This window comes from Homalodisca vitripennis, unplaced genomic scaffold (assembly GCF_021130785.1).
Source record: "Homalodisca vitripennis isolate AUS2020 unplaced genomic scaffold, UT_GWSS_2.1 ScUCBcl_3675;HRSCAF=9349, whole genome shotgun sequence".
NCBI lineage: Eukaryota > Metazoa > Arthropoda > Insecta > Hemiptera > Cicadellidae > Homalodisca > Homalodisca vitripennis.
In genome coordinates this window covers 1-56,985 of record NW_025779791.1, presented here as the reverse complement: position 1 = coordinate 56,985, position 56,985 = coordinate 1, and the positions used below count along the sequence as shown (strand labels likewise).

General features: G+C 35.6%; 1 protein-coding gene across 1 annotated transcript; it reads left to right on the top strand.

Moving 5' to 3' along the window:
• Positions 1–9,014: 9,014 nt before the first annotated feature.
• LOC124372632 (delta-aminolevulinic acid dehydratase-like) lies at positions 9,015–40,157 on the top strand. The gene is made up of 8 exons (XM_046831034.1): positions 9,015–9,323; positions 11,022–11,169; positions 14,846–14,944; positions 20,046–20,166; positions 26,746–26,978; positions 30,671–30,787; positions 33,669–33,768; positions 40,026–40,157. Exons 1-8 carry the CDS (start codon positions 9,193–9,195, stop codon positions 40,091–40,093), a joined length of 1,017 nt encoding a protein of 338 aa, XP_046686990.1. The 5' UTR covers positions 9,015–9,192; the 3' UTR covers positions 40,094–40,157.
• The last annotated feature ends 16,828 nt before the right edge of the window (positions 40,158–56,985 follow it).

Here is a 56,985-nt window from a genome sequence, read left to right as displayed (position 1 = left end):
CTCAACTTAACCGAGCTTGAGCAAATCAGTTAGTGACATTAAGTTTCTCACAGAAAATGCTAAAAGTTTACAGTTTATTTTACCAAGTATATTTTAAATTTTCTTATCTGAATATTTTTTGCTCTGTGCCAAACAGCGGTTACAGAAAAGGTTGATATATGAAGTGATGTTACTATCATGCTTAGCCTAATTTAGGCTTTCAAGACTATAAATGTAAACAGATTGAAAATTGTGGTTAAATTAGTAATTAACATATAGTTTTACTGGCATAAAGCTATGTTTACATAGAACAGTTGATTACATTTAACAAGCTCTAGAAGTAAATTTCAACCCCTTATCTATAAAAAAAACCTCAAATTCACAATAAAATTGATGTTTATTAATTGAGATAAACAACTGTCCTATCTTTTAAGTTGGACCAAACAATACATATCTTGTGTGTATATATATATATACAGGAAATTAGCGTAAACGGACATCGTGGCACGAGATATATGTTTCCTAATCCTAATAATGTTATAAATGTGAAAGTGTCTATGTTTGTATTTTTGCTTTCACATGTAAGCAAAACCATGAGCATGTGAGGGTTTTTGTATTCAACCCTTTGTACTGAAATTTTACATGGACATTCTTACAGTCCCTGGGATGAATATAGGCCTATTCTCATTTCAAAAACCCCTCCGGGCTACGCCCTACGGCCTTTAAAGAAGCAAAAAAAAAATCCCATCTTGGTCTCTAAAGTTGTGAAATATAAATTAAAAGGGCATGTCTAATGTAATCAACTGTTAACTGTGTAAACATTGTCCATTATTTTCAATGTTTTGACATTTATAGTGAGTACATTCTCCAAGGAATGGCCATAATCTTTAACGCTGTTTTACATTTCAGCAATTAAGTAAGTACTCATCTGCCTTAGAAAATGTATAAAACTCTGAAGACTCCCTTTGGAGCAGTCAGCAAGAAATATGCTAGATGAAAGTTCTCTGGACCAGTGGCGCACCCAGAAATCTTCTCTGGGGAGTGTCCGGATCACCGCCGAAAGGTAGAAATGGAAAAATTCTCCAAATTACTATGGGTCGGGGGGGGGGGGGGGTATTAAATATACTTTTTTTTAATATTAGGTCCTAAAATTATTGTTTTATAGTGTAAATGATTTGTCAGTTACAGTCAAAAATATGAGGTAATGTGTTTGGCCTTAACCTAAATTCTGCTGTGTATCTGCTGGTATCTGCTTACGGTATCAACTTCCCCTCCACTTTCCACTCATAGCACATAATTGCACCATTAGTATGAACGTTAACTTAATTTTGAACAGGCACATCAGTTAGTACTCTTTGGTCTGAACATTATATGATTGTTATATTGATCTACTTGAGAATTTTTAAAACTTTCTCTGTTCAAAAACCTATTTTTCTTAGCTTTCAATCATATGTTCTTAAATTTCTGGTTATTTATATTAGTTTTGTTATAGCACTAGACACATCTCTGTAAGCCTGGAGTGTAACAAATAAACTGTTAATTAATGCACTTAGACCTGAAATATATTGTTCAAACTTCGCATGGGTATTAGACGATTATTTTCTTACGATTTTTTTTATGAGGGAGAGGCAGGAATCGGCAGGAAAATGCTTTTACACCAGGTGGCCAGCCTGTTGTGTGGGACTCCTACTTACGTGAAATATCCACTAAAAACCTCCTCCACTCTTAGCATTCTAGCCTGAAACCGCTTATCGCTTTCCGAATTTTGGCTTACGCCCAGAGGGTTCGCACCTATCTAGCCATTCGGATCTTGGATCTGCCCCACGTTCCGGTCCAGATCAGTCTTTTTTTTGACGCCGGTGTATACCCTGTGCAAAGCTGGACCAGCAGCACCAGTAGTCCTCGCCCTCCAACATCCGGTCATAGACCTTGTCCACCGAAATCATACCGAAAGTTTGAGTCACTTCAAGGCTGGGCCTTTCTCAACGCGGGCAGCGGCTACGATAACACCAGTGTTAAAATTATTAATTAAAATCTCTTTACGTTATTAATTAATAATAAAGCCAAACGTCCAGGCTTTTAATTATGTCTCGTACTTATTTAAGTTTTTATACTACTGTATATTGCCAATAATATTTGATAACAGCAATAGCCGAAATATCGAAGGAAATTTAATAAAAGAATCAAATCAAATCCAATCAAAGTGTTTATTTGTCAACTAACAATATAAAAGACAATTTATTGTCAGTATAAGTACAATAAACAGCTAAAATAAGCATTAATTCCTAACGCCTTAACTTAAATTGTTTTGAACATAAAATAATCACTCACAGAGTAGAATTCCTTATCAAGTAAGAAACACTTTAGTTTTATTCTAAACTTACATACTACTGCTTCAGATCTCAATTCCAAGGGGAGATGGTTAAATAATTTAATTGATGCATAGTACAACTGATTTTCAAAAAATGAAGTTCGGGTCTTTGGGATTGGCAAACGGAATGATTTTCTTAAATTGTAAGGTCCAGAGGAATCGGAGGTAAAAATATGGATGTTTTTCTTTAGGAATGTTAATGTTTGAAGGATGTATATGCTCGGAAATGTAAGTATTTGATTAGAACGGAAATACCCCTTGCATGACTGGTTGGTTGCTAGCCCCAATACAATTCTCAGACATTTCTTCTGCAATCGAAATATATACTGTGTCCTGGCATTTTCAGAGCCCCAAATTGGAAGTCCATACGCCAAGTGGGGGTAAATACATCCATAATAGCCAGCCAAAAGTATGTCTCTATTGGCAAAGCTGGACAATCTACGCAATAAGAAAATTCCGCTGCTCAGTTTGTTACATACCCTATCTATATGAACATGAAAGTTAAGATTAGAGTCCAAGATCATGCCCAAGAAGTTTATATGTTCAGACGAATTGATTTCAGAGTCGCTTATAATGATGGACGAACTTCCGCTGGCACAACTCATATGAACTTCAATCTTAAAATCAAGAAATTTTGTCTTCGCAGTGTTTAACAGTAAGTCTGTTATTATCACGCACGCCATTGGAGCAGACAACTGCCCTGTACAAACATGTCATATTCAAGGTTTTCTCTGATTTTATGAGACATATTGATAGAAGTATCGTCTGCAAATAGACACAAATTTCCTCCACTTACACTAGAAGAAATGTCATTAATAAACAATAGAAACAAGACCGGGCCAAGAACGGAGCCCTGGGTTACGCCTGATTTAACTGTTTCTATTGAGGATAATCTGTGACTCAAGCAACCAGAATCGTCAATGAAGGGAATCTCAACCACTTGGCTGCGGCCTATCAAATATGAAGAGACCCATCCGTACAGGTGATTTTAATATCGATATGTCACATCCCCTTATTCCAAGGTTATAAAGTTTACACAACAAGAGCCCATGATTAACAACATCGAACGCCTTGCAGAGATCTAAGAAAACACCAAACGAATGCTGACGTTCGTCCAGAGCTACAGAAACATGATTGATGAAATCAAACACGACATCAAGTGTTGAGAAGCCCTGTCTAAACCAAATTGTTTTTCAAAAAGGACGTTGTTCTGGGATAAAAAAGATACTAAATGAATGAGATACAACTTTTCTAAGACCTTGGAAAATGTTGACAATATGGATATAGGCCTGTAGTTTCCTATGTCACTTGGGCTTCCCTTTTTTAGTAATGCTGCTCAGCAATGTCCTTAAGAAGATTAGAAGAGATACCATCAGCTCCTACTGAGTGGCTAGGTCTCAAAGATCTTATTACTGAGATTACTACCTGAACGTCTATTGGCCTCAGAAACAACGATGGTGCAACTGTCTGCATCGTGTGGCATATTCCTTGAGGATCGGTTACATTTAAACAGCTTCCCCCAAGACAATCACCTATTCTAGAGAAAAAGGCATTAAACTGACAAGATATTTCAAGCGGATCGACTATCAAGGAACCACATTCATTCGTTATGGAGTAATTAGTAAAAGACTTACCTTTTTTGTTAGGCATAATGTCCTTAATGATGTCCCAAACGGCCCTGTTTTTGTTCATCGCCTTTGTGATGTGTTTCAATACCAATCCTTATTTGACGGAGTGAATACTGGTGCGAAACTGTCTCTTAAGACCTCGGTAAGACTTATGCAAGGGGTGGTCAGATCCAAGGTGTTTAGTCAGGGAATACATAGCAAGGACATTCTCCTGGAGTACAAGCAAGTCCCCCATCGAGAACTATCTTTGTAAAAGACTTAATCTTCTGATATTTTGTCCTCTTTACAGGAGCAATGATATCCATATAATAAGTAAGACAAAGTAGAGAGGAAGAGTGAGAACTTGGAATCAACATCTTGTGCACAAAGAATATCAGCCCACATTTCCTTATCTAATAGATTTTTCAACACATGGATATTATTTGTTGTGATATGACGTGTGATTTTGAATTTAGGTATGTTTTTGACGGAAGAAACATTAACTTTTAAATCTCCAACCTGAGCATGGTGATCAGATACTGCAGTTATGACCACTTGAGTGTCCAGTTCACGAGGGCTGATGTTCGTAAAGATGTTATCAATTAGAGACACAGACCCATTAAACTCCCTGGTATGTGACTTTATTGTATCTCTAAGTCCAAATGAAGACATATGGTGGGACAGTCGTTTAGCGGTTTCGTTTTCAGTTGACATATCGATATTAAAATCACCTGTTATGACAACTTTAAAGCTAGGCTTCAAGAGAGATTCAAGACAATCAGTTAACAAAGTAAAAAAAGCTTCAATATTGCTAAGATCAGGAAGTGGAGGTCTATAAACAGAGACAAGAATGAACTGGGAACCATTTAACTCCATTGTAATACAGGCGAGTTCGCAAGAGCTCTCCATGCAAAATCTTGAAACTTCAACAGCACGACATTGCTTCAAATCCTCGTGAACCAAGATGCACACACCGCCTCGTCCTTTTGTGGATCGACAGTAACTGGACATGACCCTAAACCCAGACAACACAAAAACATCCATCTCAGACTCTCTTAAAAAATGTTCTGAGAAACATAAAATCTGGGGCGAGAGCAAATCTACCATAACCTCGACATGAGTTAATTTAGGCACAATACCCTGCACATTCTGATGGATCAGCCTAAGGAAGTCTAGGTGGCCCCTATCAGCACACCCGACCTCTCGTTTCCCGAAGGAGGTACGGTACGTACGGGGGAACGGTCACAGGAATGTACAGGAGAGGGTCCACTGGAGAACACACTAAGAACGGGAGTGTCAAGAATTAGCTGCGAGGTGTCATTAGAAGGACAAGGCTCCATTGAATGGGGATGTGACGATTTTGATGTAGGTTTTAATAACGTGGAGAGCATAATACGACCCAATTTGAAACTACCGCTCCTATTTAGATGCCGTCCATCTTTCGCAAGATGGTACCTACGTATACAATTATACAAGTCAATAAATTCTACATTGAAGTTATTGCACATTAAATACAATTGTTCATTAAAATAATCCAAATCTACGTCGTGGATATCACGACGCCTTAAGATACTGTTTAAAATTACTTTAGTATCAGGAAATTCAGTCTTACATGTATGTAGTAGCATCTCTGCCATACTATGCAAAACCTCTTTATTGCCACAACCACCGTCATACCCAGGCCCTCCGTTATAACCTACAGGCACATCATTAGTACCTACATGTATGTAGATAACTTGAGGTTGAACTTGCACATAATCTATAAGTTTTTTCTTTATATTTACAATTTTTGCGCCAGGATTCATATCGACAGTAGCTCCGCTATAGGCACATGGTTTACTGGAATGTCTAAGAAGCGAATCCCCTATTACAAGGCAACCTTTCAAATCACATTTTTGATTTTCACAACTATTTACATACCTAGGACTACTCTTAACACACACAGAATCTCTATTAGTATAGACATTATTTACATTTTTTCTTAAATCAACATGGTTGTTTGGGAGTGCCGTGGCAGTCTTACTAGAAAAATTGTGATATGGTAGATCTTTACAATTATCTGATTCGCCAAAGACAGACACCTGTCGTCTCAAATTGCTCTCAACATTTATAGACATTTTAAAATTAGCTGTAACATTCTTTTGTAAGCTCGTTTTCCACACCCCAGAGACGCTGCTCACAGACCCAACGTCATGGTCATCCTCAGAGTCAAACGACGCAAGTTTAGCATATTTATTTTTAATCTCAACAGTGTAACTTAAAGGCACTTTTTTAATGTTATGTTTAGACTTTTTTGAACGTTTGGGTTTAACAATCGACCATTCATTGCTAGCATGGTGTTGTTTCTTAACCAATTTTAAAACATTAGGTCTGCAAACATCATTAGGGCTCGGAGACGTTGACATGCCAATCTCTGACAAACCAGAAACATTCATTTCATTAACGTGCAACTAGCTAGAATTACTTGCTACAGACTTACAGTTAAACATAGCATACCACTCCAAGGTTTCTTAACATTTGGAAGACAGTAGTAGTGAACAATAAGTTTTAAATTAACCAACACATTCAGCCCACACTCAAAACCATTGTTCTGCTGAATACAATCAACTTCTAACACGTTCATGTCAAGGATACCAAGGTTTTCTGCTCAAGTAAGTGCTGAACTACGATTCAGACCTGAGATGGAGTCGAAATGGTAGGCTTGGGAACCAACTCTGTCTAATAAAAGCAGAGACCAGTGTGATCCCGAATCACCTCTATCCACGTCAGTACTGTCATTAATACAAAAGAACACAAAGTTACAAGCAAAGAATGTAGAATTTGCCAAAGTATCAGCTATGGATTCAGGTGTGCCCACCTTCAACAATTGTGAAATGGCAGTGTCAAAAATAAGAAAGATTTTAACTCCAGCAGCAGAGGACCATGTATTAATGTAGGTGTTAATTGATTCTTCCTCTACCCATTTATCGACAGGAGAAATATTTACACTTGTCTTAGTAAGCTTAACTAACTGGTCTTTAGCTACTGTACATCCAACTTATAACTAAGATTTTGAATGGTATACAGTTGAGTATCTCTAAGATCCCCTAGGCCCCTAACCATTGCATTAGAAGAGTTTAGTTTATCACGCAGAGTTCATTTCCGTTGTCAAAACAGATCAAAACGAACATCTCTGTCCCTAAGAGCTTCAGTGAGATCCAGACAACGCGTCTTCAGGTTACGTATATCAGTTTCCGCCTCATCTTGAAGGGCGAATGAGTTGTTCAATTCTGTTCTTCTGTGTTCTTTCTCAAGATCAAGTTTAGAAGACAATAGACTGATCTCCGACTTTGAAGACTGCAGCGACGTTAGTTGAATATCATATACAGAGCGTAAAGTATCCATTTTGTCAACAAGTACAGCTATTTGAGTATGTAATTCTTCAAATGAAGAATCAGGATACGTGGACGATAACATAGTTAGCTCAGATGTCAAATTTACAAGAATACACTGTACCTCACTTTCAAAATCAATGTTTTGAAAAACAGGTTCAGTTTCGTCAGTCATCATCTGAAAGCGTCAGGTAACTATAGGAGACCAAAAAAGAAATTCTTCCTCCCAGGATTAAGTCTTTGTCCAGCCACTCACTGTTAATAGTACTTCAGTATGGTATCGATAAATACGAGATACAAATAAAACAAGTCCCAAAGCAAGTTGAAGGAAAATACAATAATGATAGTCTTCAATTCTCATGTACACTAGTCCTGCAGTACATGACGAGGTATACATTGCATACTCCCAAATGCAGGGGCATCAATAATTCCGATCCATGCAATAGGTCGTCGGCCGCGGGCCGGCTGGCTGCGGGATCGGTCCTGTCAGCAGGGAAGCTTAGCCCCTGGCGTTGTCCAACCTGTCAACGAAGTGCGCATGCGCAGACCAGGTAGCAGCGAACGTGACCTTGCTCCAATTTGTTATCAGTAGTCTTGACGAAATATAAAGTGATTCTATTTTTAGAAACAGGAAACTTACGTTGTTTTAGCCGCTTGGGTCACTGTTTCCCGGAAATCATGTCCACAATACCGATTTCCCGCGCAACTTTAAAGTACGACACGAGCACTAATTAATGTAAATTATACTTATTTTATAGAGCACTATACTTTTAATGTTGATCCTGTAGGTCAGTCCTACCAACCAACCCCCTATTTGGTAGAAGTCTACTTCATGATTATAGATGAGCATCTATACAACCTGATTGAATACAGACTATACATTTATATATTCATTATATATGGTAATTAAACGCCTTCTGTCAGAGATGACGTGGAAGGGGCTAAAGACGTTCCTATTAATTATTTTATTCGGATTCGAAACTGGAAAGAAGGATTTTAAAGACTGTTATAAAACTCATCTATCGATTGCTCCATCACTAACGCTGGCCGCTGCCTTTGATTTAGAGATGTGTCGTTCGGTTATGAACCGTTCAATTCGAACAGATCAGTCAGGTGAACGAGTTATCTGGATCACAGTGTTTTAAAAAAAACCCGTTCAACCGAACCTTTCGTTCACTTTTCCCACGAACTGAATAAATTTATTATTTTCTTTTAAAGCAAGTAATTTAATTTTACGAATCGCCAAATCTTATAATATTACAGGTTACGTTCATTTATAATCCTTATCAATGGAAAAAGTAGCTCAAGATTATGCCAAACTAACTGACACTGTTCATTTCGTTCAGTCGGTCATTTCGATCAATCGGTTTTTGTTCTCTTGTTCATTTCGATTACTCGCTCATTCCGTTCAGTCTTTCTTAAGTTAGTCTTTCATTTCGTTCGGTCTTTCATAGAAGACCGGTCTTGACCTGTAACCAACGAATTATACTAACTGTAATGTAACGCGCTCTAGCGGGAAGGTTCAGTAACTGTATTGGCCAGGTCAATTAATTGTAAGGTATTGGTATGGGTCGCGGCAGTGAACGACACTGACTGACCGGAACAGTCAGATGATCCGGACGTCACACAACTACTTTCATTGTTCCAGGAAGAGTTATCATTAAATCACCTGATTGATAATACCAGCTGATTTCTCAATACTTATGATTGTCATTTTGTAAATAAACAATACACAACAGTGTGACCTGCATGACGTAATATGTCAGTGATTTTGCCGAGTCGTTAATTTATTTATTGAGCACAATTAGTTGAGCAATAAAACATTGTCCAATTTTAAATCTGCTCTACTCTTTGACTAGATAAGATGCACAAAGGTGACGAGATTAGATTACAAACAGTCACCTTACACAGTTCAATTTTCCATCCTATTTTAAGAAAATGGCAAAGTGTTCAAAGCATAAGTTCAGACAATATCGTGTATCCTGTTTTTGTGGTGTAAGTAATCTCGTTTGATAAAACGACATAATTTTCTATACTTCGTTAGAGCTATAGTTTTAATGTGTAATAAGCCTAAAATGTAGAGTATTGTTTCTGAATTGACTTATTTTAGTCATCCCAGGCCCTTGAGGTGAATCCGTTTCACATGATCCAATTTTATTGAAATTTGGCAGGTAGATATAGAAATATACATTTTTAACTCCCTACCCTGACGCCCCCTTTGGGTGCATACCATAACTCCCTTTTTCAAACTTCTCCATTTTTGACCAAATTTTTTTCTAAAAACTGTTTCGGTAAGCTATCTATTTTCTAGAACACTTTCTGAACCGTCCAACTACTTGGGAAATGGGCTAACCCTCAGACACTGGGTTTATATTTCTCCTATATAGGCTACTGCAGAGGGTTGTTTGCCTCGGGCGGCAATATTATAGAAGGTGAAGTCGTTGCGTTGCAACTACTGTTTACGTATAGTTCAGTTAATCTCCGAGGTAATCGCTTTACTATTGGGTCAAAAGTACAGATACCCGTGTTTGAAGGTTTATCACAAAATAAGTAGCAGAATTACGATTAAGGGAATTCATTTAATTTAGATTGTTTATTTCTGCATTTATAGCCTACATATAAAACAAATTATTTACGAACAATAAATTCCAGTTGTGTCAGAAAGAACGAAAAAAGAAACGGTTTTTGGTGGTTTTCAGCCAAATTACAACTTTAAAATTTCACAACTCGGAAACTTAAGATCCAATTAAGACAAAATTTTCATACAAAATGGGTACAAATGTACTGTTTTTATAGTACGTAATTTTCAGACATATTAAAACGTTTGTTATTAAATGACCATCTTAACTTTTACTCTTGGCAGAGCGGTTCAAAAGAGTCTACTTCGATCACGTTAAAGTAAGGGCTATAATTATCCTGAGCTTGTAATTTTGTAAATCGCTATCACCATTAATGATTCCACTAATAAGGACGCTCTTAGATCTTGACAATTGCGTGCGAAGCACGGGTAACTGCTAGTAACAAGTATAATAATAATTATGAAGTACCTTTGGATTATTTACAAGCAGTAAAAAAGAACATTTTTAAACTGCTGATGTTGAGTGGTGGAAATTGGGAGCTAATTTAGGGCTCCTCCTACCCCTACCCCCCCCCCGGAATAGTATGTAGCTGCAGCTCTGTTTCTCACATATGAAGTCCCTCAGAAGGGATCCAACAAGACTGAAACAGTAGAGTTCCCTGGTAATACTGATCAGTATTGTATATAACAATACTACATTATATATCTTCAATATATAACAAGGCTAGAAGAAACAATAACTGACCCAAAAAGTCCTAAAGAAGTTGAAACAGAAATAGTTGATCTTATAAATATTATAATGCCTCATTCAAAGACCGTCTTAGTGCCCTATTTCAATTCAATATGGCGGCCATTTAAACTTTTTTTTATTTCAAAACATTTCTTAAAATTTAAAAGGAAAGCTTTCTCAATTAACATATCTCTAATATTTTTATATCTGAAAGTCTTTGAGATGTCGATTACATGTAAATCCTATAAGAAATAAATTATTGATATTTAAGTTGATACACAATCTATATGCCTCTTTCAAATGAGTCGGAGAGATTGTTCTGTTTCCCAATCAATTTAAACTAAGTGAACATTATAAAATATATATCTCGATTTACTTGTTCTAGGGATATAGAAGATGCAAAGTTAGAAGTAGACAGCATGCCAGGGGTTTATAGGTACGGAATAAACAGAATAATACCCGAAATAAAACCTTTAGTGGAGAAAGGTTTAAAAAGTGTTCTACTTTTTGGAGTCATAACTCAACTCTCTAAGGTAGGCCTTGTAAAATAATTTGTTACAACGTTATTTTGTAAAATGAGATTTCATTTCAGTAGGGATTATGACATGTATTAAACGGATATATAATAGGTAACGGGTTAGTTGGCAACCATGTTGTGCAGGTAAGATAAATTTTCAACACATTCCGACAAAGAATAAAGTTTATAGTTAGTTATCGACAAAGGATAACAGGATTACGATCCACACAACATTTGTTTTCGTGCTGTAAAAGATAAAACTTGAATATTTACTCTTTACCTCACGTTTTAAACCCTGAAACAAAAACGCACATGAAAGTTTACAAATCTAGAAACAGGATGGTGTACATATCAAAGTAAACTAAAAAGATGTTTACATGAATACCAAATCTAAAAAACAAGATGTAACAGGAACACCACTGTACAACTCTCAAGTATGATACATGAACCAAACAGACTAGTGAATCTGAGTCAGACTTTATCAAAGCGTAAGGGTATCCCTCGGCAACAGACAATATCAGAAAGAAATTACAAAAAGTTGGTGAATGTTTTCGGGCTATATTTTTATTCCTGTCTCTTACTTTTTTTCTTGGTGTCACTTTTACCAGATTTGATCTCGGATGAGTTTTTTTTTTTTAATTTTATTGTTGGATTAGTTTTTTTAGTAATAGTTGGCAAAGTTACCAGACATCGACATAAAGTTGGTTTAGCAGTCGGTGTTTATGTGTGGTTTTGCTTAGTTTTTGTTTACATAAATTCTATTTAATTAGTTTTATTTCACTTCAAATAATGGATTTTCTGACCCGCAATTTTGGTGAAAAACAATGAAATCAGAGATAAAATTAGAAAACTGGCTATATTAAAGTAGCCCAACAAACGTGGAAAACGCTGTTATTCTTTTGGAAACTCAAATGTTAGAAAACCTAATTCTAAAAGTGAATCCTAAACATATGTTGTTGAAATACGAAGCCTATTTCACCAGAGAATGTTTTGAGATGGAAATTTGTCATAGCTCCAGCACGACTGATTTTTGTTTTTTGACTGGTCCAAATACAGTCAATTGGGTTGGAGGATGTAAACATTTAAGAATTGGCAAATAAGAATTCTCTGGTTAACTGTTTAAATGAATGGGTAAAATATTTTAATAAATTAACACCAAGAATCTCAATGTCTGACAACAATACGAGGATCGTCATAAACCTCTACTGTAAACTGCAGTAGCGAGTGTGTGATAGTCAAAATTCCTCTCTCAGTAGATGGACACACACACTTTTTTGTTAAGAATCCAAAAACAATATTTTTCTTCCGCGTTTCGACGATAAAACATCATTGCAAAGCAGTAAGGCAATCAATCGTCAGTAATTCAAAACACAAACAAGTACACATACACTAATTTAAAACGTTTTTTAAAAACACTATGAGCACGTCTGGTGAGTCTGCTGGTTCAGCTCGGCTGTGGACAGGTACAAGACTGCAACATCAAGATTAAGTAACTTGGTCACGGCCGCTTTTATCAGTGTCGTTATCAATTGGACATGGATCAATTAATCGAGAGTAGCCTTTCTTACCCTGCATTTAAACGATACAAAGTGTAGCGAATTTTGATGTTTAACTTCTTATTCAGCTCGAAATAATAGATAAATCTAAAACTCTTCCAATGTATCTAATTTGTTGCCTTTTGGACGTAAATTTTAAACCTCATGTTCATCATGACTATTGTCCATTTGCGCGATCACGATCCACCAGGTGTTATGCGAAAGTGGACCTCTGTTTGGCTTTCATTCGGTCAGACTTATGCTCACAATAACGTGTTTTGAAACTACGCCCTGTTTGACGGATGTGTGCGTTAGGACCATCGCGATATTTTACATAACACACTCCTGGTTTCAAGCTTTTCTGTAGTTTTTGTTTAGATATGGGGAGGGTTTGGTTAGAGGGTTTAAATGTTAATTCAAGCCCATGTTTCTTTAATTGTTTTTAAGGCCATATTCTACGGCGTGTTTGAATTCCACGCAAGCACATTTTTATATTTGTTATTCCAGCGTTTTCCTTTTATTTTTGGGTTTTTTAATTGAGATTTTTACCCAAAGAAAAAACTACGTGGTGAACAAAAAGTTAAACTAAAAAAAAAACACTCCATTTTCAACGCTTTAAACACAAGAAAAGAAAGGCCGTTCTCCATCAATTGACCCCTATCCAGCTGATAACGACAGTGATAACAGCGACCTTGACGAAGTTACTTAATCACGCTATTGCTTTCTCTTACCTGTCCAAGGCCGAATAGCATGGGCATGCCTACCAAACGTGATTATATATTGTTTTTAAAATATTTTAACTTAGTGTCCGTGTACATGTTCCTGTATGTGTCCGTGTTTGTGTTTTTAATGAATTACGACTTTTAATGCAGAAACATTTTAATGATTAAATGTACTACTGCTTTAGCAATGATGTTTGTAACATCGAAATACGTAAGCACAATACTGTATTTGGGTTACTGACAAAACGTATGTAAATCCTATTTAAATACCCTGTTATAGTAGTAATAGCTATAGTACCTACACAATGTTAACACTTTAGCTACCAAATCTCAATGTCTGATAAAACCGAGGTCCAACCCACATCATTACTGTAGCCTCCGATAGCGAATAGGTTATAGTACTATTCTAGCTATAGTACACAATGTTAACACCTTTTACCAAGAATATCAATTTCTGATAATACGAAGGTTATGAAGGTTATCACACACCACTACTAGAACCTGCGTAGTAAATATATTAATTCCATTGTGTGACATTGATTGGGGCTGATCAGAATCTCTAATTAATAATACTACATTGCAAATTAACAGAAGAAATATAAAAAATTAGATGATTAATTTCTTAATGTAATTCAGAAGGAAAGGAATGTAATACACAGGAAAGGCAAATGTATGTCAGGTAAAACCGCTGGCATTCAATAGTTTGACAGAGTCAGTAGCACGTACATATTGATTTTTTCTTTTTTAATTCTATTGTAGACACACAGAGTGTAATTAGCTATTCATTGTGGTTTTTAACTCGGTCATTCAAGAGATGTATAACCGACTCTATTCGGTGGTTCACTTAACGATTACTATCTTTCAGTTACCAAGGTGAGTTGCTCACTCACAATATTTACAGGCTAGAAGAGGCGTTGGTTCGTTATAATCTTTCTACGATATATCTACGAATGTTTTTGTTACAAGCTATATATGTTTAAAAGGTCAATTAAAACTTAAAGATTATGTAAAGTGTAGTCTTGTAAGCTAAGAAATTCAGCTGAATATCATATAAGGTATATCATAGTAATTCTACTGGAAGAAAATTAAAATGGAAATCAACTAAATTTCACGTACATCTTGAACAGATAATTTATAATAATAAAAATGACGTGAAAGAGCCTAATTATAAATTCATATATTTACATAAGGAGTGTTAATCAGCTTTTAGAAAATATCAAAGCTTTATGTGAACAACCACACCTATGAAATAAGTTTTTATGACAGCCAAAATCAGATTTAATTAACTGGTAAAAATTGCCAGATTGGGATGGAAATTTGTCTAATCGTGTTATCATTTCAAATTATACATTCTTCAAAGAAATTTGGGTCAAGAATTTAGTTAGTTATCTAAATATTCTAAAATAAAAAAGTTCAAATTTGTGTATAATTTTAGGATACCAATGGATCCAGTGCTGATTCGAAAGACAATCCAGTGCTCCAAGCAGTTCCCATGTTAAGATCTTCATTTCCAGATCTTGTTATTGCATGCGATGTAAGTATATTCTGTGGTGTTTCACATGACCCCAATCTTGAATAAAAAACTTATTTATTTTGTAGATATCGCTTAGTACCTTTATTTTTTAACCCTAAATCTGATGCAATAGTAAAAGTTCAAAATGGCTACCCTGTTTATAGCACTAAGGAAGCCTTTTTTAAATTGCCAAAAATGTATGCCACAAACAAATAATATGTTGCTCTGTTGTCAGATACTATAGATTATAGGTATAATGTGGAGTCATTGCACCATAGTCAACAAAATTCTTCCAAATTAGATCTTAGACATGACACCAGATGCTATGCAGACTGAATTAGCCTTCATCAAACCATATTCAGTTCATCTTGGAATGCAATCCAACTGGGAATGCAACCAGATTCCTCTAATCCAAACACAAAGGATCAACTGGTTTAGTGAGTACATTATAGCTCTGTCATGAACCAGACAAAGCATTCATGTTTGGGTGTAGTTGGTCCAGGGACAGGCACTTTGCAATGTCTTGACCATCACTGCACTATATTCCAGGTGTAGATTTGTGCTAACTCTACCTGTGCTTCTATAGCTTATGGAGGGGCTATCCTAGTAAACACATCCTGATATTCTCCACTAGCCAAGCAGCTTTGCTTGCTCTTGACTCCACACAGGTCTCCTAAAATGTAATCTGAGATTATTCCACACCTTATTGGCACTTAGCTTTCTAAACGATAGAATAGAATAGAATATATTTATTGTGTTGGCAATATATATTAAATTGTATTGCAATAGTCCATAATACCAATTTTTTACAGTACTTATCTTAAAAACTAAATCCATTCACTCGACTTTCCATACAGTTGCACGTAGGCACACATTCGTACACATACAAAAAAAATCGTGAGATCAACCGTGAATGTCAATCCCAAATATGCTCCATGAACTTGCCAACTGAGTAAAAGCACAAGACCAGGTAGTGTTTTAATTGGGTTTAAATTTTTTTGGATTTGTTCAAAATTTAGTGTTTCAGGAAGACTGTTAATGAATTTGATCCCAGCTTGAGAAGGGAGGTGTGCAAATGCTTCTGTTCTATGCTGTCGGGCTCGAAAGCGCTCCCGAGCTCTTGTCTTGTATCAGTTGTATCTATGTATATCACTGCCCTGTGTCAATATACACTGAAATCAACAGTAAAAGTCTCTAAAATATACAAGCTGGGTAGAGTTAGCAAGTTGAGCTCCCTGAAGGCACTTCGACATGACTCTCTGTTGTTCAATTTCGCTATGATTTGAACAGCTTTTTTTGCAGTCTGAATACTCTGTACTGAGTACTGAATAAGTTTTATATGGCACAACTGCCCAACAGAGAAATTGCATATAACAGGTATGGAAATATTAATCCATAGTAAGCCATCATTAAAACATCAGACATACAAAGCTTTGAAAAATTTCGAAGGACAAAAATTCCAGTTGCCAATTTAGCACATACACTTTCAATGTGAACTTTCCATGTTAACCCTTTATCTAGGTGTTTTCCTAGAAATTTAGCAGAATCAGTTTCTTCCAGAACAATGTTATCCATCATTACTGTTGGGGTTTCATAAATATTCAACCCACATAAACAGAAGTTGATATAATTTGTAGATTACTTTTCATGATTAGTTTTGAGATTATTTACCAGAAAATTTTGAATGCAGGAATTAAGATCAATGAAGGTTTGAATCTAAAGAAGTCAGAGAATAAGCCCGGAAACAGAGAGTCATGTCATCTGTATATTGAATGAATTTCCCATATAAGGCTGACAAATGGATGTTATTCACTTAAATCAAGAAAAGGACAGGACCCAAAATTGATCCCTGTGGGACTCCTTGGTTTATTCTAATACTACTTGATACTGCTTTCTGGACCTGAATACATTGACTTCTGCTGCTCAAGTATGAGTGGAGCCACTGGTATGCTGTCCCACGTACACCTCAGCCTTCCAGCTTGTGTCGTAATATACCATGATTAACAGTATCAAATGCTTTTAAGAGATCAAGAAATACACTGAGTGTTCTTTGATGAGTCTCAAAGCCTTCCACAATAAAATCAACAAGTTGTGTGATTGCTCCAAAAGTTGATTTTCCTGGTCTGAAACCAAATTGTTGATCAGTCAAAATGTTGTGTTTTTCAAGAAAATTATGAAGTCGGTCCAGGAGCAGTTTTTAAAAATTTTGCTAAAAAATTGGCAAAATTGAAATTTTTCTATAGTTGTCCGTCTTTTGATTGCCTTTTTTGAAAACAGGTACGACTTTTGCCAGTTGGAGTGCGGATGGGAAGATGCCATTTTCGAAAGAAAAATTTATGATTTTTGTCAATGGGCTTAAAATGTGCTGATAACATTCTTTTAAAAGCCACATTGATATGCCATTTATGTCATTGGAAGTTTTAGCTGAGAAAATTCTTAGAATACGTCCCACTTCGTCCTCGCATACAGGAGCCAGAAGCATAGATGATGCAGGGGTATGTGTGGTGACTGTATCCAGTTCTAATTCACAGTCAACATCAAGAGAACTAGCTACTGAGGAGAAAAATTTATTAAATTCCAAAGCTATTGCCTTTGGATTGGTTAATTTTACCCCATCAGTAATGTTTAGTTGTACTGAGTGCTGGGGCATCATGAGATCACAGGCTGACCTCTTGGCTAAAAATCAAACCAGAAAGTCAATACAACAACTTGGATTGTAGATATTAATATTTAGACATCCAAGACGATAGAAAATATTTTTTTATTAGTAAGCTCCAAGTGAATATTCAGTAAAATGTATTACTAGAGTTTAAAACTATTAAATATTATCTGGTTTGTCTGAAATAAAAGTCACAGTTCTAAATTTAAATAATGGATTTATTTTAAACTGGCAAATTAATAAGTTCAATGTTTCAGAATTTTCATCACTCTATTTTCCACAAAGAATTGGCAAACCGTTTAGTAAATTTAAAAGGTCCTTTGGCAAGAAATAAAAATATTAATCAAATATATCAAACTAAAAATCAGAGCTCTCTTCTAATATAAAATAATAAAGTTTTAAAATAAAAATAAAATACCACTTGGAAATAACTAAATTAAAAATGTTCACTTCTTAGTTCACTCAAAATTCAAAATAAAAAATCAAACTTATCTTTCCACTAGTTGTACGGTACCTTAACTTTCAAGTCTTTGCAAATCAGATACAACTCTCTCAAACAATAATTAATATTCAATTAATTTCCAATTAATAATTAATTCACAATAAAACAGTTCCAATTAAATATTAATAAATTACTAAATTTCCAAATCTCAATTAAGTCATTAACAAAGTTCAATTTTAATTCATCTTTCTTGCAAGTTTGAACCAAATGTAACTTTTATGATTCTATCGTGCTCTATTGTTCATTGAGAATCAGTTATTCAGATTGCTCTATAGTTTCTATGAATTTAATTTTTCCTATAAAAAAGACAACAAAATTAATTTAATATCAGATCTGGAAGACTATTTCAATATAAGGTACAATAAATTTGGTGCTTACCTCAAAATCCCTTGCGGACAAAAATTTAGAAACACTGCACACTGTATTCAACTTAATTTCACGATAATAACCAAAAGAAGGGCAAAAATTATGAGCTGGCGGTTTTTATACTTCCCCTTCTTCCCTTTCTGATGGACATCCGCGGTGTTCTCTCATTGGCCCAGCCGTATCCAACTCAAGAACAATAGCCTTCTCAGATCTAACGTAACTGCAGAACAAGACAAGTTCTGATCAATTCAAGGCAGTGAACAGCCTTCCTAATAATTTAAAATTACCTGCACTAACTTGCCAAAGGATTACATACTCGTTTTTATCCTAACTTCTCACAATCTAATTAAAATTAAATCCCAATATTTGTTTCCCAAAATTTTCATTTAATTTAAGTTTTAATAAAAAATCTACCAATGTAGCTTTAAAAACGCTACACAGGTCCTGCTGGCATAGCCAAACTGTGGTATTAGCCGTTCCCAGACTGTGAGCACAGTAAACAATGGGTTCACAGTTGAAGATGGCAGTGTCAATCTAGCCATAAACTCTGCAAGAAACTTCTTGGGAGCCTCAATGTTGTTTTTTGCTGGGTCATTGTGTGGATAGGGCAGAGATAACATGGTAGGGTAATTACTTTATTTACTGGTCAAGGCCACTTCAGGAGTCATTTGACAAAGATAGGATTCTATAATGATTTCTTTGCAGCCAGGAAACTGAAACTGCTGAGCATATCGTCTTTGACTGTGTAGCGCTGGTATCTAAGAGAAAGAGACTGTTTGAAGCTCGATCTCTGGAGGATGTCAAACTAGCAGGCTGGGAGCCACCATTTTCCACCCTCATGAAAAAAACCAACTTAGGACTCCCTATCTAGGAATTATATTGGGTTGGTGCAATGAGTCACAAGACTGACATGCCTCAGCATGAGAGCTACCTAAATTTTTAATCAACCGATCAAAAAGTCTAGCCCAAAATTTGAGATGAACCCTATGTTGAGTGGCTCAAGAAAATATGTGTAGCCAGAAAATACGTTTTATTAAGTTTTTTCACATTGCTCAAACTATGTTTTAAAGAAAAAATGAAATTTGGATCATTTTCAATGCCATACAGAACATTTGCAGTAAATGGAGTGACAACCAAGCTTAAACCCTGATTTTTCTACTTTTGTACTGTACACAGCATGTGTATAAACCCAGCCAGATGCAGGGTGGACAGTAAAAAAACCTTTTAAAAACACAACCAATTCAATAAACTTTCATCAAATAATTTTTAATAATTTTAACAAGGACAACGGTTCATCCAAGAGGATTTAAAAAAATCATCTTAATGGGATATTTTTAATATGATTAAAGTTTCATTGATTGTTATTTTTTTGTTTAGATTTACTTGTTTTGTAGAGGTATTAGATTGTCTCGTTTGTTTTCTTTTGCAAAGAGGAAGGTGTAATGAGACTCTCTCTCATCTCTGTTCTAATCTTCCATAAATAAAAGATTAAAACATGAAATAAATGTTAAAATACAGTACTTGAGTGTGTTGGCAGGTGTGCCTGTGTTCCTACACAAGTCATGGCCACTGTGGTATCTTGAGTGTGTTGGCAGGTGTGCCTGTGTTCCTACACAAATCATGGCCACTGTGGTATCTTGAGAGACAACGGTAGTATCCACAACGAACTGAGCATCAAGAGGCTTGCAGAAGTCGCTGTAGCCTATGCTAAAGCAGGTTAGTATATAATGTTGCACTCATTGTTAAGTTGCAACTATGGAAATAAGCCACAGCAACCCTGTCTACTCCAAATGACAGCAGTTCTGCTTGTTTTGTCAACTTACTGTTGATTCCAATATTATTGGTGTCCCTATCGTATCTAGGAGCCAACTTAGTGCATTATTGAAATACAGCTGTTGTACGTTTTGTTCAATAAAATTCTTAGACCCTACATATTGTAGTAATTATACAAATATAAAGAACTGCCACATATCAACAAAAGTAATAAATAGTAGGAATTATTTCATTGAAATCTAAGAAATGAATATAATTTTCTCACTTTTAAAAACATCTAAACGTTCTCCCAATGTCACATTATACTTTTAGGAAAGATAAAAAATTCTATTAAAAGAAACGATAGGACCTTTAAAATAATTACAGAAAGGAGCAGAACATAAAAATTACAATATTTAAATTGTCAAAACCCTCCCTTCACTGTGTAAATAGTGGAGAACATTTGTCCAATATTATACATCGGAACCAAATGGTTCTACGCAAATTTAAGTACATTATCATGTATTTTTAGTTCAACTTAGCTGTGTTCAGTACTGTATCTAAAAATGTCTAGTTCTTTGAATGAAATGTTTTGAATAAAATAAATGACCTTTTTTGTAAAGCCATGTTGAAGATCCAAAATTAATTAATTAATATCTATGCCTATGTCTACTACACCAATTAAATTCTTATTAATAACATTAAATCATTATATCTTGGTGCAGAGTTTTACAGATGTTATTCACTCATGGAGTTTCAGATGATGCATTTCTCAACAAAATGAGGTGATGCATATCTCAGTTGTTTCAAATTCAAATAATATATTTTATTTTACTTATAACATGAGTGCTCACAATGAATGTGGGTGGTCTGGATAATTTATTAAGACTAAGACAATCTTAGATTTACTTGTGGCCTGTTAAATGTTTGCTGTTCTTGAAATATTTTTGAGGGGATTCATTCCAATGTAGCCCCTCTGACTCTGCCTAATCGTTGTTCATGTTGTTCGTTCATCATAAAATATAATAATTAGGAATAAACATGTCCATTACTAAGTAGATACTGAGGAGAACTATGGTTAAACTATTCAGTTTATTAAACTTAGACTTTTGAAAAAAAGTAACTATCATTTGATAACAAATTTTATGTTCTTCCTAAATAATATAAAGTGTTTTGTAATACTCTAAATGACATGGAATGTAGTAACCTGATCGTGACAAGGTAAAAACAATTACCAAATATAATAACCTTGCACCATATTTGGGTAACTTCTCATGAAGTGCAGCCCCACGTGGTTTTAAATTTTTAGATGGACATTGAGATATTATGAGAAAACAAATACTTAGTAATACTATAATACAACCTTGTTTATCCAGATTAATTGTGACCTGAAGTGATCCAGATAGACAAAAATCCAGGTAGTTTGGGAGTATAATAAAACAAGAATATATTATAGAAATATAAAGTTTATTTTTTACATATATAACAAAGGAATAGTTTGTTCTACAGATACACAATATAAATTTAAGAATTGGAAAGAAAAATGTATTGTACTTTTTCATGAAAAACTCAGTCTCTTTTGTTCAACTATTAGTAAACCGCTTCTGGGAATTACGATCTAACAGACGTTTCAAGGCCATAATTTTCCCTGATGTCTTGATGGGCTAACAAAAATAAACTGTCCTCTGTTGTTATTGAGTAATAAGCTGCTGATACAATGTCCAAGTGTAAATGCTAACTTAAACAATAGAGTAGAATGTGAGCTTTTTAACTGTCCCTTTTCAGACCATGACGGTTTGATAATAAGTGTGCCCATTAAAACCAGGAATAACTCCAGGCTGGAGCAACCAACTAATGCTGGTTTAACCCCACAGTTGGTTCTTACGGACAAAAGTGTCCAGTTGCTCGAGGAACACTTAGCCACATACGATTGGGAGCTATATCTCAGTAATAACTTAAATGCTTGTCAAAACTTTAAAGTGTTTTTTGAAATCTTTTTAGACAGTTTAAATAGTAGCCTTAAAATAAAAAACAGTAAACAAAGAAATACAAAAAATCAAAATAAACATCAGTGGTACACGGGTGAACTGGTCTCGATGAAAAATAAACTGTTATTCTATAACAGCCTTATTAAAAATAGTCTTAGTCCTAATGATGATTTGGTAAACCAAATGAAAAATCTTAAATACCAATATCGAACAGCTCTTAAGAATGCAAAATTAGCATCGAATGCTCAGTATATTGAAAATAGTAGCAACAAGTGCAAAGCTGCCTGGAATTTGATTAAACAGAATAACAATTCAACTCCCAGTCATTCCAAGTCTAATCTCTCACCAGATGATTTTAATAACTTTTTTATTGAATCTGTTAATGGTATTCAGAGAAAACTTGTTAAGACTCCCGTGACATTCGATGATCTTCTAAGTAGGAAACAAATAAGTAAAGCTAACTTTAATTGGAACTATATTACCCCCCAAGATATTATAAAAGCAGCAAAGAGACTTAACAACTCCAACAGTAAAGACATTTATAACCTTTCTAACAGCGTTTTAAAAAAGATAATTCAGACAGTTTCCGTTCCTCTAGCATTCTGCATAAACAAATTATTGGAAGAAGGTGTATTTCCTTACCAGCTCAAAATATCTCGGATATGTCCAATATACAAAAAAGGGCCAGTAAGTACACCACAAAGTTACCGCCCTGTATCAATACTACCAATAATATCCAAAATTGTTGAAATAATAGTATATGACCAGCTTAGTATGCATCTTGAAGTAAATAACTACCTTAATGTAACACAATTCGGTTTTAGAAGGGGGATGTCAACTGTAGATGCAATAGATAAATTAGTACAAGAAGCCTTTCAGGCATTTGAAAACAAGGCCTATGCTCAGGCCACACTCTGTGACCTGAGCAAGGCCTTTGATTGTGTCAATCATGACTACCTCTTAAATAAACTTAAGTTTTATGGTGTTGAAAACTCCCCCTTTAAGTTTTTTGAATCATACTTACAAAATAGAAGTCAAAAAGTTCTAATTGATGGTATTTGGTCCCAAGAACTAAAAGTCAACTTCGGTGTACCTCAGGGATCAGTCCTAGGACCTCTCCTCTTTTTAATATCAATAAATGACCTCCCTGATTTTATAAAAGCCAGAACTATATTATATGCTGACGACACAACTCTGGTGAATTCCACTGCAGACATTAATGCTTTGGAAGAATTAACTGAAAACGCTCTTCAGGATGCCACCACATGGTTCAATGCCAATGGATTTCTTCTAAATCAAGATAAAACCCAAAAAATTATATTTAGTTTAAAAAATAATATCCCTGAGAATCCTGATTACCTTAATGCAGTCAAGTTTTTGGGAGTGTTTATTGGTAACCATTTAACATGGAGCCAACACATTGACTCGATTAATCCAAGACTAAATAGAATCATTTATCTCTTGAGGAGTCTCACTAATAAAATCCCGGAATCGTATAACAGAACAGCATATTTTGCATATTTTCAGTCAATAATGCGTTATGGGCTCATACTCTGGGGAAATTGTAGCAGAATAGGAGAAATATTAATACTCCAAAAAAGAGCCTTAATGGCTTTAACAAATTCACAAGAATATGAACATTGTCAACCCTTATTTATTAAAATGAAAATACAAACAGTAATTAATCTATATTTATGACTTAACCCTATATGCAATTAAAAATAAAAGTAGTTATAAATATAATTATGATATTCATAACTATAATACAAGGAATAAGGATAGAGCCCTCATAGCGTTTTCTAGACTGAGTAAATGCCAAAGTAGCCATACCATTATATCTATGAAAATTTACAATAAATTAAAGGTACTTATGGATAAATATCCAATCCTGCAATTTAAAAACAAGTTTTATAACTGGCTATTAGAACATCCCCTTTATAAACTAGATGACTTTTTTGTCATTGATCCAATAGACTTTTAGAACTTTGCACGAGGCCTGTTACAAATCACCATTTTTGTTAATCATGTTTTGCTGGTCTTTGCTTGAAGGATGTATACTTAGCTGATGCGGAGAGAGGCTGTTGTTGACGGAGTATTTGATGGGTACTGTTTGGTATTTATATTGGATAGTATCAGTTAAATGGAGGGTTATTATGTTAAAATCATTATGTTGATTTATGCAGGGAATTTTATGATTTGGATTTTCACAAGGTGTAATCTTACATTGTATTAGTTATGTAAATATTTTTAGGTTGTAGTTAACATATAATATTTGTAATCCTTTTTAATATTGTGTTTGATTGATTATAAAATACTGATTGACCATGTTTGAATATGTGATGGACTCATGACTAAGCTTACTTAGCAGCTAAATGACATTGTCAATGATCTTTTGTGATTCTTATGGCAAATAAATATTATTATTATTATTATTATTATAAGTCAGCAAACATAGCTGAAGAAACGCTTAAAATAAATTACATAAACAATGATTCAGTCCCAGCCACTCAACATGTCGAAGCAGTTCTAAGAGAAACTCTAACAACTTTGGAACCAACCACAGCTGATGAAATGTACAAAATTGTAAGGTCTCTTAGGAGTTCATCTTCTTCTGGAGTAGATGAAATATCAACAAAGATCCTTAAATGTTGTGCTGATGAACTAATAACACCCCTTGTAAAAATCACAAATTTGTCCATTCAAAAGGGCATCTTCCCATCAAAATTAAAAATTGCTAAAATCTATCCAAAATTTAAACAAGGTGACCCTCAAAACATTGCCAATTACAGACCTATCTCTCTTCTCCCATCAATCTCAAAACTTATTGAAAAAGTAACTCTTATTAGACTCCTAAAGTATCTAAGAGAGAACCAAATACTAACTGACAAGCAGCATGGATTCATCTCTGGAAAATCTACCACACCTGCAATTATTGACCTAGCTGAATATATAATTGACAATATGGACATCAGCAACACTATCACCAGCTTATACCTTGATCTCAGTAAAGCCTTTGATTGCCTTGGACATGAACTCATATTGACTAAACTTCAAAATGTTGATATTAGAAGATATTAGACAAACAGCACTCAGTTGGTTTGAAACCTATCTCAAAGGACGAAAGCAAATACTGGAACTAAAGGAAACAACCAAAGGACTCACACAATCACTACAATCTCACCCCCTACCAGTGAGAAGAGGAGTTCCACAAGGCTCGGTCCTTGGACCAGTTTTGTTTATTTTATTTATAAATGACTTTCCAGAACACTTGAGAGAATATTGTCAAATGATCATGTACGCAGACGACACAGTTCTGCTTGCAGCAAATAGAAATACTGAACAACTGGAAATTAACACATACATAGCTTTCAACATGGCTCAAGAATATACAATGAGAAACGACCTCGTTCTCAATGAGAAAAAAAACAAAACAAATGACTCTAGGCAGTAAAAAGGCCCTTGTAACTGAACTACCAAATATCCAAGCAGCTGATGAAGTTAAACATCTTGGCATAATACTTGACAAGAACATGCGCTGGAAAAACCATATAGACAGCCTCTGCCTAAAGCTTAACTCAGCATTGTTTGCATTAAAGAGAACCAAGACAACTAGTACTCATGAAGCCACGAGAACAGCATATCATGCGTTATTCGAAAGCCACCTGCGTTATGGAATAGCAGTCTGGGGTGCTTCTTCAGCTGGCAATCTCCACAGAGTTCTGGTGATGCAGAAAAAAGCAATAAGGTTAATGGCTGGAATAGGACCTAGAGAGAGCTGCAGAAACATCTTCAAAAACTGGAAAATATTGACAGTAACATCCATTTACATCATAGAAACCATGCTTTACTGCATAACTAAGAATCCTCCAAAACAAAAAGATCTCCACGGCCACTACACTAGACAAGCAGGGGATTACACTCTACCAGTCCATAGAACAGCATTATACGAGAAAAAAACCATCATATGCTGGAATGAAACTGTTCAACAAGCTACCAGATCATCTGAAAGACAACCCAAGAGCTATAAAGAGTACCTTACGGTGTTGGCTGCAAGACCACGCATACTACACGCTCGATGAGTTCTTCTCATGGAATGATAAATTTTAAAAAGACCTCTCATTTAATACGTAATACAATTCACTTTTAAAAACTGTTTGACTCTGTAACATGTCTTGATGATGTTGTTAATAAAGAATATTGTCTATTGTCTATTGTCTATCACACTGATACTATTGTCATTGTGAAGCAAACCTTTACATCTTCCAAATTTAAAATTATTGGCTCGTCTAATTCAGCACTGTTAATTTGCCATAATATTGTAGGGCCTACACATTATTCCAGACAGTGAGTATGCGTTAAAAGAATAACAAACTATGATGGAGAGTCAACAAAAATATTTTATATACTTCCAAAAGTTGGTGTCTTTCCACTCTGTACAACCAGTCTGGATAAGCTGGAGATCCGGATAAATTGGCTCTGGTTGTACGAGTGTTGTACCTATGGTGGCCATTGTTCATCATTGTGCCACTTGAACTAATTGTGACTGAATCAATAGGTTGCCACATAGTAGCACCCTCGGACATGATGGATGGGAGAGTGTTGGCCATCAAGAATGCGCTGCGGGAAGCTCAGATGTGCTCATCAGTCTCTCTGCTCTCTTATGCTGTGAAGTTTGCCTCAGCGTTCTATGGACCGTTCCGTGAGGCATCAAAGTCGTCCCCTGCATTTGGCAACAGGAAAGCTTACCAGCTACCTCCTGGCAGTTCAGGCCTAGCAGCCAGAGCAGCGGTTAGTAACCATAGAGCATTCATTTCAGGATGATATTTTGATTTGAAATGGTACGGAATTTACTATATTTAGATATGATTTTAGTCATCCATTAATTCTTAAGTTCTTACAACGTAACTAAAGGTAGATGCCTTTGGAAAGAATGCCACTACAGGAATTGCAAAGAAACCGTAATAGTTCAAAATTTCTATACTCCTTAGTTATACAGAATGACATTCTTTTCAAAATATACTTAGTTAGCAAAGAACTTCAGAAAGAAATGTTAACTTACAGGATGTTATTGACATGATTGAAAATGTCAAGTCTCTTCTGGAAAATCGGTGACTAACTTATTATTGATGCCATAGAGCTGGCTGGAGAATTGGAGATAGTCCTAGAGTTCACCACTGAACTTAAGACCAGACCAAATATTTGAAGGAACAACTCTGTTATGAAGGAGAAGATTGACCTACAGAACTAGGAAAGAATTCTTATCAGACTCCTCAATCAACTCCTTTATAGAAAGATTTGAACAAATTCAAAATCAAAGCAGAAAATGTACAATGTAGTCTACAAAGGAAAAGAAAGAACTTAGAGTTTGTTGTAAATCTCTCGAAACAGTTCTAACTCATCAGAAAGAGTGTGACATACAGTTCGAGGACTTTAGCTGTGCGCGTGACCTGGAGTGTGTGGTGATGGGCGGGAGGGGGTGGCGGGGTAGCATTATGCGCTGCGTCCCAAAAACATTTCCTTTGACTCGTGGTTAAAACCCTCCTTTCAGGAATCGTATTGGCCCAAATAACTCATCGCACTCGCCACAATCAGTCTGTTTTGTGACAGTGCTGAGTGTAGCTTGTGCTTCGCTTTTTACCGATAATGTCTGTTGAGTTAAAGTCAAAAGCCTATTCATAGTCAGGCTCGCAAAATTGTGAGTAATGTTTATACATTTATGAAGGAAGAGGCAGACCATCAAAACTGTTAAAATTCCGTTGTCAAAGGCTCGCCAAAGAACTGCTGCAGCAACTGGAGTGTCAGAGCGAGTTGTGACTAAAATAAACAGTTAACTTAACAAGTTGAAGGTTAGTAACATTTAGGTGAGGCAAGTTTTACTACACCAAACAAAAACCGTCAACGACGTAGAATAGTTGACAATTTCCATGTTGAAGAACATCGAATACCGACTGCAAAACTTTTGAGGGAGGCGCTAAGGGACAAAATATATTTCCAGGGTTGTGAGAAAAGTTTTAGGTGGGTATTAAAGGACCTGGAATTTACTTGGAGAAGGACGGCAAACAATAGGAAATTCTTAATTGAAAAGCCAGAAATCCGAGAAAAGAGGATAACATACTTGAGAGCGTTGAAAAATTACAGGGAGCAAGGACGCCCCATAATTTATTTAGACGAATCTTATATACTATCGTCTCACGTATCTAACCAAACTTGGTCTAATGGCTCAAATGAAGGGTTACACGTGCCGATTTCCAAGGGCGAGAGACTAATAATTATCCATGGGGATGGAGAGAAAGGGTTCTTGCCCAATGCTTTTACATGTTGGAAAGCAAGCAACCATAGTGGGGACTACCACGACAATGTGAATGGGGACATTTTTATGAAGTGGATAAAGGAAAAAGTGTTACCGAATTTAGAACCAAATTCAGTACTAGTATTCGATAACGCGCCCTACCATAACATACAAATTGATAAAGCTCCTACTTCAAAAAGTAGGAAGCAAGATATAAAGGTGTGGCTTTCAAAAAACGGAATACCATTCTGCGACGATATCCTTTTATCCTGAACTCTACAAACTTGTGCAGCTATATAAACCAAGGCATGTCCGGTACGCCTTGGACGAAACTGTTCAACTACAGAGTCATGACATCTTACGACTTCCGCCCTACCACCCAGACTTCAATCCCATTGAGTTAATTTGGGCCGAAGTCAACATCATGTGGTTATGAGAAATACATCTTTCACTATGTATCAAGCTAAAGCTCTATGCGAAGACAAGATATCAAGTATAGGCGCAGAAGAGTGGTCAGTAAAGTGCAAGCACGTAGAGAAAATCGAAGGGGACTATGCAGCCGCAAAACCCCAGATTGACAATATTATAGAATCCCTTATTATATCAGTTGGTTCGGATACAGACAGCAGTGACAGTGACCCAGAAGAGGAGGACAACTTGAGTGGAATTGAAGAACTCCAATGAAAAAACAATCATTGTAAGTAACATTTGTTATTAGAAAATTATATTCTAAGCATTAAATATTATTGAAGTGATTGTAAATTAAATAATAAGAGAATACCAAATAATAACAATAATAGGACTTATCCTTGTTTTTCAGTTGTTATATTGTTGTTTAACGTGTTTTTGAAAATAACATATGTGTGAATAATAATCGGCAAATCGAAATCGTGAGTTTAAAGTCGTTAAGAGATTCTTGCGCCTTCATCTCAGCGGCTAGCACGTAAACGCAACCCGCCACACAGATAGCGTTCGTTTTTTTTGAAAGGGTAGTATTAGGGCTGCACGAGCACAGCTAAATTCCTCCAACGGATGGAGACGAGTTAATGGAAGAGCACAACCGAACATACATTGTTTTACCTAACTGTAGATTCATATATTGACACATTTTCTAACACATTTATCAGCTTCCAAATTTTTCTTACTATCCCTGTTTCAGTTAGTTGCCAATGGAGAAAAAGTTTAAAAAAATTCAAGTTGATTAAGAATTATCAACTCAAGAATTATGACTAACTCACTGGAACAACTGAGTGATTCGGCAACACTAGCAATAGAAAACAAAACTTTAAATTCTATGGACTTGGATATGAATGTAAGAGATTTTGCCAAACAAAGGGCCAGAAAAATATATTTTTGTATTTCTCAAGTTTTTTATATATCTACAATAATAATGATTTAATCCCCATACTCATTATTTTAATAGTGATTTCTATTACCAAATCAAAGTATTCAGCGCTCCTCCTGCAAAATGTTATATTAACTCACTAGTATCTAACCTGATCAAAATAACTAGACTTTTATTAACATGACAGAATACTCTTCTAGGTTATTAAGTTTTGAATTTTTTATTTCCACATTATTTAAGTGATCAATTTAATACATAATGAAAATATATACAAAATAATTTGTCCACCTATATTTACAGACTCTTGAATTTTGCCACATTGAACTAAATCCATTCAAGAATGTCAGGTTCATAAATATAAGGGGCTAATAGGTTTATCTGGTGAGTACAAAATCAGCCAATTACAATATTGTCCTCATGGTAGCACTATGCTATATAACATGGCTTGTGGAAACTATAACTGTCCTAAACAAATTGAAACTTGGTACAAAAATCGATCTTATAAGTTCATTGGCCAGCTTGGAAACTACTTAGTTTCAATAAGGCGGCCGTTCCAACTTAAAAATTCACAGATCCATTATTTATGAACCTAGAGAAAAAAAACAAAATATACTCTGAAATTCTTATAACATTACCAAAATATTTTATAGATAACAATTTTGTTTTATCTCAAATGGTTTTGGAAATATTGATTACCATAGATCTCATGAGAATGATTAATTCCTTTTTTAGTTGTCACAAAATCCGACCTAGCCGGAGAGAGAATTCTCTATGAGTAGTAGATAGAAATAATTTTTTGTTCATTTGTCTTAAGACCACTAAAATGTACTAAAATCGAGTTGTTAGTCAAGGGATGTGGACGAGGGGTGTGACTTGCTCATGGTGAAACCTGGTATTGCATACCTGGACATCCTCCGTCAGACCAAGCAAGCGTACCCGAATATACCTCTGTTTGTATATCAGGTAAGTGCCAATCACTTTCACATGGCATTTAAAAGAAATTCTTTTGCAGAAGAATGTGTAAATTAATAATATCACTTATTTAAAAGAAATGGAAACTATACCTATTTTATTATTGAAAGAGCTGATGATTGTACAGTCGAACCTCGATAAGAAAAATTTCAAGTGCTACGGAAAACATTCGTCTTATTGAAATTCTTAATAAAGAGGTTTATTTTTATCGAGGTTTAATACTGCTGTTATTCGTCTTATTATTGATGCCAAAGAGCTGGCTGGAGAATTAGAGATAGTCCTAGAGTTCACCACTGAACTTAAGACCAGACCAAAAAAATTGAAGAAACAATTTTGTTTGTAGAAGATTGATATACAGAACCAATTCTTTATCAGACTCCTCAATCAACTCCTTTATAGACAAATTTGAACAAATTCAAAATCTCCTCGCTCTGAGATAACTTCTATAAAACGAAGATATTTTTAACTTGAAAAAGTTATCAATTGTTCACCTGTATAAATGGTTGCTATATCCAAAGTGGAATCTAACTCCACAATAATTTGTGGAATCTAATTATACAAAATTATTCACTAAACTTTCATTTAAAACATTTTTCTCCACAAAAAGCACTTTAGTACATCAATAGCTTCTCTTGTATCTTTCTTTGACGGTCCAGGTTGATCACTCCGCCTGTGCATCCTCATCATCTTCTTCTTAAGGATTTGAGGGTTGAACAGAAGCCAGGATATATTCATCCGTTAGATCTTCACATACTGCTATATCATCATTGAAGTCAACAAATTCTTCAAACTCCATTTTCTTGGCCCCCCAGTACTTCACTATATTTGCTCCAGTCCTGAAGCAGGATGGGTGGGGGTGCATCAGCTGCGATTTCATGTTGAGATGACACGCGTTTGTGTCATTGTTTGTTTTGAAAATTATGTACTAAAGAGATTGTGTTCATCTTGTAGAGGTTCTGTGCTAAGATTATTCGTTGTACAGTTAATCAGTCTTAACCCAATCACAAAAAATCCACCTTATGGAGGTTTTCATCTTATTACTATTTTGTATAGAGGTGTTTTTAGCATTGAGTGTTACGAAAGTTTCAAGGGGATCTGAAAATAATTTCTCCTAACAAGGAATTGGTTTTATCAAGGTTCTTACTAACAAGATTTGACTGTAGTTGTAATAGTTCAGGAGTTGATCCAATTTTCATTGTGTAAGAAAAAAACCTAGTCTTTCATGAAATCGATACATGAATTCGATTTCATTGAAATCATTGATCATCCTAATTTTGGTGAGGATCAAAATAAGAAGTCATCAGATTGGTTAAAATGTAAATAGAGATAAATATACTGTGTCACACAATTTTCAGACAAGCTATTAGAAATAAAAATATTCATTATTCTAGGGCTGAAACAATATGGTTTTACTGTTTTTTTTCCATTTTAAATTTAACGTTGTCCTTATTACTTCTTTTTGTATAAACAAAAATTTTCCTAAGATTTTTAATACTAGTAGATCTGTAAATTTTTATGCCATATACGAGTCCTTTAGTGAATCCTGACTGCAAAGTTTAGCCACTTAAAGCAAACAGTGCAACAGATGTGTTAGGAACTACCGAATCCACATGATCATTCTGAGTTAAGTTTTTGCCATTTTATTTTTTTTGTTCACTTAGGACAAGAAGCTTTTGAATTGCACTTAGTCCTATACGAACCTTAGCGCTGCTTCCAGAGTGACAGGATATTTCAGGATAAGTAAGGTTAGGGGGGTAGGGGCCGCCTCCTATCGAGATCCATGAGGAAGAATTAGGGCACTAATCTCAAAGTCATGGCTCCCCAGAAAAAGGGGAGGCCAGCTCTGAACCAGTATTGTTAATCTTGTACTGTAAAGACTTTTCCCCTTATTCTATTTGAAAGAAAACGTTTGTGACCAATGGGCACAACAGCTTAATGCTAAGGAAGAGATCTGCCTCTATGTACAAGTAATTTAGATTGATGAATATCAAGATAAAATAGTAGTTTATAATAGTCTTAAAATTAGTAATTAGTTTGAACCAACAGAATATCCTTCTTTAACACCTCCACTGCTGGTATACTGAGTGACATTGAATGTAGAACTAAGACTGCACTGTAATACATCTGACACACTCAACTTGTTGTATATTGTTGATCATTTGAAAGGATTACAGGATTATGAACATTTTCCATTATTATGGATTACAAAAAGTGAATCAAAACATTTCAAGAGCTAGTATTCGCTCTCTTCCAGTGTCCTGAACTTCAAGTTAAGGAAGTTAAGAAATGAAGCACCATGATTATGACTTAACCAAAGGCAAATTCATCAACAAAGATGTTATGCTAGAAGTTAACCTCAAACCCAACACCGCACACAGTATGATACACTTATCGCAGAAAGCAAATGTATCATCCTTTTTTATAAAAAAAATATGGTAAAAGTTTATAATGCCTTTATTCTTCAAAGAAATTCATATCAATTCTTCAAATTGTTGACTAAAACGTAAATTAAAAATTATTTTAAAATATTTGATACAACTTTTATATCTTTAAGGATTGAAATGAAGTGATTTCAAGATGACTGTACAAATCTATTTGCCTTATGTACATCAAATAGGCAACAATATCCCATTTCTTTTCAATATAAAAGTTTTCTTAAGTGTTCTAAACAAACGATCTTTGCTGTTCAATATCATCCCCCTCACAGAAATGTTTAATTCATAAATGTTACATTAAAATTCAAATTGCAAGCTTATATTTTAACGCAGGAAACCAAAATTGTAGTGTATTAAAAAAACCTATTTCTGTTTGTAAGTCTTATATTAATGGGTTAGAATAATTAATAGAAAATATTAAATGGCAATTTTGACAGGTATCTGGTGAGTACGCCATGCTGTATCATGCAGCCAAAGCAGGTAGTTTCAGTTTGGAGGACGGTGTGGCTGAAACATTAACGGCTTTTCGTAGGGCAGGTGAGTTAAGATCACCAACTCAAACTCATAGGAAATTAAGTTCTAATATAATAAACATGCATAGTGCCAGCAGGATAGTTTTAAAAATAGGGAAAGGACAGAAACAAGGAGGAAAGTAAGAATGGGAATACCGCATAGATATATAAAACTAAAGACTACTTTAAATTACTTTAATTACAACATTGCAATATTAAATATCAGTTTTTATTTCATCATAGATATAATTTTTTTATTTGTTCCTTATTATATTTTTATATTAAGTTTTCATCTTTTAAGAAAGCTGAACATAATATATTTTATCCTCATGTAATTATTTAGTAACTGGATGGATTTTTCTTGGTTTTTTCCTCTTAGTAAACCATTCTCCCAGTAATTTGACATTGTTGGGGGTGGGGTTGCATTGTCATTTACATGCAAACATGTTTAGTTTAGTTTTTTTTGTTAACGCTTTTGTTAAAGTCGTGAACATGTTTTAATGTATAACTGTACGTTTTTTAAAAATTCAATGAATAAGTTTATGTTATTAGTTTGCCCAAAATATTTATTTATTTAACGGCATTGCCATTTTTACAGTGCTTACAAAGTGTGGTGCACAACAATACTATATAGTATTACAATACTGTTTACATGCCTAAAACAATATCAGATAATAAATAATAAATGCTCCAGTATCCATACTTACATACACATATATATAACCAAATAATAATAATAATAGATAATAATATATAAATATAAATAATAATATATAGATGGATATACCCATGATATATAGATAATAAATGAATACAACATGTACATGTATATACTTACATACGTAACTAAACAACCAACAATAATCAATATTGAATAGATAATGCGCATAACAACAACAACTACTACTACTAGAACAATAACAAGAATAACAACAACAACAATAATAAATAGTAATAAATAACAATAAATTAAACTCTACAATGCAATACCTAAAAACAGAAACACTTTAACCTAGACATAATAAACTAAACAACAAAATAATAAATGTACCCAAATTACAATCATAACGAGTAAATAGTGAAAATATTACATATTAATTGAAGAGGCTCTGGAGACGGCAGCGGAAGCTGGAAATGCTTGAGGGGTGGAAGAAGTCCAGATCTTCAGAAACTGAATTGCCATGCCTCTGTACTCTAATGATAGAGCTGTTCCTCATGTAATTGGTTCGTGCAGATGTTGTGACGAAGAGGTTTTGCGATCTTGTGCCGCAGGTTGGTACTCTGAGAGAAATTCTCTGAAGAAGGTCAGGGCAATCGATGTCAGCCGTTACTAGACGCCAAAGAAACAGGATATCACTCATGATACGTCTAGTTTCGAGGGAAGGAAGCTTCATGAGGGCGGCAACATCATCCAGTGGGACTTCTTGGTACCGGTACCCAAGACGGGTCCCGATAAGGCGGAGAAAACGACGCTGGACCGCCTCCAGAGCGTCCTTTAGGTAGACCTGGTGAGGTGACCATATGACTCCACAGTATTCGAGGTGGGGTCTTACAAGGGTACAATAAAGAATCCTTAATGAATGAGGGTTGGAGAGGGTTCTGGCAAGGCGATGGATAAGACCCAGATTGCGCAGGGCCCTAGAACAAGCCACACCAACATGGCGATCCCAAGCAAGAGACTGTGTAAATGTGATCCCAAGGTCCTTAACTTCAGCTGTTCTTCTGAGAGTGGTGTCATTTACGGTGTACTCTCGTATTATGGGAGCTCTGCAACGGTGGAAAGTCAAAGTTACACATTTTTCCACGTTCAAGGCCATCTTGTTCTTTATACACCAATCGGCGATGTAATTGATTTGGGTCTGAAGCAGGTCTTGGTCATCCACCGATGCAATCTGCTGATAAAGTTTCAGGTCATCAGCGAACAACAAACAGCCACACTTTATAATAGAGGTGATGTCGTTAACAAAGATGTTAAATAATGCTGGACCAAGTAGGGAACCCTGGGGCACTCCGGACGTGGCAATAAAGGTCTTGGACAATGAACCATTATAGCGAACCTGGAGGATTCGTCCACACAAGTAACTGGACAAACCACCGAAGCAAACCCCCACCAAAACCGCAAACCTCCAGTTTCCTTACAAGTAAGCAATGGTCAACGCGGTCAAAAGCTTTAGCGAAGTCAAGCTCAATGACATCCACCTGCTTGTGATCGTTGAAAGCGTCAATGATGTCGGATTGGAATACCATGAGGTTGGTAGCAGAGGATCTGCCCCGCCGGAATCCGTGTTGGCGGGGGGTGATAATCTGGGAAACTGCAAAGTTAACTCTACTGAGAACTAGCCCCTCAAATACTTTGGCAAGAACAGGCAAGATAGCAATAGGTCTGTAGTTTTTTATGTCGTCTGTGGGACCTTTTTTGTGGATAGGAACAATAAAGCTCTTCTTGAGTGCGTCAGGAAAGACTCCAGTGAATAATGATCTATTAAAGAGCTTGGTGAGTGGATAAGCAATGAGGTTACAAATGTGCTTAATGGCTGATGAAGGTATGAAGTCAGGTCCACATCCCTTTGAATCGTCCAGACCAAGTAGAGCTTGCCGTACTTCAGGAACATTGAGTACTATTGATGATAATAAGGCAAAGGATGGAGGGGGTGGACGGGGGATCATCAGCAACGTCATCATCATGGTTGAAAGCTGCAGAGAAGAAGTCAGCAAAGAGATCAGCTGCAGTTTGGTCTGAAGTTGACGTTATTTCCGTCCAATCTAAGGGTTGTGGGAGTAGAGCCACTGCGATTGAGATTCTTTACATATGACCAAAAAACTTTTGGATTGTGCGGGAGAACTTCTTGGATGTGATCTGCATACGCCGTGAAAACAGTCCTTGGCTAGGGCCTTGCATTGAGCTCTTATTACGGCAAAACGCTGGTATGTTACTTCGCATCGCGTGGACTTATATTCCTTGTGGAGAGCTTTCTTCAGAAATATTAAGTTCTTTAGATCACGGGAAAACCAGGCTGGAAAGTTGGAAAATCCCCATTTCTTCAAGGGCGAGTGCTTGAGAACAGACTTACTGATTGTATCTATTAACACCCAGAAGGACTCATTGATGTCATGGATAGCATCCAGGGAGGCAAAGTCGAACGTGCAAAGATCGTCATGAAGTGTGCGTAGATTACACTTAGCAGGATTTGGAGCAAGATTGAAAGTCAGCGCAGCAGGTGCTGGTATAGGGACAAGGCAATTGAGAGATGGATGGTGGGCATCTTCAATGAGGAGGGGACATTGATCTCGTTGAACGTGAACATCAAGCGAAGAGGTAAGAATAAGATCAAGTAGAACTCCTCTATGGTTAAGCACGTGGTTGACCTGCGTGAGTGCAAACATTGTAATGACATTTGAGATTATGGCCATCGGTGTGTTCACATTGACGGAGCATGGGGCATTCCAATCAGCATCAGGGATGTTAAAGTCACCAAACACATGGACCTGAGAAAAGGTAGGAGAGAGCATGACTTCTTCAAGATTGGCTGCAAAATCAGAATAGATTTGTAGAGGCGATGAGGGGGGAATATACACAGCCACCAGTAGAACATTGTTTCGTGGGCTAAGAGAAGTATTAACAAAAATAACTTCCAAATTGGATGAGGTGTAAATTGTGGTTGACCTTAACTGTTTGGTAGTTGCAACCAGCACACCACCTCCGCTGGATTTGGAGCTAGTGTCAAGTGAACGATCTTTTCTGAAAATATCGTATTTGTTGGTGAAGCCAAGTTCGGTAGATGATATTTGGGAATTTAGATTGGTTTCGGTCAGTATTAGGACATCGTGTGTGGAGGTGGCCAGAGACAACCGAAGCTCATGAAGCTTTGATCTTAATCCATTGACGTTTTGGTAGTAGATTTGTAACCGCGACTGACCACTGCACGTGAATAGTTTTTTTGGATTCTTTACAATTTTAGGAGTACCTTTTACAAATTTGATAGTTAACCCAGATTCACCTTCGTTAGTTCTCTTCTCAAGCTGATTTCGAAGTTCAGTTAGATGTTTGCGTTCCTGTTGAGTTCTGTCACGAGAGACAGTGACGTTGGATATGCGAGGATCAGCAGGACTTTCTGTTGAGAATTTCTTAAAGAAGTCTAATGCTATATCAGAACTTTGCAGAATTACTTTTATTGGCCTTGGTGTATCACTTAATGGTTTCCCAAGTCGAAAGAATGAATATTTTGAGGTTTGGAAGCTGACTGACTCAAAGATGCAATCAATTAAGGTCCGATCATGAGCTTTTTTTTGGTCTGTTAAAGTACTGCTACTTTCGGGAACTCCGTGGAGAATGATGTTGGATTTTCGGAGGGAGCGGTCATTTACCTCGGAGTAGACCTCTTCAAGGCTGAGTGAACAGTTTTTAGTTTCGAGTGCAGTAATACTACTTTTAATCGTCTTAATTTCATCTTCAGCTTTAGATAGCCGTGGCTCCAGTTCTGAGATAGTCTCAGATAACTTGGTCACGTCCTGCCGTATTGCGGAAATGTCATCAGCAATACCCTTAACGTCTTCTTTAGTGGCCAGAGAACTAATCTTTTTTAGTATTTCATCAAGGGCTAGCGAGTGCCTATCAATTTTAGTGGTAGTACAGTCTGCTCTGTCACAAGTCCAGGTCTTGATGACACCATCGGCAATTTTCTTGTACTCGGCAGCTGACAACTGGACACAATCAGGGTGGAACCATCGTTTGCAAGTGCTATCGCATTCTACACCTTTGTTAGTAACTTTCTTGCAACAGACGATACATAATTCCTTGTCGTCCAATATTGACGCCATATTGCTAAAGCAGTGAAATCAAACCAGTTATATAATTAGTTCCACCTAATATATAGTTACAAATGCTTGTCGACAGCTACTCAATCCACCATCGATAAATCAGCATTTGTTATAGTATACAAAAAGACTTTGTAGATGTAATTGTAGTGGCAGTGGATCTTGAAAAAACTGGCGTGGATACGTTATAAGAGTAAAGACAGAACTGTCACATTGGTTAGTGACGTCACATGGGATATGTTGAGTGGTTATTTAGTAAGTACTTTGGTTAAGGGCGAAACAAGACAGAAACACAGAATTACAGCCGCTTACAGTTATTTGAAGCCCTCAAATAGAGTAGAATTTCTCAGCTGAGTAGAGCGAATGAGTGCTATTCTCAAACCGGCTCACGAGTAGGCAATAGTTACGTCAACCATGTTGTGCACTTTTTTTTCATCTGTTAAATATTATGGTTATGTATAATTAATGTTATTTTTCTATTTAGAGATGTCATAATTAATTAATATGACTGTTAAGTAAGGTTAACGTTTTACAGGAAGGTTCACTTCTGGCTGTTTTGTACCTTCCAGTTGATCCTACAATGGGCATAGCAAAAACTGAAGTGTCATTTAAAACTGGGCAACCAAAGGGGATGTCTAGAAATGGCACATCACCAACCGCAAAAGATATTGGGGTGAAAGGTTGATTGATAGGTCTAGTCCACTGCGGAGGATGACTGCTGGAGTTGGTGGGGCTCCCTAAGTATTAAAGGCATAGACATAAGGGTGTGCCACATGTGGCTACTTAGACTGAAGCTGGCCTCCCCTTCTTCCAGGAAATACATGACTGGAATTAATGCCCAAAGTCCTCCTTCATGGACCCTGACAGGGGTGGCCCCTACCCGTAACCTTACCCATCTAGAATATCCTGTCACTCCAAAAGTAGCGCAAAGGTTCTTTTAGGACTAAGTGCAATTTCTCAGCTTCTTATCTTGTGTTTTCTATCCTACAACTGATCTCTTTAAATTTATTGTACTCTCACATGTAGAAGCCAATGCTGGAGTCCACACAGCTCTGGTGGCCTTCTTGTTATATATGTATAGTGAGGTTCATAAGGCTGCCTAGTCAGATACCAGACACTGCAATAAAAAGGAAGGTGAACTGGAGCTAAACTCAAAATTCAATAACACGATTGGCGTGACTCGAAATTATGCTACTGAATTTACAATCCATTACGATAAAGAAACTAAAAATTACCAAGGTTAAAATTTAAAAATCAAATTCACTGATTTTAATACAAGCCTCATTCAAGTAGATTTGTTAATATTCCACTGTAATAATTATGTTTAATTTAAAAAGTGGAAAGGAGTTAAAGTTTAAGGTCTACAATTTTAAGACAACACTTATTTATTGAAAGTAATTATTTGATTTAAAGAAAATATAATTAAATTTCGTATACCGTAATTATTCCATGAATGCATTTTTTCAGGAGCTGACTGTATCATAACATACTTTGCCCCTTTAATCTTGGATATGTTGGCAGAAGGCAAGTTATAGGTTAGTTTGTTTTGCACTTGTTATATTGTTAATGTAATAAATCAGGAAACTGTTTTTATGCCTATTGTTATACTTATTTTACTTGAAAAAAAAACATACACTTAGTACTTATTGCATTAGAATGTAAAAATTTTTTATGACGAGTATAATGTATTAAAGAACATGAAACCAAGAAAAGAGTGTTACAGATTATCCTGTTGCAAAGAGAACTTAGTGCATTATAAAAGAATTTAGGATGATGGATACCAGAAGAGAAAATGATCTTAGGGCAGACCAAAACAAAGTATTTTGATTGAATCAGTTTATACACCACTCCCCTATGATACCAATTCTCCTCCCCCCCCAATGAACTAATTATCCCCTCCCATATTTTTTATTTTACACCTATTCCTGTTAAACGATTGGGAATAGGATTATTGAATATAAAATTAGCTGAGCATTTAAATGTAGTAACTAGTTTATTTCAATAGAAAATTCATTTTGTAAGCTGTAAGAAAATAAAATGACCTAAAAGTAAATCAGAGAAAAATTAACTTAATAAGTTTTAACATTTTGAGAACTTTTGCCTATGTTTTGTGGCTATGGAAAACTGATCGTGGTTCATTTTAAAAATCTCCCCAAAAATGTATATGAGCTCTTGGCGGGAGATAAAGATCACTTTTTGGTGAGGCCGACATAATTATCTAATCACCTTTATTAAAAAGTACAATATTTATAGATTTATGATGACAGATTTCATTAGTTAACAACGGCCAATGTCCAAAAACCCATTAACCTTTCAAAACAATATAATTTAATTCTTTCTGCTCAAGTGTGGGGAGGTAGAGCTCAGTCACACACAAAGCTCACAAGTTCAAATGTTGGGCTGGCCCCAAACAAGTTCATTAATACAGTATCATTATATGTAGGCAAATGTAGTCACTTTGTTTGCTGGTAGTGTTGATCATTGACATCTGCTGCTACATCCAGATTTGTTCAAGCCATTTGAACATGGTTTAAATGTTAAATAAATATAAAACTGAAGTGTTTCTAGAAACTGAAAAGTTTCTCGTCTTTTGCTCGTTTATTGCTCTCTAAAACACTGCCTGGATGTAACAGTTTACTCTGCTGTTATATTATATTATACAGTTTAGCTTCTATTAATAGTATTTTTATTTAATAGTCAATGGGTATTGAAGTAAAAGAGCATTGAATGTAAAGTATGTAACTTTTTAGTCTTCAGTACTTTCATTTACGTTATTTTAACTAGTATATTTTTGAAAGTTTTAAAATATAGTTTTATTCTGGTGGTTTTAAATCAAAATAATGCTTATTCAAAAATATCAGAATTCATTTTTAAGTTTCAAATTGTTTTATGTTATGTTTTAAAGTACAAGTACAGTATGTATAATGTTGTCTGAAAATGTTATGAATCACTTCCTTGTGTTTGTAAAAGTCAGCCAAAAGAATACAAGCAATGTTTCATTGTTACTTCAGGATAAAAAAAAATAGCTCAAAACCACTGTTGTTAATTTTAGTTCTTTTATAAAAAAAAGTTTTATTATTTCAATAAATGAAAAAAAAAAAACACAAACTTATAACACAAACAATAAACTAATAAACTTATTTTTTTATAAACACAAACTTTAAAATAAAAAAGTCATTAGCCTTCCAGGCAAGGGTGTAGCCAAGGGGGCAGGGAGGAGTTGCTGAGACTCTAAAAAGTTACCAAATGTAAAGCAACCAAAGTCCTGACTTGACTGGTCCTTGAAGTGGTCAAGAAGTTTACAAAAAACCCTCAAAAATTATGTTTTAACTAACCAAATCAAAAAAGAATCTGTCGACCACTATCATACTTTTCTCATTCTCCATATCAGCTTGACCTCCGCCCTGGGCCATTGGCTCGCAACGCCCCTGCTTCCAGGAATGAAATAGATCATTTTTATAATATACATGTGAAATATTCAGATTTAGCTCAACATCTAGAGTTAGATTGAAGCTAACGTGTTCCACTTAATTGGAGTAGAAAGGTTTAAACAGTGAAGTATATAATAATTTCAATGTGTTAATCATACTAAGTGTGACCAAACATACATAATTAACCTCTATCTCATAAGGTATCTACTGTAATCATATTCAGTGAGACCAAACAGACACACTCATCCTCTAAGGTGTAAGGCATTTGCCGCAGTCATTGTGATAATCATAGTTGGATTCTCCGATTTCTGAGAATTTACAGATACAGATACTGACCAAGATACAAACAGGCATAATTTACATTAGAGAGAGTAAAAACAGAACAAAACCAACTAGTTTACAAAGTCAGTGCTAGTTCATGCCATGCGTTATTTGGAACACAAAGTTTATTTATTTGCCAATTGCCACGGTCACTCCTTCCAGGTTAAAAATTCATCGACACTGAAAGGGTCTATCTGCTAGCCAAGATTTTAATTTATTCCTTAACACTTTCAGCTCCAAGACCTTCAAGGATGCCCGGGTAAGGTATTGAAAAACTGCTCCTGCATAGGAGGGTTTTGCTTCAAAGAGCTTCAAGCGATGGGCCAACGCTTCACATGATAGGCAGTGTGTTGCTTATTGGTTCCCAGAAGACCTGCTAATGTTATAGACTGGAGGATATATATTGTTATATATATTTATTACAGTTAATACATTCAGAGTTTTGAAGGCTGGCCTGTAACTATCTTGCATTTTCATTCCTTTCATGGTTCGAATGGCTCTCTTCTGTAAGATTATAACTTGTAAGTTACATGCTAAAGTTCCATCCCATACTAAAATTCTATAGGATATGAGGCTCTCAAAAATCCACTGAATAATACCTGTTATTTTAAATGACTCGGATTACACACAGAGTTAATTGTAAATTGGGAAGATGTCAAATAGTGTCATTAGTATTAAAAATAAACTATTATTGTAATGAAATAAAATAATATAATTTTGTGTTAAAACATTATATTAAAAGCAATCCGCACTTTACTAAATATTGACATTTTTAGCATTACTATCTGTTTTGAACTAAAACTTGTTAAATATAACAAGTAATGTAAATATAAAACAACAATTTTGCTAAAAAGGCACTTAATAGAATAAAATGTTCCCGTAACCCTTTTTCTCGCAAAAAAAAAAAAAAACACTTTTTGCCAATAATAACAATTCTCAGGGATAATAATATTTTGTAATTAGAAATCTCACAACTCCCTGTCTTTCCTAGATGTTGTCAGTCATTAAAAAATTTCAAAATAAATTTTAAAAGTAAAAGTGTGTGCCAATTTTGTAGAAAACCCATTAAACACATTTTGTAGAACATGTGGCTACATGTACATGTTCACAGTAAAACATTCCTGAAAAACTCAAAATATGTTCTACAATCAGCATAAGTGAACCATTATCAGTAATTCCTCTCAGTTTCACCTGAGAAGGTAACTCCAAACCTCTTTGTTTCTTGATAACCAGATTCAAAGTGATTTTGTTACGAGGGAAATCTGTTACTAGCATATCATTGTAATTCGGGACGGAAGTGACTAGAATTATCCCAATATTACCTCAGTTTTGTGACGTGCAGACCACTAAATGCAGGCACTCTACTCAGGTTCAATAACACTTGTGCTACATCGAGTTTATGACGTCCTACATCTGTGTCACATGACATATATCACCACAGGGCAAGAAGCAATTAACAAATATTATAAACTTGTGAAGGGAAAGAGTATTGTAAATTAATATTTACTAGTATCGACACCAAATGTACACTGAACTTTATTAACTAAACCAACCTTTTTATTGGGCCTATGTAAAAAATTAAATATGTTGGTAAAAAAAACTATTTTTAATGCTTATTAAAATATCTAAAACAATGGATCTTCACTTTCTGTGACTTATTTATATTTTATTTTGCATATGCGTTTATGATGACAAAACACTAGCAAATTTCATCAAGTAAATGAAAATAAATGGAATAATATCAACAGGTTAAAATGATAGATTAGCTTCAGTAAAATACCAATAGCAGTTAGTCCTTGAAACAATTGATAGAATCTCAATCAACCTACTGTAACTGCTGATTCCACACATTGCAAAAATTGGGCGGCTGGGCCGTTGATCGCCTCGCCGCTGGTTTGGTTGGCCGGGACTTGCGACCCTAACTGGAAAGCTGCCGCTCTGGCCTCCTTGTAGGCAGGACACCCACGATAGTTAGCAGTGTGATCACCGCCACAGTTGCAGCAGTGACCCTTCTCCATCGAGACTTTGGGGCAGTTCATCTTCAGATGGATTTTCCCCGAAGCGGACGCATTTTCTCGGCCTCACGCAGTTGCCGGAGGCGTGGCCAAAACATTGGCACCGGTAGTACTGCGGCGGGCCGACCGGCTTCTTGTAGACAGTGACTGAGACCCTGACATGGAGCAGGCTAGTCACGTTGTAGATTTGGCAAGCCCGCTTGGTGTCAGGGTTCTCTCGCTCACTGTCCCTGGTCAGCGTGATCAGCCAGCTCCTGGTAGGTCCCCTGGCTGTCCGAAGTCGTGCAACCTCGTCGACGGCGAAGCCCTCGTCAGTTAAGACATCGAAGAGCTCCACATCATCGGTGTCGGGCAGTCCCGCTGATCACAACCTTAAGCGATCTTTCACGCCCAAGGTTGTGAGTGTAGAAGGGCAGCTTCTTGGAACAGGTACCGCTGAACTGCCCTGAAGTCCTCCACGGTGGTCACTTTCAAGCGATAGTAAGCACCGCGGAATGTTGTCGTCAGGCCATCCCGCGCCAACTCCTCCAACTTCTTGGCGTGGGTAGGCCAGTCCGGAACACTGTCCAGGAACAGCAAGGGTGTCCTGGGCGTTAGAATAGAAACCGAAGCCGTAGGGCTGGTCAGATGTCACAGTAGCAGTGGTGACGTTGTGGCCTTTAAAAAGGCCCTTTGCTGGAGCAGCGACCTTCTTAGGCGCCGAGCTGGCAGGTGGAGAGCTAGGCCTCTTAGCTGGCTGCCTGGCGCTTCCAAAGGCACGCTGTCCCATCTTCTTGAAGATGTCACTCATGTTGTTCCAGGAGTTGTTGACACAACGAGCGCTGGAGGTCGAATGTTCGCCGTGTCACAATTTAGGTTGCTTTGCGACGACGTCACGTGACCGCGCCCTATACAAATACCGTGATTACACTACACTATCCGAAAGGCCGAGCCCAAAAGTATCGTTTAATACTTTATGATTTAAACGAAAGGACAATTATATTTTTAACAACGGTCACTTTAATCAATTAAATCAATCAATTTAATGTTTGTAGACAAGAGTAAATGATAACTCTCCTTTTTTTCTCCTGCTCCATGCTTTATTTTTTAATATGTCTTAAAATTTCGGGGGGGGGGGTCCGGACCCCCTGGACTTCCCCCTTTTGCTACGCCACTGTTTAGATACTATTTTAGTTTATTGGCATGAATTGATTTGAAACATAGTGTTGTAAAATTTAAATTTGCTCATGAATAAAGAAAGACCTTTTTATTTATTTCATAACAACTGAGAATGATGTCGTACATGCTTTACAATTGGCTAACCATTGTTTTCAAAGGATGGTGAAGCTCCTTAATCCACCGTCTACTAAAATTTAATCTTTGACAGGTATCACAGAGAAGAAGGATGTAGGTCCGTGTTTCCCCATCTATAATTAACAAGAAAACCGCTATAATACTGGCAACTTTTAGTTAGGTAGTTCATAACCTGATTTAAGTTATATTGTTGTGATCTGGGCATTGCCATTTGTTTTAATAAAAGCTAGCAATTTAAATAAATGCACATACAATTGTTTTAATTTGAATGTTGAGTTTAGCTCCATTTCATTCTTCTCCAAGTGCAGTGTCTGGAGTCTGACACTGTCACAGATTTGCCTCCTGGAATCTGGACTCATTTTCGTTTGAAGAGATCCAAGAAAGGTTGGTGATGAAGAAGCTCAAATGAATACATTGGTTCAACATGAGGACACCTAGGCTTCAAAATATAGTGTATTCTATGAGAAGATGTATTCTCATTATCTCATCAGGTGCACAATTGGTGCACCATGATGCACTACGATGTTTTAGACATTATCTCTAAGCAACGGTGGAGCAACCATCCTCTACAAATAAAGCAGCTATGGTGAGAAGGGTTGATTCAATATGAATGTTGAATTTACCTCCAGTTCATCTTACTCTTAGCACAGCGAATGGAATCCGACACTGTTATAGACTTGATTCCTGGATTCTGGAGTCATGTTTGCTGAAGAGATCTGGAGCTAAACTCAATATTCACATTGAATCAACCCTTTCCATCATAGTTACATTATGTGCAATGGTTTCAAAATGAAAATTATTTTGAAATCTTTGTTATTAAATTCTATAAAGAACAAAAAAAACAGCAAACTATTCCAAGAAACCCTCAGTGGCCCAAAAGCCATGCGTTGTATTTATTGGTTGGAATTAAAAGAAAGTTTGCTTTTGAAAATGCTTTAATTATTTACTAGTTTGTTAAAACACATTTTAAAATATGAATTGAATCTATAATTTTAATAGAAAGATTCCACTAAATACTTATCTTTCTCTTTGGAAACAAGCATCATTCACTTTACCAGAAAATGTACACAAACGAATTGTTGTTGCTCTTGGGAAACAAAAAGAATAAACCGATACAGGATCGGTCAAAAAAGTAACATGATATCATAATGTAGTTACTTGCAACTTTACAACCCTTTAACCTTTCCACGTCATGGGCATTTTTCCATCATTCAGTGATACCATATAATCAGTAACACCTCACTGTTTCACTAAACAATATCAAATGTCCAGAAAAAATCCAGTTTCCTTCTCAATTCTTCCATCGTCAAAAACAAACATCTCCAACTTGGTTAGGAGATCAACTTTCAAGTCCCTAGGACCAGTCTATCAAGAGTTAACAAACACACTAATTGACAGGCAGATACCATGAATTTAGAAGGACCTACTGTTCCTTAATTAATAGCTTTAATTTTTTAGCAAAAAACATTTCTTGTAAATTTTATTTTTAATTTTTATAAAAAAATAATGACCAGCATTCATTTTCAGAAAGCACCAATGGAAACAACAAATTGTCGTTGTTGGCGAGCAGATTAAAAATAATGAATTACATTCATTGTACTTCTTGACAGGAAAACTCCAATAAACCGTTATTATTCATTTGCTATCAAATAATGACCATCATCCGTTTCAGCAAAACCATATTTAGACGGAATAAATTTTCTATTTTATCAGTATTTTTTGGTCTGAAGCAATTTTGCGGTTTCTTACAATGTGGTAGTCTTATATCATTTATCACTTAGTTTGACACTAAATAACAAGGCTGATATTTATTTCAAAATAACATTCATTTTGAAATTAGTAAAAAAAAATACTTTTCAATTTTATTTTTATAATTTCAATAAGACTTTTAACAACTAAATCACCAACATTTGACATTTCTGACATTTGATATTCAATGAATAATAGAAGAACAGTAATGGAAATAATAATGGATTATCAAAGGATCTTTCAAAATGTTACAAAGTAATTATTACAAAGACGGACAGGACAGTTAAACAGATTGCCGATTTACCTTTTGACCCCAAAATCAATAGAATTCTTTTTTAGACTAATAGGAATCTATGTACCAAGTTTTTAAGTCTCTAGGGCATTCTATCAAGAGTTATTGCAAGACAGAGGCTGGCGGGCTGCTCTTCAAGTGTTCGACCCCAAAATTAGAATACTCCTTCCTTGGACAAAGAGAAAATCTATACATCAAGCTTCAAATCTCTAGGACTTTTCTATCAAGAGTTATTGCACAGACAGAGGCAGACGGGCTGCTCTTCGAGTGTTGACTCCAAAATTAGAATAATCCTTCCTTGGACAAAGAGAAAATCTATATATCAAGCTTCAAATCTCTAGGACTTTTCTATCAAGAGTTACTGCACAGACAGAGGCAGACGGGCTGCTCTTCGAGTGTTGACTCCAAAATTAGAATAATCCTTCCTTGGACAAAGAGAAATCTATATATCAAGCTTCAAATCTCTAGGACTTTTCTATCAAGAGTTATTGCACAGACAGAGGCAGACGGGCTGCTCTTCGAGTGTTGACTCCAAAATTAGAATACTCCTTCCTTGGACAAAGAGAAATCTATACATCAGGCTTCAAATCTCTAGGACTTTTCTATCATGAGTTACTGCACAGACAGAGGCAGACGACGGCTGCTCTTCGAGTGTTGACTTCCAAAATTAGAATACTCCTTCTTGGACAAAAGAGAAATCTAATACATCAGGCTTCAAATCTCTAGGACTTTTTCTATCAAGAGTTATTGCACAGACAGAGACAGAACGGGCTGCTCTTCGAGTGTTGACTTCCAAAATTAGAATAGTCCTTCCTTGGACAAAGAGAAATCTATACATGAAGCTTAAAATCTCTAGGACTTTTCTATCAAGAGTTATTGCACAGACAAAGACAGACGGGCTGCTCTTCGAGTGTTGACTCCAAAATTAGAATAGTCCTTCCTTGGACAAAGAGAAATCTATACATCAAGCTTCAAATCTCTAGGACTTTTCTATCAAGAGTTATCACTCAGTTGGACAGACGGACCACCCTCTGACCTTTTGACCTAAAATGCACATGGTTCTTCCTTGGGCCAGAGAAAACTGTGTACAAAGTTTCGAGTCCCTGTCTATCAAGAGTTATCGCACAGATAGATGGACAACATCACGATTTCAAGAAAGCCCTGTTATGTCATCATTAATATTTTACACATATGAAAAGTACATACGGTTATTACAAAAACAGTATTATTTACCCATTCTGTTCTGTTAAATACTTTTTTCTTGTTGCGCCAGACCAGACACAATTTTTGGTTGTTTGAGTTTGGAGCAGTGTGCAGTGTGCAAAATGAATTTAATTTAGAAACATTTCAAATATTTTTCTTCTATGGGCAATTTTGAATAATATTTTATCTGCTGGCAACAAAGGTGTAAAATAATATACAGGTCTGACCTTTTTATATTATTTCATGCAATATTTTTAAAGTCGTAAATAAAACACAAGCATGTATACACTTATTTTCTGTCCCATTATACAAGATACATGTCTACACGTTTTTGTCAAATTATAATACAATTTTTTCACAATTGCTAATTTTTATAATTTTCATATGTATAAAAACATTTTCAGTGTTAAACATTAAAAAATTAATTGCCTTCATCATAGGCAAAACACTTTTATTTTACATGTATTTAATTTAATATGTTCTTTTTAGTTTTTAATGCATTCTTTTACTAAATAAAAACATATTTCTGTTTGGAATGAAATTAATTTTTATTAAAATTTCTTCACTTTCTTAATGAAATTTTGGTAATTAAACCATATAATTTTTCTGTGTATGATATTGAAGGGGTGAGTGCATGAAGGGGCTATGTAAAATTTTTGAAAATTTGGAGGTATTAGTATGGAAGAAATGGGTTATGTGTCAATCTACCTTTTGGTGAGGTCCTGGTAAACCTAATAATTATATTGAGCTAGAATACCCAGATGCAGAAAGGGGCCATGTACACTAATATGAACAATATCAAATTGAAGAAAGAGTCATGTAACTATTTAAAGCCGTAACCAAATGGAAGAAGCCCCTTCTTTCCATTCAACTTATTTAATTTATTACAACATGACCCCTTCTTGCATTAAACAGCTGGTATTACCTTGACTTTAGTAAACACAGTGTGTTGGTATACGTGGCATTGTTGATGTTTGTCGTGTTATATTGTTTAAGTAAAGAGGAGTTTAAATTCTTTATCATTATGATGAATGCTAGAGCCAAATTATTGGTTGATTTGGCTTTTATCAAAGGCCAGAAGACATAAAGAAGAAAATATAGAAGAGAGAACAGGCACAAGGTGAGGCAGAGGTGAAAGCTACAAATCTTACAAAGGTATAGAAGTCCCTTCTAAATCAGTTGAAGAGGGCAATATTTGCCCAGAAAGTTGCAAATTGGGATGTTCTCAAAATATTTAATCTTGAGCAAAGAAAAAACATTTTTAGATCTTTCTACAAAATGGATGTCAATGGTAAAAATGTTATTTTATGTAACACAATACTTGGTACTATCCCAGAAAGGAAAAGGAAGGGGGCAATAACACATAAGCACAATACTTACAAGTATTTCATAACTTTTAGAGGGTAAGCAAACTTTAGTTTGCAAAAGAGCACTCATGGCTTTGTACCAAATTAGCAAGAAGAAAATTGAAGTTATAGAAACCAAAATGAAAATAAAATCAGTCACCAGTAGTCCCGACCAAAGGGTCCATCATGATAACAGGCCGAATAAAATCCCAGATGCACTTAAGAATATGTTAAGGAGCATATTTCAAGCTTTCCTGCAGAACATGCTCACTACTCTAGAACACACAACATAAATAGAAAATACCTTTCCCCTTTGTTGACATTACCAAAAATGCACCGCCTTTACCTTGAGTTATGTGAAGGAGAAAAACAAGTCAGCCAGTTACAAGATTAAAGGATGTCCATAACAGATCAATTTTTGTAAATGAACATGTAGAAAATTATCGTGATGCTTTTGATGCTATGAAAGCAGAGAGGGACTTAGCACGAACATCGGACAAAGTTGTCTACATCACTATTGACTTACAACAAACAATGCCACTACCGAGATTAACCACCTCGAAGGCGTTCTACCTCAGACAGCTATGGTTTTACAATTTCGGGGTTCATATTGTAACAAAAGATGTTGATAAAAACGGTCTTTTGTATTTGGACAGAACAACAGAGCTCCAAAGGAAGTACAGAGATCTTAAGCTCTTTACTGACTATCTTTGAGTTTGAAAATGTCTTCAGAAATAAGGAACACCTCATTTTGTGGTCGGACTCTTGCGGAGGCCAAAACAAAAACTTCTTGATACATTGTCTCCACCAGTACCATACCTACTTCCTAAGAAGTTTTTCAAAATAATTGATCACAAATACCCTGAGGTCGGACACACTTACCTGGACTCTGATCGCATTTTTGGTAGGACTGAAAAGATTCTACGAAAAAATGAGACCTTATATTCCCCAGAGCAGTATAGAGAAATCATTGTCAAAAAGTGGAAAAAAGAACATAGTGATTGGACATGACAAACCATTTTAGGAAAAAGGACAACTTGGAGAAAGAAATGAAACTGTTGAACAGAAAAAAAGATTGTTTAAAGGAAACAGGTTGGGTTCAGAACTGACACGTACGGCTACTACATGTTTAAAGAATGCTACGACTACAACATGCCCTTTAAACAAGTGAACATCAACAGATCAATAAAGGATGATGAAACTCCTAATCTGAAAAACCTCGTTCTTGAAAGGGATCTGAACAAGAAAAAATACGGTAACAAGAGAGAAGATTGACAACCTGCGGGAGAAACTTAAATACATTCCCGAAGAGCACCAGTTTGTTCTACGGAAACATCATAGCTGAACATGACAACACATGAAGATCAATGAACAGTGCCATAAGTGCAAGAAGGATATTACTATGTGACAAAAATATCAAAAACGATTAGCTTACATTGTTTTATTGCATGATTGCACATCCACCGTTTCAATGTAGCTTATGGTGAACAATTTCAATTTTTTGACAAAGATTTGTGTAAAATGTCTATCAATATTTTTATATATTTGGTAATCAAAATTAGTTTGTTCTCATATAATTTGATTGATTGAAACCTAGAGTAAACCCCTTTATTCAATTTGGAAGGTCCTCAATAACAACTACACTATAATGGAAGAAGGGGCTATGTGATTTGTAAATTTGTTAATAAATAGGTGCAAACTCCATTCAAGTCTAAACATCTATTCAAAAGAATTTGACAATTGTTGGTAACACACCCTAAAAAATTGGAGGTATAGAGTGTACACTTAAAAACCTCCAACAAAAAAACTTTGAGGCCAAATATCTCAAAACTTACTTTTTGTTACATAGCCCCTTCATGCACTCACCTCTTCATTTATTTTTTGTACATATTTGAGGTGTAGCTTTTGATTATTATGTTATTTTTATTTTATAATTTTGTTTGTTTGTTAATTATGAAAGAGGAAGAAATTTTTACTTAAATTTGTTCATTCTTAAATTTAAAACACCAGGAAGTGTCCAAGATGTCATTACTTTTGAAAATATTTTACAGGATTTTTCTTCTTGTAATATATAAATATGGTTCTTACTGATCTTATTTTTAATATAAAGATGTTTTTGACTTTGGAATTTGCTATAACCCCTGTCGTCACTGTACATAATTTGTAATACTATATTACTAACACATATTAAATATATTCTTCTCTGTAAAGTAAATTACACTTGCTAATTTGTAGAAAACAACATTTATGTGCTTGTGAATTTGTAAATGACAATAAACGTTTATGTCATTTTTACTGGCATCAAATTACATTCAATTTGAATATTTATGTTTGGAAGATATTTGTTTCTTATTGAATTTGAGAAATTTCTGGTAACAATTGAGGTGTTTGGGGTGTTTATAGAACACCACCCCCCCCCCATTTCAATTGAACTAACTGATAAAAATAAGTTAATGTATAAATAAAATCCAATCTCAAAGGAAATACTGCTTTTTACTGCACAAATACAAACTTATATGTTTATACTTTATCATTCTAAATTTTGTTAAAAATAATTCCTTAAGCGACTGTTTAAAAAATGACCTTTAAAATCTTTGTCCTTAAAGACAATGTTACATTTTCATGCAGTTTTAACACAGGTTTTATGTTGTCAAGAATTATTGGAATTTGGTCTCATATTAAATATAATATCATTTATATACGCATCCATTATTGGCTTTTTAGGTTTTTTTTTCCCGATATTTTTTAAATGGGTTTATTTCGGGAAACAAATTTCAAACTTCATTCTAACCATTTTTATAACTGAAAATTTTCCACAAAGTATGTGGACTCTAAAAAGAAACTAATAAACGTATTTTCGTGGGTAGTAATTATATCTTCAGAATAAGAAAGTAAAGGCATAACAGTGTATTAGGTGTAATATTATTCTTATGGAGAAAAAATTCAAGGTCTTATTTTAATTACAGCTGGCCTCTTAACAAATGATACTGACTCGAATAAAAAAATTCTATTTATGAATATGAAAAACTCTTCAAAACCATGAGGCTAACTCTGATAAATAATATAGAAATAGGCCCTACAATATGCAGTATCACTGTGATATACATGATTTTAAGCGAGGGTTATACGTTGGAGAGAGCTTTTCTGAGGAGTGGGGGCAAATTTGGCGGGTCACTCTCTCGTCGCATCGGCCGCGATCACCATCCAACCACTCACCAATTCACCCAGTGCTGTGGCTGTGAGTTCTCAGTTCTCAGGTCGCCCGCCACAATCCTCTGCTCGAAACGCAAGAATAACAGCTACAGTCCCCACATTGCTCTCGAATCCTGGAAACACCGGTTCAAGTTCACTTTTAATTCCTGCAAAAGTTACGTCAGACAATTCGTTATTTCAGTATTGCTGTGTATGTTATCCTCGTTGTATGAGCGAACCTCGAGACAAACACTTAAACATTGCACAGTGTTCTTGTGAAAGTGAAATCTTTTTAAATCTTACTCAATCAGTTTTTAAACTATTGGAAAATGTCCGAGAGTAACCAAAATACCGACCCGGGTCAGTCGTTGGATTCATCGGCCGTGTGCGCGTTGTGTCCTATTATTCCAACATGGAGCACCCAGGGTGTTTACGACCGAGGATTGGTGGTTGGTCAGAGGTTGGTGATCGAGACTTCCAACAAGCAACGTCCGGAAACCACAAGATCGATACAGCAGACCGCCAAACTTTTCCTCGCAGAATTTTACATCAGACCTGAAACCCGCCTTAGTGATGATGGAAGATGGCGGTTAGATGTGGTTCTTAAGAGACTTTGGAAGGAAGTCTATGCAGCGTTGCTTGTAGGGACAACCTTGCTTGTGCTTTGTGTACGGGTATGTTTTCCTAACCCCTAACTTTTACCTTTCCACCTCATTTTCAAGGGTATCTTTTCCATATTGCTGTACTTGTTGTTGGTGAGCCTGATAACAGTTATGTTCACTTGCACTTCAGGTCTACTGTTGGAGGAGTGGATATTAGGGATAGACTCGAGTCAAGGACGAGGCGGAGACAGGGTAGTAGGTTGATTTTGTTCTAGAAAGAATTATCAGAAAACGATATTAGTTCAAAATATTCAAATGAGGTATCCTGTTTTAATAATAAAGTGATATTATTAAACTAGTATTATGATAGATCAATTAACGTGACAGCTTGTAATGGTCATTGACCTCGTTACCATTACAGGTGTAAATTAGGTATGGAAAATATGTATAACCTATTGTAAGATGGTATACAAATTTAAAATAATGTACATCATGGGCTATACTTTCTTTTACAGTTTTTTGCCGAACTCCTTGTAGACCTATGCATGTGAAGACGCCAATAACTGCCTTTTAAAAAACTATTTATTAACAGTCAGTACCCTACTAACCGTCCACTACTTGAGCCCAAAACAAGAATATTTAAAACCATCGTGAATAGGACCTTACATTGTAGAAATGTTTTAAAACTTTAAACCAGCTAACTTTTTAAGCAGTTAGGCTAAACCTATTCAAGTCAGTGTTGCGGCTTTGTACTCTACTAATAGAGGACTTTAATTCGATGTACTATCGACATATGCTCTAATTTCCTTTGACTCGTTACAGCCACCAGGACCCCTGAAATGACAAAAAATGGTAGTTACTTGAAAAAAGCTACATTTATAATGTGCAGTTTGAAGTACCAAAGTTTGTTGCTTTTTACTGAAAATCGTTCGGCGAATTATCAAGGCCCGTGCGGGTCTTCTTTACACCATGCATAGGAACAATGTCATATATTAAAGTCCTGTAATGTCGCAGTTAGTAAGTACTAACTCAAATTGATAAACATGTTACTATTATAAAAAAACAGAGTTTCCACTGTATTTTAGCTCTACCGTAATTTATTTCAAATCACAGGGAAAACGTCTGCATTGTACGTTTTAATGTATACCTAAATTTTAAAACAGTACCTTTGTGTGTACTTTTCGGATATTGCTTCAAATATACTTTTCTTTTTCCTCGTCCGTCATTGAGAGGAGGGGCATTCTTTATTGGTATTGTCCTCAATGACGAATAGAGGAAAGGAGAAGATGCATTTATGAGGCATGGAAGTAGAAGGCTTGGAGTTTCACTGCAATCAATTTACAACGTTGAAGTAGGCATAGATCCCCACCACGCTGAGTAGCAGTTCTCAAATACCGTCGCCCTAGGGAGTTTGGGTTCACAAGCGGGGTTTGTTTTGGAACGTTATCTCTTTCGTCAAAATTAATTTTTTTATCGATGGATAGTGAACCTAAACGATTGACATTGATTTACCCATTGCCGAACTGCACTGCACCGAATCGCAGGCAGATCAGCAGTTCCAGATCTTCTCAAATGCCGACTGAAAATTCCCGGGGCACAAATTGCGCAAACCGCTGTTTTATAGAGAACATTTTTAAATGCAGAGGGACGTAATCGTAGGATTGTGTGCAAGGACCAGGGCAGCCATGAGTAAATGTTGTGCGAGGAGATCAAACAGTCGGTGGTGAAGTATTGTAAAAGTTTGGTTGCGTTTTGTTCAAAAACTCTGCTGGGGTTATGTTGTTTTGTGGAATCATTATACTGTGCGTATTTGAACTAGTGATGTTACATCAGTTAGCCGTTCTTAGTATGGAAGCGTATGCTTGTTCTGCTCGTCACGCCCTTATTTGTCATATGGTTGCCGGCCTTCGCGAGGAAAATCGGATTGTTTCATACGGTGTTGCGGTTCAGATGAGGTTAGTGCTCACGATAATAATTAATTTTAAACCTTGTCAACAAGTTTCTTTTGATAGCCTGTCGTAAAAGAAGTTTGGCAATTTCGCCGTGGCTCTTCTTAAAAAAAAATTAATATATTCTTGCTCATTTTCATTTTGCAATACATGTGAAACATACCTTGAGGTCGAAGTTGTATAACGAGTATTTTAAATTGCAAGAAATGTGACCAATATAAGATTATTATTTTGTTTCATTCTATTTATCAGAGGATATTCCTTAATTCTCACCTAATGTACCTACTTTTAGAGATTTTAATAGTTTATTTTTGGCGGTAGATATACTTTTGTAAGGGTAACAGGCTTTCGGTCATTTACGCGGTAGTTTACAAAAATTGAAAGAAAACTTTTCGAAATCTGTATCCGTCCTCAGGTAAATTAAGAAACAAACACAAATTTTATTTATATACCTAAGACATACTTAACAACAGAAAAGTTGTGCATAAAAACAAACACAGTACTACTGGTCAATGGAGACTGGAGAAGGGAAATATAGATACCAAATCTCCGAAACGTTCTGTTTTCTGTTCTCAACATAAACTGTGGCCAAATGTCGAAAATACTCTTTCTAAAACAGACTATTAATGAATTTTACTCTGCGCATGCCAAACAAATATTTAAACTAAGAATTTTTTTTTTATACATAAATTTTATTGAGGCGCATTGTGATTATGACTTGTTATACTAAAATTAGGAAGTAAAATTGATTAATTGTAATGATTTTTAATAAACACATGAGTTATGTACCATCTTTTAATTTGTATTTGGTCTAAAATAATAGTTGGTTCCATAATTGTTTTAAGTTTTCTTTTATATTAGGGTAGAACTTTTAACATTTTATTAAACTATTACTATAGTAAGGGTCCTTAAAGATTTAATTTAATCCTTTTTCCTACGCAGGATACGAAGTGAGAAGAAGCGCACATAGCGAGTATGTATACATAATGCACAAGGAACACTCCCCACCCAACCTGCAAACATCATAATGTATA

What these genes read in the sequence shown, in the direction of transcription:
- LOC124372632 (XM_046831034.1), top strand. Translation starts at nt 9,193, where the DNA reads ATGCACAAAGGTGACGAGATTAGATTACAAACAGTCACCTTACACAGT. An exon ending in TACCTCTGTTTGTATATCAG is followed by an intron (nt 30,788 to 33,668) that starts GTAAGTGCCAAT and finishes CAATTTTGACAG; the next exon opens with GTATCTGGTGAGTACGCCAT. An exon ending in AACGGCTTTTCGTAGGGCAG is followed by an intron (nt 33,769 to 40,025) that starts GTGAGTTAAGAT and finishes GCATTTTTTCAG; the next exon opens with GAGCTGACTGTATCATAACA.